This window comes from Rhipicephalus sanguineus, chromosome 4, assembly GCF_013339695.2.
Source record: "Rhipicephalus sanguineus isolate Rsan-2018 chromosome 4, BIME_Rsan_1.4, whole genome shotgun sequence".
Classification (NCBI taxonomy): domain Eukaryota; kingdom Metazoa; phylum Arthropoda; class Arachnida; order Ixodida; family Ixodidae; genus Rhipicephalus; species Rhipicephalus sanguineus.
Genome location: NC_051179.1, coordinates 82,900,445 through 82,965,233, shown reverse-complemented (window position 1 = coordinate 82,965,233; position 64,789 = coordinate 82,900,445). Strand labels below are relative to the sequence as shown.

Below are 64,789 nucleotides of genomic sequence, written 5' to 3'. Positions count from 1 at the left end.
TCACTGACGGCGTAGTAAACGAAACAGTGGGAACCCTACGAACGGAAATCGCCGGGTGCCCGTGCTGCGCACTTTCTCAAGTTTCACAGTAGTTGAGCTGCATGTAGCTAAGGATTTAGCGTTACACCAGTCGCACAAGAACGTGTTTTTGTTAATCACGAAGCTTTCGCCCCTTGTGTTAGTGCCATTAGCATGTAATTAATGTATGTCGTCCTTAAAATGTAATGTATATATATATATATATATATATATATATATATATATATATATATATATATATATATATATATATATATATATATATATATATATATATATATATATATATATATGGCGATTAGCGGCGGCGAGGCTGGGTGTCCCCGTCCCAACGCGGGTGCGGCCCGCGATCCTCCACCTGTAAAAAGGGGGCTGGATTCCTTTAGGAGCTCAATATAGATCTATCCATCTATAGCGATTAAGTGCGCTCCTGTGTCTGTAACGTTGATAGTAAACGGTTGAAAAAATTTGATATCTTCCGCAAATTTCTATCAAATGATAAGCTTCTATACCACGACTTAATGGCACGGATAAACGTGCCATTGCGCATGTCCTAAGGGACTGGCGCTGCCAGTCACAATATGTCGAGATCGCGCAATGAAGATTACCCCAGTGCTCGCTTATTAAACTTCGGACCTACTGTCGCGCTTTGCAGGCTAAAATCCTTAATTTTTTGTTGCAAGTCATCGCCAGCATTTCCTCAAAAGGACAATTATCTGTAAAGCTTCACTTGATTCAATAGTCTTCGTTCATGCGGAAACCAAATCATCCCCAGTAGGAAGATTTGAACACTTCTTTAAGTACAAAGTGAGCTGCGTTTAAGAGGTTGTGCGTTATCGGCTGACTTCTCTTCTTGGTTTATATTTTTTCCACCACATTGGTGGATAACCGAGTTAGATTTACAATCCTTATATATATTTGCTAATATTTTCAAGTATGCGTACTGTGCTCTTTCATCGTGTAATGTTTTCATCCCTACAGATATCCCTACTGGAAGGTCACTGGGCCCCTTATGCAATCGCTTAAGACGACTCGTATGCGAAAGCCACGTAGCTCTTTTTCTCCCGAGTCTGTTAATTTTTGCGCGGATTAAATATTTTTATTAATTTTTGTGCTGAAGAGTGAAACGCGATAGCGTAAACGAGCCCCGTTCCCATCGCCTTTTCATTCGCTTGCCATGCTTAGCTTCTCGGTGGTAAACGAGGAAACGGACGTCTGTGCACGTAACATTGGCTGTTTTAAACTCTCCAGGGGTGCGTATTGCAAATACAGTTGCGAAGTGCCCACAACAACAAAAAAAAAAAACCGCCAGGCCTGCGCGGAAAGCGCAGCACAGTCGCAGCGAAATCTGGAAGAGCGGCACTTATAAAGCCCGTTATAAACTCTCTTGTGGCTACTAATACAAGTCCATAGCAACGTACCCACTACGCCACAAATCATAATTTTTGTGAAGTTGGGAAGCCCCCACCACGACATTATTCGTCATTATGCGGAGAAGCGAGGTACCATCTGTAAGGCGTTATGGGCAGTTTCTTGATGCGACGGCTGATGACGATGAATTATGACTGAGCCCTTTGTAATGGGTTGTAAGCTTTAAACGACCCACTAGTTACTTAATTCGCATTGTGAGGCGCCCGGTCGTTATTTCACTCTCCCACCATGCTTTATAACATACGTTAACGTGAGAAAAAAAGAGAATTAATTTTATTGAGACCCCGAGGAAATGAATCATGGGAGCCTTATGGGCTTCCTTGGCAACCAATAGAAGCGCACTTGCGAGGAACCCACTACGCTTTATATATAAATTATCATAATTATTGGTAAGTAGGGAAGTAGCCACTATGCGATTTTTCGTCATTCAGCGGAGAACCGTGGTACCCGCAAAACACCTGTCAGGCATTAGTGCACTTTGTTGATGCGGTGGCTGATAACGATGGAGAATTAGGACAGAGCCCTTTGTAATGGGTTGGAAGCATTCAACAACCCACTCGTTGCGCAATTCGCATTGTGTGACGCCTGGTTACAGAATTCGCGTTGTGTGAGGCCTGGTTGTTATTTTACTCTTCTACCGCGCTACATTACATATGTTAATGTGGTTCCTTCCCGACATGAAGCCTGTATAGGACCTTTTCGCAAAGCAGTTTCAAGCACCGGCATGGCTCAGAGGTTAAATACTGGGCTCTCACGCAGGGGGCCTAGGTTCGAACCTCGTTCCATCCAGGATATTTTTCTTAGTTTTCTTTTCTTATTTCGCGCGATAGTGGTTACGGACACCGGCGGCGGCGGCGGCGGACAACTACGGCGCCAAAAACGGCCCTTCTTGTGATCTCATAACAGCTTTCGCTGTAAAAAAAAGTTCTCCGCCGGCACCAGACGTTACACATAGGCAGACATTTACTTACCGAAATGCCGACATAGCGTCGCAGGTGAAACGCACGCACGCACGCGCGCACACACACACACACACACACACACACACACACACACACACACACACACACACGGCAATACTGCATGTGCACGCCGCTGCTCTCTGCAATTGCGCAGGAAAAATATTAAGTGAGGTGGGCGTGATAGCGTGAGTCAAAACTAGCACAAAGGCAAAAACGAGGATGTGCCAATTCCGTGAAGCATCAGCAAAGTGCGTTCCGTAAAGTGGAGGTTGTGTATAGTAAGCGAGCGTCGACGAACGCAGCAGTGCATTGGGGAGGCTTGCAGATCTGTCGTATGTACCGGAATCGTGCTGGACAAGAGTGGCTTACTGTTCTGACAGGAGTTCGTCCATCTGTTGCTGCTCAAGTAGGAGCTGATGCACGATGGCCTCCTTTTCCTTCGTCACCACGTAAGGCGGAATGGAGGAGAGAGAGAAAGAGAGAGAGAGGCGTGAAAGGAATCGATGTTAGAACAAATATTCGTTTCAGATACATTAGAAGAGCGCGGGGGTGGGGGTGGGGGGAGAGAGAGAGGAGACTGGAAGATGGGAAGGAAAGAGACAAACTGAGCACAGAACGGGCAACATCTACAGATAACACGTGATTTGAGAGTGGCCACATTCACGTGCCGCCTTCGTAGAGATGGTAATATCGCCGAATGATTAATCGATGAAGAGTGTCTCGCAATACGATCAATCGTCATCGATGTCCGCCTTTCAATTAATCGACTTAATCGATTAAACCTTTTTCGATTAATCAATGTACAGACGGTGACTGTAGCGACGCGAGAATTCCGAAATCGTACTACAATGCTCAGCAAGAGCCGCGACTGTGATGGTTCGCCGTGTAGATGGTGGGCGAATGAGATCGACTCTAGTGTCGACCGCATTCTCGTGCCTAGTGTGATGGCGCAGCCGTCGAGGTCAAGCGCTTTCCCTTTCTTCTACCACACTGCGCATGCATTACGTCGCGCAGCCTGCCTTGGCGAGCTAACACTACGTGAAAACATCACTTATGTTCCTCGTTGTACCAGTCCAAACCACAGCAGTAATATATATATATATATATATATATATATATATATATATATATATATATATATATATATATATATATATATAGAGAGAGAGAGAGAGAGAGTTTTTATTTGATGTATAGGGGGTATGCACTGAGCCTTCATCCGCAAGGTGGCAACACCATCGCCGCGCCATTTTGAGGGTCCGTTCGTACGCGCAGTCCGTGGTGTCCGTGCGTCGGCGTGTAGAAGGTGTTCCGAGGGTCTCTAGTCATCCAAGTCGCCGTACGCATCTCGGGCACAGCACGCGCAGCGAGTCTTTCAAACGCGCGTGCGGCAAGAGCACGGACCTTCAAAATGGCGACCCCGACGCTAGCGTTCCTCGCGGACGACGTTATGGTGGCTAGAGGGGGAGGTGTCAGCATCGGCCAGGCTGCGCCGTGCAAGCCGGTGCGGCACATTTTCATGACGCCGACAGGTGACGTCTCCGAGATGCCTAGAGCAGAGGTCTGTCGAAGTGGTCTCGTGGATTCTCTCCGGCAAAGCGCGTGTTATGTGACCTGTTGCTTCGCCTGCTCGGCTTTTGTGCGTATTCGTGCCTGATGGCAAAAGGCGTTGCCGTAGCCACCGGCGCTTCGCGGGAAACGTGAATTTCCTAGTCAGCAAACGCGTGTATGTCACGCTGTCTACTAAAGCGAGAAACGCATGTTGCGTTTTTCGCGACCGAGAAACGTACGTATGTCGCGGTTTTTGCGAGTGAGAAAAGTATGTCACGTTTTCCGCGAATGATAAACGTATGCCGCATTGTTCGCGAGCGAGAAACGCATGTTGCGCTTTCTCGCGAGCGAAAAAGGCAATTGTGCGGCGAACGCCAATGTTGCGGCCGATCTCGTCAGCACACAAAACGCTTTCTGTCGTGAAGTTGTGTCGTCCCGTCGATAGATTATCCGTTGCCGTCACCGGACCAGCGGACGCGTGCCTTAGTTACTTTATGTGGTCGACCGAGGCTTGCAAGAAAGCCGAAAAGCGTCCGCTCCAACGCGCCGACGGCTCACCTGCGAGTTTGTTGTTTGCCTGTGCTGACGCTACGTGATGGCAAAGCAACAGACAGCAGAGACATTAGACAGATTTAGTTGGGCGTCCGCAACAACGTACGGACGCAGCCTGCCATAGGAAATGGACAGATTTAGTTGAGCGTCCGCAACAACGTACGGACGCAGCCCGCCATAGGAAATGGCTGGTAGGCTGCGTCCGTACGTTGTTGCGGACGCCCAACTAAATCTGTCTACTAGCTGGCAGGCTGCGTCCGTACGTTGTTGCGGACGCCCAACTAAATCGGTCTATTGTTTCGCCTATGGATCCACTACGGTATACGTCTCAGACAGGAAAGAACATAGAAATTAAGGTCTCTCTCATCGCAGTTATCCCGCCGATTATGAACGTCGCCAGGGATGGGAACGTTCCATTCCACGAGCTGATAAGCCGCTGGACAAGAACAGCGTTGTCTGTGAACTTCACTTCCACGAGAGGTATTTCGCAGCTACGCACACGTGATCAACGGTGAAACAGTGGAAATTCCCCGTGGTCGCCCTTCCCTAACACCAGATTCGGTTCCAGCTTTGTTCCCCAACGTCGCTGCGTACCTTTCCAAGAAGTTGCCAGCGAAACGGGGGGCAATACCCCCGCAAACGACCACCCACTGCATAAGGCGAGGCGCAGTGTTTTCCAATCGTTACACTCCACACAAAGCTTCAGCAGTACGAAGCAATTACCAAAGCTCTTGTTGGGCCAGCTTCATTGATATGTTTGTCTAATCTCGAAACTTATTTGGTTGTATGGTTAGTGTGCGCCGTAAGAAGTCGTGGACGGAAAACGCGCCTCGCGTCCGTGCCAAACACCTACGCGAACCTAAGCCAGCGCGCGGATGAAATCTGGGAGCCGACAGACGCGCCCGAGGACGCGCCCATGCGGCGGCGCTGCTGTCGGCACCGAGATGCCTCCGGCGCCGTCGATCGTCATGAAAAAATGCTTCGTCTCCGGCGCGCCGTTGCTGACGCCTCCCTCTCTAGCCACCATAACGACGTCAAGTGGATACCACCTGCCGTAACTTCGCTAACAATGAGACTTTTGGCGTTTTTCACTGGTCGATCCGGAGCGAGTTCGCGCGTTCCACTGGTCGTTTCAGAGCAACTCGCTCCGCGCCGGATTGCTCTCACTTGCTCCCCCGCCAAGTCCCGGATTCGGCCGGAAATAGAACGAGCGTCCCAGGCAACTTCCGTCATTTTGCGAGCAACTGTAGTCGCGCTTTCCAGCGACCAGGGCTGCCGTGAAAACAGTCATAACAGAAGCAGAAAATGGTTTCCGGAAAAGGTTTACGTAAGGTGTGCATAAGGAACTTCCGATGTGATCTCGCGCGGAGCGTTCCCCTGTTGTTGGCACATTCGGTTTGGCGCAAACCGAGTGGACGCTCTAAGATTTTGGCGGCCGCTCTCGATCTCCCAGTGAAAGGCGTCGTCCCACACATACGGTCCTCAAAAGATGCCTATAAAACGCAGCAGAGAGAGATGACTCCACTTGAATGCACAATGTTTATGGAGCCAAATATGAAAGGGTACGCTTAGCTGAACTCATCCCGAAAAAGCCTCCGTGCTAGATCCGGTTACGGTTCAGAGTTGGGCTGGTTATCTAAAATATGTTTATTTGTAATCTGCACAATAATGCACTGCACAAAACAAATTAAGATTCCATTTTATCTTTTAAGCAAGCGACTTCAAGACAAAGAAAATGTTTGGAATGGTGGCCTTTAAATATATGCTGCGAATTCCTCCCCAAACATGGGGCAGGACACACCAAAGGAAGCAATGAGAGCTATAGGCACCCGGCAATGCAGTTTCCGAGATACGATTGTAGCGCCAGAAAACACAGCCTAGCGAGTAGACGCAGCAAAATCGCGTGTCTATCCTCCGCATCCTCCAGGTTCAGAAACGCTCCTTGACTTGAACGTGACTTGCCATCGCCTCAATGCAGTGCGTTTGAAACGCGTTTGTAGCGTTTGTGCTGCCTTGGCACAGCCTGAAAAGAGCGCGTTCTAAACGCGTTTGTGCTGCATTGAAGGCGGTGGCAACATCCCTGAGGTGATTGCGAACGCACGTAGGAAGCGTTCGTTGAAAGAGGTGCCCGAAAGGGAGACACTTGAGCGCGTCGATGTGTCCAGCGAGCGTTTCATTTTCTTGGTATTCCTGGCGGCTGGTGCCCTCAACACTTAGGCGTTCGATAAGAGCTCCATCGTGCCCTCTGGTCAGTGACGGGTGGCAATAGCAATGAATGAATGAATAAATGAAATATCCACGAAGTATCTCCTTTGGAAATTATCCAATGAGGTTTAATTAATCGCCTTGTAGTTGTCTAAGCGATGCGTAAGCGTAGAGCTTGATTGTACGTTGCAGCTTTCCCAAGAACGCTCTTTTCGGGTGGCATCGGCATGACGTCATTCATCTTCCCAGCGTTCGCCAGCGTCTGGAACGGGCCCAGCAGCCGCATCCCGGCACCACTGCCACATTGCCATTGAGTTTTCGCAAAGGATAAATTTTTCAGATCGGTACAATCCTCCATGTCGGCCTTACATCTTGTCCTCGAGAGCATAGGCGTGCGCACAGAGGGGCCACGGGGGCGGGGATGGGGTCACCCCTAATCACCTAAGATTCACCGAGCAGCCCCAAGCACGACGTTCCGACGCTCTCGACAAGCGTGTTGACCTCTACATGCCCACGACCGCTGCTGTTAAGGGCGCAAGGTTGATGCTTGTCAGTATGCTAAGTCTTTCATGCTGGTTTGCTTTTCGTACCAGCTGCAATAATTCAATTGAATTCAATTTTATTTGAGATATTGCCTGAGGAAACAGAGGCTAAAGGCTTTAATCGTCTGACGGTGACCTCTGCCCCCTGTAGTTAACAGCTGCAATACAGAAAGCAAAACAGTAATGTTTAAGGCTATACATATGTAGAAACGCATTCAGAGCCCTCTTCTGTGATGGTTTATATGTTGAGGATCCTAAGATGACTACTTCTCAGAGTGGCACAATATTTCTTGCGCAGCTGGCAGCATATTTTAATCTGCTCTCACTCACTGGCGTCAGACATTTAACCTTTACGAACGAATGTTGCCCACAAGCGGTACGCGAAAACCAAAAAATATTTTTAGGGGTGATGTTTCAGCTTTTAGTTGAATGTTTCTCTTGAAATGGTATCCGGACAATATAGAATGACGTGCCGCGAGCCTATTTGTTGATTTAACGGGCCCTAAATCACCTCCGTTAATTTCTTTAGCATTTCAAGTAAACGCGCGCATCTAGTTCAGAATGCCGTCACGATCAACAATGCCAAACGCGGCAGCGCTACGGGCCGCGTACGCCCCACAAATTCCAAGAAACAATCCCTTCTCCTCTGCGGACCTTTCGGTAATCCCCAGCGTTGGCAGTGACGTCATCATTCGCTTCCGGTCATGCCATGCACAAAAAAAAAACATGTTAGTCTGCTCTCAGGTACGCGCGATCGCCGCTCTTCCTCCTCGTATGGTGAGGAGGAGCACTCGGCCAGGAGGAGAGAAGAGCCGACGAATGGAGCATAGCGAAGGAAAGAGCGAAACGAGCGAGGGCCTCTTTCGTATCATCAAACGCGTGTGACTGCGCCGTTACGGCACCATTTCGAAAAATTCTAGCGGCTACGTGTTTCTCGAAGACTCGTGCCCAACTGCAACACAACTAAATTTCGACCTCGGGGTGGCTTAGGGGCCCTTTAATGGGGGAGTAGAGGATCCGGAATAAAATGTTTGGCACGTAACTCGCATCATTTTGAAAGCACGGTCAGGGGCGACCGATGCAAGATGACCGGTTTCAGTGCGACCACACAGGTTAAATCAATGCCTTTCGTTTAACATTATCACTGTCTGTATAAATGCATTGTGCACCAAGCCATAGGTGGCTTGAGATGAAGCTCCCTTCCAGTGCTGCAACCGGTGTTATCCATAAAACTATTGCTCAAAAAACCTACATGGTGCATTTTGCAAGTCGCACTTTTTATGACCTCTTTAATTAGTGACACGAGCAGCGAATGACTCTTATTAGATGCGAAGCATCTTACGGTGCAGTTCAATCCGGTGGCGGTGGTGGTGTGCGGCGTGACCACCCTTACTGCGAATGTGCAACAACCTCTCCACACACCTCCTCTCCACTCCCCCTTTCCCGCTCTCCCTTCCAGTGCTGCAACCGGTGTTATCCATAAAACTATTGCTCAAAAAACCTACATGGTGCATTTTGCAAGTCGCACTTTTTATGACCTCTTTAATTAGTGACACGAGCAGCGAATGACTCTTATTAGATGCGAAGCATCTTACGGTGCAGTTCAATCCGGTGGCGGTGGTGGTGTGCGGCGTGACCACCCTTACTGCGAATGTGCAACAACCTCTCCACACACCTCCTCTCCACTCCCCCTTTCCCGCTCTCCACTCCCACTCCCCCTCTGAAACGCGGGCTCGACATGCCGAAATGCTGCTTCGCATCGCCTCATGGTCCCATTTAGCGGGAGATGGTGTAATTTTTTCTCTTCCAAGCGCTTCAGGTGGGGCACTTGCGGTTTTCCGAATATTGAGAAAAAGTCTCGTAAAAAATAAATAAAAGTGGTATGGAATCGATGGTTAGATTTCAAGTTAAGAGTTATATTGAAAAAAAAAACATATCAGATCATCAGTTTACCTAAGGAAAAATTAACTGTCAGGATAATTAATGAAAATTTATTGAACAAGTTCATTGAAAGAGCAGGCGCATTTCTTGTGGGCAGCTAGGATCGTTGTGGCACCTGGCGGCGCAGATCTCAGCCACGTGCTTCTCTCAACGTGGCCTCTGAGATCCGATTCGGCAGCGCTACGAAAAACAGAGTTAACCCAAGGAATACAACAGGGCACGCGGACGCCGACGTGCCATTATAACATACAGCCATAGGTCGACAAACTCACTCATGAGTCGACTCACTCAGACTCAGATCGAGCCATGAGTCTGAGTCTGAGTGAATCCGGGTGAGTAATATTTTGGTGAGCTTGAGTCCGAGTAAGTCCGGTTGAGAAAAATTTTAGTGAGTCTGAGTTCGAGTGAGTACGCTAGAGGGAAGTTTTGGTGAGTCTGAGTCCGAATGAGCCCTAAGCGCAAACTATATTTCATGAGTGAGCCTGAGTGAGCTCCACATTTTTTGCCGACCTATGCATACAGCTAAGTCAAGGATCAGGGTCGGCTTCACTCTTTTCTATATATCTCGCATTCGTTGCTAAAAAAAAACCACGCATTCGCGGCCGGTTTGACACGGTTAAACTTTCTATTTGATAAATTTCAGAAAACGACGCGCGTATACATGTCGCGCTAGAGGGATGTGTGATCGCTCGCTTAATGTCTTCCATTCGCAATGAATGCGGTGCAGGACGTTTTAGTGGGGTTATGCTACTCAGTATATTCACACGGGGCAAAACATAATTTGGCCAGACCTTTCGTGCGTAACTCTGAAACAAACTGCGGCTGTTGTGTCCTCGTTGCGGAAACGTGTGTTTCGTACGGAATACAATGTTATTACGACACCTTGAAAACCAAGTAAAAACAGCTCATTTATTTAAGCCGATCAACTCCTGCAGGCATCTGATGACGGTGAAAGCCACATTCTTTCTAATAACTGTCAATCGAACAAATAAAGATTGATACCTCGTTGTCCATCGCGTAAATTCACATCAATAAAAATATAGGCTATAAGATTAGTTCATTGCTATGGCTCGTGATAAGGTTCATCACAGCGGTTCCCACGGTTCTCGTCACTAACTAGAACTGCACCACGTTGTACAAGTAAGTGATTATATTTAGATATTCACATTCGAGAGAGAAACACACTGTTTACGCCGGCGTGAGAACCGATATACGCTTAACGGTCGTAAAGATAACGCCAGGCCTGGCACATTTGCGCGACAGGTAATAAATTACGCGAAAAGATAAATCCCCTCTGTAGGAACTGAAAGCGCCCTGTATGACAGCCGGACTTCTTATGGCATCGGATTCACATTACCGGCTACAATTCACAGGTGGAAGGAAACTGCTTTAGGAGGGCCACGGTTGGCGTAGCATAGCCTTTGTCGCATTTGCTGCGTTAAACCCAACTTAACTATTCCATGACGAGGACGGATGCCCAAGGCTCCCTCGGCAGATAAAAGTCATTTGGCATCATCACGCAGTCTCTTGTGTTAGCTCATTTGAAAGCGGCGTGACTGAACAGCTGAGGACCGGATTGGTGCTCCAAGGTTCGTGCTACTGTTGTGTCGACCCTGCGCAATCAGTTAACTTGCTTATACGCCCATGGGGACGCTTAAAACACTTACGTGCAGTATGTAATCTCGATAAACTGTTTATTACCTCGAGTGTTAATATACCGCAGAGCTAGCTCAAGAGGGGCCTCACCGAATGCTTCAGGTTCGCTAGCCATATCATATACCGTTGAGTCCTGTCCACAAGGAACATTTGAATAAAAAAGGCGTTTTCATTTCTGTTCACAGCCTCATTTTTCCATGTATAAATGTCACTCCTTTCCGAAAAGCCATCTTTTGCACGCATTCAGATCTGTGTTACCAGTTACCTCAAAACACCATCTCTTAACCTGCGAAACAATCGCTCTATCGCGTCTGTTGCCGGGACACATCACTTCGGGCCATAGCCGATTACATTAACGCTTTGTGACATCGGCATCTGCCACGAATAATGTTTAGCGCCCTCAAGTCAAACTCTCGTTTTTTTATCGCCCATTCATACTTTCGGTTGCCACTAACAAAAAAAAAAGAAACAAAGCTCATCATGCACCGCTGTACGATGGTAACTTTTCAGTATCTCTCGCTCAATTCGATGTGTCTAGCCGCGCTGTACATAAGTTTTCCGTTACGGAATCTTCAAATGACCGCAGCTCTAGAGTGCGGCCCCTAAAGTTGTAACGCGCGTTACGTTCCGCTAGCGCTTTCAGACGGTGGCGCGTCGGGGTGTCGAATGAGGACGTTGGGGGTGCCTACAGCCAAGTCTTGGACGTAATCGTCGATCGTCGAGCCCCTGGGTCGGTTGGTGGCGGCCTCCCTCCGCAGCTGGGCGATCCTGTTGGCGGTGGCCTCCAGCTGCGAGCTCACCAGCGCCGACAGTCGCCGGTGCTGGCTCAGCTGGTCCAGGTACACCGGTGACGAGTTGTCCAGCCTGCGTGCGCACCGAGAGAGAGAGAGAGAGAGAGAGAAATAAAGCGGCAGAATACGTGGTTTGTAATAGGAACAATAAAAAAAAATGTCAACATCATATGTCACTCGATCGAGTTCTCTCTCCGACTGTCCTGTTCGGACGAGCGCGGAAGCTGAACAGTTCTTCCAAGTCGGACTAGTTTTACTAGAAGCAAGGGCAAACGAACTGCAGGGACGTTTCGCATTATCCAAGACCATCTCTGCAAATCTAAGTGCAGAAAGTCTCCCATCTAGTGTGACGAAAACATCTGAAATCTCGTATTCGTAAAAGAAGCATTTGTCTCAGATCCCCCCAAAACGTGATTAAGTCGTATTAAAAGCAGGATTGAAGAAAAAGGCGGCACAAATAACACGCAGCTCAATGCAGATTACGCCTGGCCACACTGTACCTGATTCCTTTGTAAGGAGAGGAGCTGGACAGAGATTGCTGGCCGCCGTCAGGCGTCTGGACCTCCTTGTCAGCCCTCCCCAGGACGTCAACCACGAGGAGGCCGCTGTCGCAGCTCTCCTGGAGCACTGTGAGGCATTGAAAACGGATTTAACGTTTACAGATACCAGCATTCAAATGCTTCTTGGATGCTAGTACGCTCATACGTACTAGCATCCAAGAAGCTCGAACGTGTTCAGCCAGTTCAGTGCGTGCAAACAGAAAGTAATTAATTTGGGCTATAGTGCGAAAGTATATCACTTGATGACCATGCACACTGGCTGTTGCAACGCTGACGAGAAGAATATCGCCCGCAGAGCGCAGCATGCATTTCGTGCTGTCTCGTGCTTCAGACAATTTCTTGACCTGAGATTACGGGGCCTCCAGCACTTAAATATAGATTACCGGGAACACGGCAAGTATAAAGGTAGAGACCTTATCGTCTTGTCCTTGGCCTGTCCACCCGTCGCGTACCCTTAACCTCCAAAATACTGCGTGTGAAGGAGAGTGGTGAACTGGGGCTAGTTGATGCGTAATGAGCCTGGTTATGCGCCCGTTCGCGCTGTGGGAATACGCGTGAGCATAATGCGAGCGTGTCCGTGCGTTTTCTCACTATCGAAATGTGAAGAGCGCACGCACAGTATCAATGCAGCTACCTGCGCGATATTCCCTGTCCGTATTCTCTAGCAACCAGCATACTCTGCTGGTTGCTAACAAAGACGTCGGCAGGTTTCCGGTGTTCATCTCATTCACTGCGCGAGCACGAAAATATAAAATGGTGAACGTGAGTTGTGGGGTAGAACAGAATTCCCAAGAAATTATCAACAATCTTGCCTGTGCAATCCATAGAAAGAACTACAGTTGTCTGTACTGGAAGCATGACAAGCCTTTGTCTTCTTCTAAAACATACATTATAAAGGGGCGCCCTTTATTTCCTGACGATGTAGTCTGATGCATATTCGAGAGCTTTGTTCTTGTAAAATATTGGACCTATAAGCGTGCGCACGGGGGGGGGGGGGTGATGCCAGCACCCCCCGCCCGCCCCTTTATTGTTTAAGGAGGGACGCCAATTCTGCACCACGCGTTGACTCAGTCGGACTTTTCACGTCATTTGTTCATGCGCAAGGTTATGGTTACGCATGTTTTTTGGCAATAATGGCGACCAGGGATTCCTGATGTAGCATTGAAAGAACTGTTTACTTCCCGCCTTCGCCCGGGAAAACCGCGGACCAATGCCAGGCCTTTGTGATAAGCCCGCCATCGCTTCATTTTCATCTTCGCATCCAATCTGGCGCTCGTTTTCTTTCAGAGTTGACCAGCTCTGAAGTAGGGGGACCGCCGTCAGGTGTCTGGGCACCTGACGGCGGTTCATGAAACGACACATTCATCGCCGGCATCGACCTGTACGGGAACTGCGGTGAACACCCCCCCCCCCTCCTATTGGGGAACCTTGCGCACGCCTATGAGTGGAGGAGAGGCTTCTTGGAGAACAAGGTGCGCGCGCAAAGTTCCCCATGACGTCCACCCACCGAGCATCTGCTCCCGCAGCCTGTTGGCCTCCTGCCTCTGAGCGGCCAGCGTGTCCTCGGTGTCGTCCAGGTCCTCCTTGAGTTGCTGCAGCAGGAGCTGTTGCTGCTGCACCGTCTCCTGCCACGCGGTCAGCTCGTCCCGAAGGCGGGCCTCGCGTGCGCTCTGCTCCCGCCGCTCGGCGTCCATGGCACGAAGCTGCGACGCGAAAAAAAAAAGAAGACAGCAACATTCATACAGCGAAAAACTAAGGCACCGTGGGAACCGATCAAAGGACGCTGCGATTCTTTCAATTATCTTACTGCAGAGTCGCCCATGATAGCCCGTGGGACCACGATAAATGGTAAGGCAGAAGTAACGACCTTGCGTAATTAATAAAATTGTGGACCTAATTATAACAAAAAATTGCCTACAACAGAATCGTTAGGAATACAAAATTTCAGTCAATAGCAACGTTGGAAATACCATCAGTGAAGGTGACCAGCCAGTGGCAGAGACGAAAGAAGAGTTTTACGAATTCGGCCTCGGGGGTCTTGCGTGCCAAGCCAAGATATGGTTATGAGGCACGCCGTAGTGGAGGACTCTGGACTAATTGTAAGCTGCTGGGGTTCTCTAATGTGCATTGGTGTTTAACGTACACAGGGAGTTCTTGCATTCTAATCCGAATGAAATGCGGCAGCCACGAAACAGACCCACGTTCTCGTTCCGGCCAGAGAAACACCCCAGCCACTAAGCGACGACGAACGAGGATCTCACAATGATTCTGTCTGTGCGTTAAACCAGAACTTCCTCCTGTGTACCTGCGTTGCCCGTACTTTAACAGCACAGTTGAATTTTTTTGTTCTCTCTCTCTCCAAATCCAATCGTACGGAAACTTAAACAAGCACGCGAAAACTCCCACAGCACCTTCTGAGCTTACCTGGGTCCTCATGAGCGACTCGGAGAGCTGCATCGCTTCTAGTTTTTCGACCAGTTCGCAGGCAGCCTTCATGTCCTGACGACGGACCTCCTCTTGCTCGTTCATGGCCTGACAAACACAGCAGCAGATTTTTTTTTTTTTTTACGTATCCAGGCGAGAATACAAATCAGAACATTGTTTAAGTGTTGGCAGCAACAACATGCGCGGATGGCTAGCTCAGTATCGCGCCCAGTTAAATGTCAAGTAACTACGCAGGCAAGTGACCGCACAGTGTGAAATGCACAAATTGAATTGCCTAAGCTCGGCCATTTGAGTGCCGGCTATGAATGCGTGTCGTTTCCCCAAGATTTTTCTTGACTAGGGCCTGCTAAAAAGGGCAGTGTGACTCGAGGCATGCGATTCTGACATGAAACAACGTAGCAGTGCTAGTGTGGTAGAAAGTTCGATGCGCAACCGTCAAGTTCTAGAATGCATGACCCGAAAACAACCCTACAAGATGCTGACGGCGCCATTTATTGTGTACCTCCGAGTTAGGCTCATGCAGTTCCTGTGGGAATGAACAACACGTGCTGATGCCTTCATCATCCACGGAGGAATGATTTACAGTCGCTTGCTTTGAGCGAAGCAGTTTCTGCCAGAATATACTAGCTCGGGGTTGTCTCTATTTTCCTTTAATGAACACTTCCTATCTTTCTCTTCTCCCACACAACCTCTATTCGTTTTAAGGACAATACAGAATGTCACAATATACTTACAATTTGAAGCTCTACGAGCCTGGTGATGCAATCCGGCTCGTCAAACTCGACCTGTACCCCTTGGTCGACGACACTCGGAAACGCCTGGACAGCTACGCTGCATACGTTGCCAGGAGAAGACTCGGGCATCGGACAGAGGCCCTTCCGAGGAATCGACATCGCGGGAAAGGCTTGCTGGGGGGCCACAAAGGTCTCTTTAACGGGCTCCGTGACGTCGTCTTCGTCCCGCGTCTCCTGTCGAGCTCGCTGGCGCGTCTCGCCCCTGATCCACTTCGTGTACGGCAAGAAAGAACGCGTCCTCCGCACGGTTCGAGTGGATTCGGTGCGTTTCACGGTCTTCTGGAATATTCTGGTCGACCGAGCTTGATCTCCGGTGGCTCCGCCTTCGGTTCGTTCGGACTGTTCGACGGCTTCGGTGACCTTGTGAGTGGTATTCTCTTTTACGTTTCGCGATCCACTGTCAATGTTTTCTCCGCTCGCTGCTGAAAGGTCGAAGCTCTCGCTGGAATCTGCCTTGAGACTGTCCTCCTGGTCGTCGTTGCCGGCTTTGCGGTCTTCTTTGGCGTCGGCCCCGTTACGCTCTCGATTTTTGTCGCCCCCTTCGGCTTCGGCGACTTCTGGAACCACGTTATCCTCGGACTCTTCCGCGATGACATCTGCGTCAAGAATTCTACCGTTCTCGTCACCTTTTCTCTTGGATGCCTGGAAGTCACTGCCGTCTGACGAAATCAACTTAGAAAAATCTTCTACGGCACATTTCAAAGCACCGTTTGCCCCGATGTCTTGTTTTTCAGACACTGACTCGCTTTCGGTGCTTGACTTGTTAGATGGGCTTTGAATGTGTTCCGGTACTATGGTATCTTCGACGGCGTCACTGGACGACCTCCTGTGCGGTACTTCTGTGTCCTCATCACGCTGTTCAGCTTGGTTCGATGTATCCACTTGGTCAGGACCTTCGCGCTCTTCAGTGGAATACTCGCTGATCTCGGCGTACACTCGAAGCATCATCTGACGCTGCTGGTAGGTCTGTTGCTGGTTGTTCACCGTTGACTTCTCCAATCCCAGCGTCAGTGTCATCATCAGCGTGTTCGTAAATGTCGCTAGGAAAGTCGGCCTCTGTGGCCACACTTTGCAGAAGGTCTTCGCTGCACTCTAGAGCTTCTAGTTTTGTTTCGTCATGCACCATCACTGCCGTTTTTATCACTCCGATATTCTGTTGCAGTTTATCAGATAAGCCTTCCGCATCTGCACTGTCGACATGGTCCTTAGTGGTGATGGCACTGGGTCCTTCGGTACCGACTTCAGCCTGTTCAACTGGAACTCCTACGCCCAGGTGACTGAGATTTGTTTTTTCAACACCATTTGTGCCTTCGTTGCAGGCTACATCCGTAGTCGTCACTGCAGAACTAGTTCTACCCAAGACGGTTTTCTCGCGTGCATCTTCTTTAGCGGTTTCGGCATTTCCTATGTCGTCTGACTTATAAAGGAGCGGTATTTCATGAACGTCCACAGAGACGACGTGTTCGTGCGCTCTCATGTCTTCTAAAGAGCGATCGTCTTCATCAGAGAAGTCCATGGTTGCAACTTCGTCTTGTTCCAGTGCCAGCCGATTTTCTTGGAGCGACTCATGAGTGTTTTCAATCTTTCTTTCGTGCACTTCCGAAACGACGTCATCCACGCTTTGATCTCTGATCGAAGTATCGTATCGCCTTATGTTCTCCTCATCTAAGCTTCTAGCTTTGAGACCACGCTGTTCCTTTTCGTGTATTTTTGTGAACTCCTCATCCAAGCTTCTAGCTTTGAGGCCACGTGGTTTCTTTTCATCTGAAGTATGTTCAGCTACGTATTGAACACTGTTAGATTGCGGAACGTCATGTTTTTCGTCCAGTTTGTCTCGCGACTGGAGTGAAACGTCCATGCCTTTCATCGATGCGACGTTCTCTTTGCTGCCTTCCCGTGAGGTTGCCCAGTCGTTAAAAGCCTCTGAAACATTCATCTCTTTTTCTTCTTGCGCATTCATGTGTATATCACCGGCCAACGAATCGTTTGTGTCAACAGGTTTGCCTGTAGCCTCAGCTGCTTCTACAGGGACGAAGTCCGGCGGCACTGCTGGGTCATTCATCGCCTTTTCCACGTCCCGAGTGCTTTCGTTTTCAGCGTCAGCACTTGAGAGTGATTCCACTGATTCCTTGGAGTTATGTTCGGCCTTTTCTTTATCACTGTTTCTTCTGTTTCGAAAACGCCACCGACTGCTGTGCTATGTTTGAAGGAAAATATATTTGAATTCGTTGCTTCGCCAACAGTGTTATAATCGCCGCTGAAGGTCGCGGTGAATTCGCTCGCACTGATGTGTTCGTCAGTGCAAGACCTAACGTACTCCAGCGAGCTTTCGTACACAGTGCTGAGAGCACCTAAGCTCTCCATGTCGTTGTCGACTACTGTTGAACTTTCGTGCTTGAAAACATATTTTTCGTTTTGACTCGCGAAGCCGTCATAGTTTGCATGTGTACAAAATTCATTTGTCTTGTTATTTTCTTCGTTATTCACGGCTACTTCTGTACACACGTCTTGCAAAGACACGTCGCGGCTGTCAGGTACAATGGTTTTCTTAGCTTCTTCCCTGATATCCCAATCCTGATGGCCAACTTCTGCATTATGTGGAACGTCGGATTGCGCACTTGATTCTTGAAAGGCCTCGGGCTGACTTGGGGTTTCTTCGCTACCTTCTTCAGTGTTGTTATTCGAGTCGGCCACAGCATGTTGCACATTCAGTGAACGTGTTTCATTAATTTCTTTATTCGGTACGTTCTCAACATCAGCTTCGCGTGTGTTCTCAGTACCGGAGTTGTCCTTATTCACTTCGTTGGCTGGAACAGGGTCTGATGCCTGCTGGCTTGCTCTCGAGGAATACACCGACACGCTTTTTCCTGAATCTTCTGTCTTCATAGAAACCGTTGTCGCGGAAGACTCACTAAAACTGTTGGCTGCCGTTTCGTGCTCAGCCTCTTCCTTTACTCTGCTGTCGTCACCTCCCTGTGCTTGCACCTCGGATACTGAACGTTCAAACTCCTTTTCGCTGACGCAGGCTGCACTTTCCGTGAACGACTCTTCGTGCAGCTTACTTTCTTGGTTTGTTAAAGGTGCCGTCATTACAATGATGTGCTCAGGTTCTTCGCTGTCGTCCTTGCTGTCACTCTCTACGAAGTTTCGCCGCGTCTCTGACACTTCTGCGGTAGTGTCACTGCTGGCGAAGTCGGGTGCATGTGCTACCACAGGTTCTTCTTCTTCGCCCCGCTTCTCCTCTGATTGATCTGATTGCACTACAACCTGGTCCGGAATTTGATTCTTATTCGCTCCAGATGTGGAGCTGTGAGTCTCACTAGACCCGGCGTCCTCTGTTAACGCTTCGGAGATACTCGCTGTGTTGTCACTGGCGTCTTCTGCGCTTTTCAGCGGCACGTCACTTTCAGCATTGTCTGCCGTCTTGTTCTTTGTTGCCGTTTCGTCAATTTGCCTCTCATTTTCTGCTTCGCCTTGCTTCTCGCTGATTAGTGCAGAACTCGGCATCTCGCCTGAATCTTCCGCCTTCTCGGCAGAGGTTGAAATAATCGGCACTGCCTGGTTCAGATCACGATTGGTGTTGAGGTATTGTTGGTCAGCCAGCGGTACCGCTTCCTCAAAAGCAGATTGTCTTGAAACAATCGGCTCGAAGACGTCACCACCAGAAGGTCCTTCGTTTGCGTAATCCGACTGTAGAAGAGACGCTCCATGCTCTTCGTCGTCATCACCCGAAGCAGTCTTGGTAGCTTTCTCTGTTGTGCTTTCCACGTGAGCGTTCAACTCGTGATCCACCAGCTCTGTTGTCCTCCATTCTTGGTCATTTTCTTCCAGGTACGTTATGCACATTGTCAGAACGGTCGACACAACCTCCTCTGCATACGCCAGTAATGACGACCTGTCGTCTTTGGTTTCTCGCGCGAAATGGTAGCTCAGTGAACTACCTGCAGTAGTTAAATTATACGCTTCAACCGCGCTGGGCTTTGTGGCATCGACGATGTTTTGAGATGCCGAAATTTCAGGGTCGAGCGCGTCTCCTTTCTCTTCTTCAGACCGAGTATTTGTAAGTGTCATACGACCTTCACTGTTGTCGATAACGTTAGCGAGGTCTTCGGTTGAAAACTGTTCTGGCGTCACATTGCGCCCATCTGTTCCTTCGCATGATCGTTTCTCAGACTCCGGCGCGTGCGCGTTCCCTCCTTTACTGAGAGCTTCCGAGGTGCCGCCATCTGCCTCCACAAGGAGGCTATTTAAAACGCCTTCGCTGCCCTTTGCAAGCTCGGCAGTGTGGTCATCCTCGGTTGCTTCACAAAACTCTGCAGGGACCGTCTCGAGTGCATTGCCTTCTGAGGTGCTTGTATGTGTACCATGGTTCTTCGTATCATCAGCGAAATGATCGAGGGATTCCTGCTCTACAGACGTTTCATGTGTACGTTCCCCCACGCTTTGTTCTTGGTTGCTGTGTGGCTCTTCGTTCAGCGCATTGGTATCCCGTGAATCGCTGATTTGTACACATTCCTTTGTGATGTCTTCAAGGCTGACTGTATCGATGGTTTTAAAGACCTTGTCAACCTCTTCGACGCTGTCACCTTGCGTCGCATCATCAGAGCGTAGCAGTTCTATTGTATCGCTTTCCGCACTCTCTGCACCGGTGCTGGCTGTCTCGTTATCCTCATCGAGCTCATCGTAAGAATCGGCATTTGCAAACCTCTTCGCCATTTTAATTCTCAAACTTGTGCGCTCGAACGCCGCTTCCTCTTTTCCCTGCGCAGAGACATCATCCACAGCGGTATGCTGTTCTGTATTCTCTTTTGTTTGGCCATCAAGGCGAGCCTCAGAGATTTCCGAGGGACCCTTGTTGGGGTCGTCAAACCCAGGATCTTTTGTCGTTTCATCTCTTTCAAGAGACTTATCTGCCGAAGTCCATGAAGTCACTCCGGTGGCAGAACTGTCATCGGCGTTTCGCGTCACAGGTTCCTCACTAACAAATTCTTCGTTCTTCTGCATGTTCGGATTATTAGACTCTACAATCTTTGACAAGTCACTTGCTGAAGTCTCTGACTTCGCTTCGTTGTTCTCACTGTCAATGCTCTTTCGGTGCGCTTTTCTTTCGCTCGTAACATCTGTGAAACCAATTTCTGTGTTCACTTCATTTGGCATAGCGAACTCTGGCACCTTCTTTACTAATATATCTGCCTTCACATCGGTGATTTCCTCATTAACGATGCTTTCGTTGGCAGTAGCACCACTTTTCAGCTCAGGAGGCGATTTACTTTGTAGGGTCGGTTCACTCGACACGTTGATCTCTGGCACTTTGATGACTGGCATATCCTCATTGACTGTTGTGATTTCAACGTCACCCTTAGTTTCACGTGCATTTTCTTCGCTTGCAAATTCTTTTGACGTAACATTAAGCTCTAAATCCTCATTTGATGTCAAGATGTCTGACAACTCGCTAGCTATATTCTCTGTTTTCGCTTCTGTGGTTACAATACCATCGGTGTTTTCATCCTCAACCGTTTCACTTTGAAGTTTTTAGATGTTTTCAATTGTGCGTTATCAGGCGCTACAATCTCTGGTAGTACGTTTGATAATATCTGTCCGTACACTTCAGTGTTACAATCATCGACGCTTTGCAGCACATCTTCCCCGTTTGTCAGGTTTTCTGTTGTCTTACTCTGCATGATCACTTCATTATAATCTCCTATATTTGTTGATTCGATTTCGGGTGTCTCTGCGTCCACTTTGGCGATTTGTTCATCATTACCGACGTTCTGGTTAACAGGCTTTTCGCTCATACAATCTTCGGTTGTTTTACCTTTGACGCTCTCTTCACTGCACAGTCTCATATCCGGCGACTCGTTCGATGTTTCTCCGTTAACTTTAGTGACGTCGTTGTCACTGCTGCTTTCTTTGGCAGATTCTTCACATTCGGACTTCCCAGGTTTATTTTGCACGCTCGCGTCATCAATCATCGCGACCTCTGAAAATTTGCTTGCTGTTATTTCTTCCTTTACTTCAGCAGCGTGTTTAGTGATACTCTGGTGCGCAGCGTCTCTGCTTGCAGACTCTTCAGGACTCTTACTTCGGCTAATCGTTTCATTAGAGGTGATGATCTCTGACAACTCTCTCGCCGAAATGTCCCTCTCCAGATTGGTGCTCCAGTTATCGTCATTTTGGCCCCCAGTCTCCTGGCTCGATGATTTGTCAGACGTTTTACTTTGCAAGCTAGCTTCGATGAACGCTGCTGTCTCTGGTGACTCGCCTACTAATGCATTTGATTCGATCTGGTCGAGTTCTCTTTTTGCGGTGTTGTGGTTCACAGGCAATTCACTTGCAGACTCTTCCGACGTTTCATATGGCGTACTTGCTTCAGTAGAACCTACAGTTCCTGGGACCTCGCCAAATGACGTTACTTTCGTAACTGCGGGGCCGCTCGTCCCTGGGCAAGGAGTATCCCCGTTCGCAAGCTCCTCAGATGTATTCTTGACGTTCGGTTCATAAGACACTAGTATTTCCGGCAGCTGACTCACAGACGTCTTTGCATTTTCTTTGGTGACATCGTGGTTATCGGCACTCCCATTGACAGGTTTTTCGCTCGCAAGTGCATCTCGTGTTTTGACTTGCGCGCTTGATTCTCTGGAAAACGTTTTACCTGGCCACTCGAATGCAGATGTGTACTGCTGCGCTCTGGCCATCTCATCGTTCGCGTTCTCGTCTGCAGGTGATTTGCTTACAGGTTGTTCTGGCCTTTCATTTCGTTCAATAGGCTCAGCACATGCTGCGATATCCGTAACATCCCCGGCTGACATTTCTAGATTCACTTTCCCGGTTTCTTCGCTTGCAAGTGCATCCGTGCTCTGTGCGCTCATTTCACCGAATAATGCCTTATCTGGAAACTCGCACACAGATGTGTCCTGCTCCGCCCCAGTAATCTTTTCGTTCGTACTCTGATCCGCAGGCACTCTACCTGCAGACTGTTCCGCTGCTTCCTTTCTCCCAATAGATTCAGTAGACGCTGCGGTTGTCGCAACATCGCCAACTGATACCTCTTCATCCACTTTGGTGACCGCGATGGCAATCTTGTCACGGTTCCCAGATTCTTCGCTCGCAAGTACATCAGATGCTTTGCTTTGCGTGTTTAATTCGCTGGAAAATGCTATCTCTGGCATCTCGCATACAGCTGTATGTGGTTCCACCTTGGTAATCTGTTCGTTCGTGCTCTCCTTCGCAGTCGCTTCACTCGCAGATTCTTCCGACGTTTCATTTACTTCACTCGCTTCAGTAATCACTACGATTTCTGGAACCTCACCCCGTGATATCTCCGCCTTCGTGTCGGTGACATCGACGTTCGTGTTGCTGTGGTTCGCAAGTTCTTCGCTTGTAAGTACATTCAACGTTTCGCTTTGTGCTCTTAGTTCATTCGACACTGCCATTTCTAGAAATTCACTTACTGACAAATCTTCCTTCACGTTAGTAGCATGCTGGTCATCAGTGATGTGGGTCACAGACTTGTCACTTGCAATAGCATCAGGATTCTTACTTTCTGTTCTTAAATCATTTGACAGCAGTTCTGTCGATGCCTCTTCTCCTTCCCCTGTAACATCTTTGTTGCCGGTGCTCTGACTTGGAGACTCTTCATTTGAAGAAACTTCGACTAATTCACCCTGTATGCTTACATCGTTAGGCACTCTTGTCTCTGATATCTCGCTTACAGGTGTATTGGCCTTCATTACGGTGATCTCGTCATTAGTACTCTGGCTCAATGGCGTTCCGCCTTCAGATCCTTCTGACACTTCATTTGGCACACTCGCTCCAGTATCTACAAGATCTGAAAGTTCTCGAACTAATGCCTTCGGTTCGGTGACCTCGACGTCCCGGAAGCTAGGATGTGTAGTTCGTTCACTGCCAGACTCCTCCGACGTTTCTTTGCGCACGCTTTCTTCAACGGGCACTGAAATGTTTGGCAACTTTGTGTCTGATGGATCTGCCTCTAGTTTGACGATCTCGCTGTCACTAGTGCTCTGATTCGCAGATTCTTCGCTCAGAAGTTCTTCCGATGTTTCGTGTCGCCGACTCGATTCGTTTTGCGTTGTAATTACGGACGATTGTTTCATGAAACGTTCTTCTTTTACTTCAATGATTGCGTCGCTGCTGCTCCGGTTAACAAGTTTTTCGGTTACAAGCTCTTCTAATATCTCATTTCGTTCGCTAGATTCAGTAGGCACTGCAATGTCTTGTGAGCCATTTGCTGAGGTGTCGTCACTGGCCTTCCCGATCTTGTCATCGGTGGTAGTTCGGTTCCCGGAATGTTCACTTGCGAGCTCTTCGGACGTTTCGTCGTGCATGCCTGCTTCGTCCTCCTCCTGTAAGTTTTGCTGACTCGTCGATGTGTCGATACTGTGAGGGTCGGATGTTTTCGTTGTATTCTCCTCTATGCCCTTGACGTAAATGTTTTCGTTGCCTCCATTGTTCCCTGTAATCTCAGTGATATTGCGTTTGCCAGTAACCACAGAATCACCCTCACCTGAATTGCGTTCTGACGCCTGTAGCTTTGTCTCCTCGTGTTCTTCAATCTCAGAGCTCGTTGCCGACAGGGAGTGAACTTTTTCGTCTAATGCAATTCCATTAACAATACTTTCTGTGCTTCTGCCCTCATTGTCAACTTTGTCGGTGCTAATTCTGCTTCGAAGCTCAGGCTCGGGAAGGGCCTCATTCTTCAGGTCAGTGGCTTCAGTCGACGAACTTTGTGCGACTGTTTCATGTTGCAAACTAACGGGCGTGGATTTCTCCGGCCCAACAAGTTCAGCCGATAAGGCGGTCAATTTGTCCGCACCTCTGTTGCTATCATCGTGCTCGGACAGGATGTTTTTGGCATCGCCTGATTCCTCTTTCACTTGTTCGCCATTCAAGTCTTCCGGATCAAGTGTCTGGTCACAAGGAAGAGATTCGAATCCTTGGTCGTTGTCGTCCTGAAGTGACACATCGTCGACGCTGGTTGCGTCATCTGTCCTGTTCAGTGCGATGACGTCTTTTAGCATGCTGACTTTTATAGAAGACGATAATGAGCTTTCCTCGTGAACACTGCTGGTCACTGTATTCATAACACCCGTGCCATCTTGTCCTTCAACCGAAGAGGTCTCCTGTTCCTTGAAGAGATGATGCTCGTCAGCCAATATCGTTGGAACGTTTTCTTTATCGCCAGTCACGCTCCCTATTTCTACGAGCACGCCGGAGTCTTGAATTTTATTCGCATTTTCATTCGGCGTCTGAGCGTTATCAAGAACAGACACGCCCTCAGCTTGAAACCCACTACCATTCTTGAGTGCCAGATTGTCGAACCGTTCTATTACGTCTTCTTGAAATTCCTTTATTCCTGTCTCTCTTAAATGTTCGTCTCGCTTCTTAACGTCGCCAGTAACACGCCCTACGTCATCAACCAGGACGCTTTTTCTAGACGTTGAATCATTTAGAATGCTTGAAACAGTTTTCGATGTTTGCTTCCAAGGCTCTTCACAATCCGTGAAACACATGAGTACGTTCTGCGCCTCGACTTCCGTATTTGTTAGAAAGCGCATTTCGGCACTTCGGTAGGTGTCTTGTTTCAGCACTTCTTCGATCTCGAGAATCTTTTCGACGCTGTTCTTGACGCCTCGTGGAACGTCTGGATTTTCACGCTGGTCTCCATCTTTGTCAGCACTTGCCCTTTTGGTACTGGCAACGTCCCTACTCAAGAGTGAATCGTCCGTTATGAAGGTAACACTCTCCTGTGTTTTCTCCGAGACCTCGTCCACACTGGTGAGACGAGTCACTGATTCGAGCTTGCACGCCTCTTCAGTCAACGTCCCTGTCTTTAGCAGCTGAGAAAACTCGTGTTCTTTCGGTCCAGGAGCTTCGATCGATGATTGTTCTAGCTGTTCACTCGAGCTTTCATCGGAGCCGTATCGGCAGCATTCATCTATGGTGGAAGCGTGCTCCTTGCCAGCTTGAACACTGACGTCCTCTTCGTTGTTGAATGTGTATTTTGACGTCACTGAACTTACGACCGTCTTTGAGGTAGCGTCCAGTACTTCCTCGATACGTTCACTGACGTCAAAGATATGCGCAGCTGCATCTTTCGTTAACTCGTGACTGTCTTCAAAGTTTCGTGACTCTTCTCGGCGACTGAGGCTTGCTGAGCCAAACACGCGCTCATTTTTGTGTACAGTGCTATGCAGACTTTCAGTGAGGTCCTTGTGAGCATGCTTAGCTCCTTGGAGGTCCCTTGCGTGCTTTGAAAACTGTTCGCTCTTGTTTTCAGCCCTGCACGATTCATGATTAGAAGTGCCGGTGCTAGAGGTAGACTCACTATAAGAAATTGACGCGTCTTTAGACGTTTCGTTTGAGTCTTCTGTGACATTCATACAAAACGAAATGTCCTCCTTGCTCTCGCCACTCTTTTCTTGCGATGTCGCAACGTCACTTGACTCCGTTACGGTGACAATTTCGCTCAAAAAGAGCCATTGATTTAGCCTATCGCTGTTGCCTAATATTTCTGCACCGTCTAAACTGCTTTCTTTTTTGTTGGCAGATCTATCGACAGTGTCTACAAGCACTCCTTCTTTGCTTTGGCCATTCATGTTTGGCAAAAGCACGGCCTCGGCTTTCACCGAAATAACGGATTCCACCGATTTGGTGTCACTTTCATTTGTTTCCGCGTCAGACAAATCGTCAAGACGTGGTGCTGCTTCAGCCGTATCGTTCTGTTCCTTCTGCTCGTGGCTAAGTCGCCTTGCATTTTGGTCGTCGAGCGCACAGTCTTTGGAGTCTTCACTATGGCACTTTTGAGACTTTCCATCTACCAGTGCGTCCAGGTCAACAATCAAGCGAGCAGCCGCGTCTGAAGTACTTCCGTTGAATTGTAAACCGTTTCCTCTTGCACCAGCCTCACTAGATTCTTTAACATCCGCCTTCGAAGAGAGCGACTCCTGGTGCCGGCATTCTGTAGCTGAATACACTACGCTGCTACTTTCATTCTCAAGAGTTTCACGCGTCGTACCGGAAGATGATCTTTGAATCTCAGAAACTCCCCTGGGTTCGTCCTCGTCCTCTTCCGGTTCCTCCTCTATGTATCCCAATTCGTCGGGCGACGGTGCTCCAATCACAGTTTCCCTACCCTCCAAGTCGGTTTCGTCCTCCACCTCAGAGTCCACACTGTCGACCTTCACGTAAGTGCACTTGGAGTCGTCAAACTCGTCGTCCACGGACACGAGGCTCGCGTCCTGTACAACGGCGCTTACAGAGAGATGGATGTCACCCTTGTTCATGTTTTCCGGCAGAGACCTCGACGCTGGCGTCGAAGCCAGCCCTCCCTCGTTGAAACTCGGAACGTCCGAACTTCTACTCTTCTTGGCAATGTCGTCGCCTCCGAAGGCAACCTTCTCGGAGTTCGTTTGGCACACTGACGACTCTAGTGCTTCCTTTTCCCAGCGGCCCGTGTCATCCGTCCCTGGGTCTTCGGAGAGCTTTGGCTTCTTGTCCCTCTCCAGCGGCTGCGGCGACCTTTGCCACGTAGAAGTGTCGCCGTCTATTAGCCGCGAGAGCAGCTGACCGCGGTGCTCCCTGAACAGTTCGCTCTTGGTCGACGACAGCATCCGGCAGCGTCCTTCTCCCTCCTCGCCCAATGAGCTTCCTTTGTCCTCATCCTTGGAGCAAGATACGCAGTGGAACGCCAACGTGGGCTGATAGGAGCGCGGCGGCCACAGTACCTTTAGAGTCCTTTCCCTTGTAGACTTCGTCCACAGAGAGGGTCTTCTCGAGTCGACCGGCCCGGGAGCACTCGGTGTACCGGTACTCCCGGAAGGTCCGCCAGTCGCTCGAAGCACGGTCGGTGGAGTCTTCGTGGGACACTTCGGCCCGTGGAAACCAGATGCGATACTCCTTCTCGGAGACGTTGTCGGGTAGAGGCCGCTCCGCGGATGCGTCTTCGGAGCACCAACGCCGAAGGCTGCGGTCCGCGGTGGCGCTCGCGTTGTTCGGGTTGGTGCCATCAGCATCTGCGGGCGCAATGCAAAGAAACATGTACCTTAGCGATACAATGCTATTTAACTGCAGTGAATATCCGCAGTACACAACTAACTGAAACGCTTTGAATTGTAAGTTTCACACCAGCTGGTTCACCTCACTTAAGTTTGCTTGTACCCAATGAACATAGGTGTAGATATGCTCTACATTAAAGCAAGCTTCTCGGCCATACAGAACTTCCAAAATTAAGCGTGTAAATTGTAGTCCTAGAGGCTACGCTGCCGATGTTTTACATCTTCACGAATTTAGACAGGAATAAAAAAAATGGACCGACTTCCTCTAAGTCGCGCAAGGCTGGGGCACAGCAGAGCTGCGCACAGTAGATCGCATTAGAGGAAAACTGAAAAAAAAAACTTTCATTAAAATAAACAGTATGTGTGTAGCACTAAAACACAGACTCGATACAAGTGCGATATTCAAGTTATAAAAGAAATTCAAGCCTTCTAGCATATGTTTTACAGCACCGCCGTGGTCAGGAAGCTATATCTGGATGCTTATAAGCACAGGACAAAAATGGCCGTTTTCAAGAGCAGGAAAAAAAAAAAGGCGGACTGGCATCTGGCTTTATGCATTCTTCCGCTACGTTCAAATATTGTATGGTATAATCTTACGCGTAAGAAAGGCATTGCGCGTGCTAGTAAGACAGTTGCAGCACAGATGTTATCCAGGCTAAGTTTGTTAGCAATAATTTTTCTTGAGCGCGAACAAGGCTACGCGAGAAAGGTGCCAAGACAATACGCTCTTTGTGATGTGTTGACGCCATAAAAATGGTTGTGAACGCACACCAACTAGCGAGCAATTGCATTCATCTGAGCTAATTCGTTAACACTATTTTATTGCATGAAACGGCGAATAAATAGTGCCGCGGCATTCTGGCTTTCTGGTAACGACATAAATTCTGCCTGGAGTTTGAATGATAATAAACGCATGCAAACGCGGATGGCTAACCACCGTGAACATTTTACTGTCACTATTATGTCATATTATGGACAGTACATAACAGCAATAAATAATCTCGCGCTGAAAATTACTGCCTGCGTGTTCAAGAGACAAACAGATGCCGTACAGTGAGAATGAACACAAAATGAAGTGCCTTGCGTCTATTTCAACACACCGCATTAGCATTTAACATCTTCTGTCATTACCTATACATATAGGGGTGCAAATAGTGAATTTCAAGACCGAACCGAGTGCGAATTGAACAGCGCCTGTGTAGCGTAGTCGCTAGGACGTTGTTCTTCGACATTTTGTTTCGGTGCATTTCTTTTCGTGTCTTTTTCCAAACCATCGCGACACCTCAAACACATGCGCGAGCATATGCGACCGCGAAAGCTGACCACGAAACTCGCAGCTTTAGACATTTTTTTTTTCATATAACTTCTTACGTAGCTTCCACAGCGTTGCACGATATGTATCTGCTGCAGAGTGATAACCAAGAACGAAGTTTGCTGTGACGTCAGGCTGACGTCATCACACGTGCTGGGGATCTGTGATAACGGCTTTAAATGGGCCGCCGCTGAATAAACGATGCAGAGTGTTCCAGGGGCTTAGCCAGAAATTTTTTTCGCGGGGGGAGGAGGTGTAACCACCCCGTATGTATGTTCGTACGTGCGTTTCTGTGCGTGCGTGCATATCTATGTGTTATCTAATATCACTATCATCATTAACAGCAAGGAGCGCGGCTCGCCTAGCTCGTGACGCACCTGCTATAAGTCACCTCGGTTTCGCCTGTGTCCGTGCCGACGTGGAATAAAGAAAGCATCAGCGTCAACTACAAGGGCGGGAAAGGGGAGGCGTAGTGGGGCTTGGAAATCCCCCCCACCGCCCCACTACGCGGATTTACAAGCCCCACTACGCAGCCCCCCCCCCCCCCCCCCCCCGGGAATTGTTTTTTAGGGGCTTGGCATGGGTCGAAGCCGATCGAAATTGACTGTTCGCCGTGCTGTCTGGCAGCTATTTCACGGGGGCCTGTTTAATCCCGATTCTTTTTACATTTAGGCTTATAAAATTTGTACCTTGGGCCAGTGACAGGTCAAACACCGATTGTAAAACGCCCCTCAAACGGATTTATATGTGCGGAATATGTTGTCTTGATGAACAACTGAAGTCCCCGTTTCAGCTATGACAGGCTAAAAAAAAACCAAAAAGGGCTTCAATCGCGTATCGACATCTCTCTGTTCTAAGAAAGCAAAAAAAAAAAAACGCTTCTGAGAATAGAAAGCATCGCCGACACAGTGAGTCAGTGAATACTTTCGCATAGGCTCTCTCGCCAAGGAAAGTGTAATTTCTTGGATGTTTACAAATGGGTGCCCTTTCGACCTGTTCACAGAAGTGCCGAGAAAAGAAGATGGTACGCATTTTCGATTGGTCAGTAAAGGGTCTTACTACCAGTTCTGTCACCGAACAGCCACACGGATAATCACCAAGGAAACAACTTTTGCGGAAAAACATACTCATAACAATTGGGGTTTTAAGTCCCAAAACAACGATATGATTATGAGGTACGCCGTAGTGGAGGGCTCCGGAAATTTCGACCCCCTGGGGTTCTTTCACGTGCACCTAAATGTAAGTACACGGGCCTCAAGCATTTTCGCCTCCATCGAAAATACACCCGCCGCGGCCGGGATTCGATCCCGCGACCTTCGAGTCAGCAGGCGAGTACCATAACCACTAGACCACCGTGGCGGGTGAGAATGATGGATTGAATGATGAAACAGAGACCACGCAGATTTACGAACGCGGTAAAAAAAAACATCAGAGGCTAAAATCTGCATGATAACACAAGGACGCGCGCTGTGGTAATTTAATGCCGGGCTATCGCCTTTCAGCATTTTCAGCGCTTGCGAAGAAACGGGAATGAATTATGGAGAGAAAACTCACGACAGGCCAGGCAGGACGCTGGACAGGGCAGGAAGGACAGGGATCGTCCTCCCTGACCTGTCGTCCTTTGTTTCTTAATTTCTTCCAGCATGTATCCTCGTAAAGGTTGGAAATGCATGAAGCGTCATACACCCGAATAGCGCAGCTTTCTGCCATAAGTCATACTGGAGTAAATATTTGCATCAACGGACTGCAAGGAAAATGGGGAAGCTGCTCAGCACATTGTAGTGGAAGGCCAACACATTCACCTAAATATACAAGTGGCAGGATGGAACCCTTCAGAGGCTCTGGATTTCAGAGTGGATGGAAGTATTAACTAATCAGCAGCTGATAAGCTATGCTTAAGAAGCTTAATAGCTATGATCTTACTGATTTCGATCCGTTCTCCTGTTCTCGCGAAGAACTTCATACTAGGTATTTAAATAACATGGCTTTAGCTTAATTATTATGGCCATATTGTTGATTCTTGTATTCTTTGGTGATCCTTGGGTAATTTTGTGTTTTCAATTGTATAAGTTCTACAGCGGCCTCGTTGTTGAACTCTAGGTATGTAGGCTCGTCAAGATTCCCTTGAGCAGCTTTTATCTACGATCCCTCCATCTGTGTTGTAAGATGGAAAAATAAAATTGAATTAAATAAGGGCAGCAGACATTTAGAATATATTCGTGCAAGCGAAAGCGTGAAAGAGACCGACAGATAAGGAGTTGGTTACATATGTAGATAACAGTATATCGCGAAAAAAAAAGAAAAAGAAAGCTCACACCGTCCCTCATATGTACCTGTCTAACACCACTCGACGTCGAAAGCCATCATCATTATGTTTCTCTTCTAAGTCGATAGTATTCTGCATTCATCAGCATGTTACGCGTTCATCAGCATGTATACCCTGTATAGCGTACAAGTGAAATAACTCGCAACGTGTGTAGATTTGAGCGGAGTGTTGAGGAACGGGCCGAGAAAAAGATATACATTGCTAAAAAATTTAGAAGAGTAAACCGTCATAATTGAAGTCGTAAGAAAATGTGAGTGTCAAGCACAGAAATTGAGACAAACATAAGCGCTATCGATCACTCCTATGATTTTTTCTTTTTGACGATAATAGCGCCATATGTGCCTCGTACAAATTCTTGTACGAAATTCTTTGCGCCTTCACCAAAATCTACAAAGAAATCTGCCATTTAAGTCTTTTTTTCTTCGAACAATGAACCAGGAGAAGAGAGCCGCATAAGGGATTGAAACTATTGTTCTTCAGCTGCTGCCGTTTACGTCTATATCGAGACGTCGAAGAAAAGCTCGCGTTTTAACGCAGTATTATGCAGGCATACTCAACAAATAAAGGCAAAAAGAAACGCGTTTTGCAGAAACGTCTGCCGCGATACCCGGTGACTAATCGCGCCGAACAAACGGAGCGAGCTAAGAAGCGTAGGTGCGCGCGGCTGCTATCTGCGGACATCTCTGGCAGCTGATCGCAATAGCGTCGAGCTGCTTGCACAATGCAATAGGATTTGAAATGTCCGGGCCAAGGTTTAAAGACTGCTAAGACGCGACAGCTGTTCTTAGAGGCTCGACGTCTGACTCACTCCATCGAAACAAACTTGTCAGTAATTTCTTTATACCTTTTTTTTTAACCGCGCAGTGGGAAGTATAGCTTACTGTTTTGTTCTACGTCAGAGACGCTCTTTAATTAAAAGCGCGCCGCATGAAGCTGTAGGTTAACGCCGCATCCGTAAAGGTTCAAGTGCTAAACCCAGACTTCAACATTCGAGACCACTAGCCATTGGTCTAGTTGACATGATAATAATAATAAATACTCGGGTTCCACGTGCCAAAACCAATACATGATCGAGGTACGCGGTAGCGGAGGACTCCAGATTCATTTCGAGCACCTGGGGCTCTTTAAACGTGCGCCTAAATCTAAGAAGGGCGTTCTTTGCATTTAGCCACCGTGGCGGGCAATCGAGCCCTCGACCTTCAACCAGCCTGTTACTGCAGGTCTGACAAGTGCTTGTCATCTGTATATAGAATACGAAATAAACATTTTATTTGATTTGATTTTGAGCCTAGTTGACATGAGGCTTTGTTGCTACTCCATATTGCGAATGAAAGAAGGAAAGTTTTACAGTGGTTTGGTTACGGTGACGTAAATAATAAGCTTAATAAAAAGATTAGCCACTCACTTTTGACACACTGCTCCAGTGTATTCAGCGGAAGGGTCGCAGCCGCAGCAGCAGCACCCGGGTGTGCAGCAGCCGTCGTTCCATTGGCTGCAGACTCCTCGGGAACCGGCTGAAGACCGCGACAAGCCTTCAGCCGGTTTAGCGCCATGCGTGCGAAACAAGTTGTACGATGAGCGCTGAGTCAACGCGCGCAACAAACACACACAGACACAGACACACACTTCGCGTGCACAGTACACAGTTGGCAGCTGGGATTGCGTGGTCAGTGAAATCCGAACGCAATTTGCGATAGCAGTAACGGGTATACTACTCCACCGATACACTCCCGGATGTCAACGCATGTCGTTTGAGGGTCGCTCCTTCTGCTGGTAAGGTCCTTCGATAGCCGCAGAATGGGTTGCCGACACTGGTGACGGCTTCGAGCGAACGACCATCCGACACGCACGCAACACGGCAACGGTGTCCGCGAGAAAGGGCAAGAAGGCAAACAAACGCGACCTTTCACGGCACCTGCCTCTTCGCCGCAATCACTGGCGTGGAAACTGGCGAAACTCATGCAGCGCACGCGATGCAAACAGGCGGCGGCGTTGGCGGTGACGGAGGCGAGCCGGCTCGAGCACAGCTGCACGGAGGACCTATAAGGACTGCACACAAGCGGGCGCGCAGCAGTGCTGCAGCCTATCGCGGCAGGTAGCAGACGACACACACCGCCGTCGCAGATATCGTCTGCTATTCAGGCACTGCTGCTCAGACGGAACTTACCGCAGCTGGCAGAGAACACTTTCTGAGGCAATGTGGGGGTGTTGGCACCGTTTAAGTTAGTAGAAAGTGGCAAGTCCTGCTGTAAGAGTCGATGCTGCCGTTACCGTGAAAGCGGAACAACACTGTAGGGGCAGGTCTTTTGCAATTCTTCTCAAATGTTGCTTGAATCTCACTCCGCTGTGTAGCAGACTACAACAAAACACTGTCACGACGTATCCGTCTGTCGGGTGTCGTCTGCTACCGTTTCTTTCGTTACACTGCCAGCGCCATCGCGACGTGAGAGAGAATAAGAAAGGAAACAACGCAGTCACCACTCGGAAATTGCCCCCGTCGCGACTTGCGCGGCTTCGGTCGCACCTCATTCGCACGAAGACCGCTTCGCAGGCGGGTTACACACTAACATCGACCCCTTCCACCCCCAATCTCCTCCCTCTCTCCTCCTTCTTCCGGGGGAACAATGCGACCTCTCCTCCTCGTCGTCTTGCGTTCACTCGCCAGGAATGAGGGCAAACGCCGGTGTCTGGGTTGAGAGCAGAGCTAGCCGTACGTGCTAGCGAAAAATTGAGCCCACGGCAATTGAACGCCACCAAAGCGTGCGCATTTTTTTTTTCGCGTGTCTTGCCTAAATACCCTCTCCACCACCGCATCAGCCACCCTCCCCACCTTTATCCTCCTCACACCCACACTTTCATACGTCTAGCGCGTTTGTAGCCACACAGACTGCTACCTGACTTCTTCCTCCTCTCCCACCTTCTTCCCCTCTTCCCACGCAGCCAGTTATGCGTCTAGCGCAATCGCGAATACTACAGGTGAAACGGGTGAGTGGGTTCACACTGTAAGTGCTACCGAAAAAGACTCAACTTTCTCACAGGTCTGTTTTCATTCAAGTGCGGAATGCGGGAGAAAGCAATCTTTCTAGCAGAGCCACCCTTTTTTTTTTGGGGGGGGGGGGGGGGGGGGGGGGCTCTCGGTGGTCCAGTTGAAGCGACAGTGACTTCGGTTTTCTAGTTCTGAACGTTTTCTTTTTTTTTTTTTTTTGATGTGTGTGTCTCGCGCGTGGCGTTTCTATATCTATACTCGGCGTAGTCGCGGAGAACCCGTATGTAACGGTGCCGAACGTGACTGGTCGCGATCGCTTCAAGATCAAGAAGTAAAGAAACGAGAATCGAATAGGAGGTAAAACTAGTTTTCTTCGATTTTTCATTTTTTATCCGCGAGACTACCGTCTTATTTGCATGCTGGCTAGGGAAACGAGGCGCGGAAGAAACCTACAATGTTGGCCTTCTCATAACGCAGCAGGCGTAGTATAATAAAATACAAGTCATGCATTGCCAATGCTGTGTGGGAAACAGGAAATACTAAAACAATAAAGGAAAATAAGACAGATCAAGGAGAACGTTGGTCTATAACGGGAGCCACACTGCAAATAAGACCACAAATGGAGGGTAGCCGATATCTTCGTAGATATCAAAAAGGGGGAAAAATGGACCTGAGCAGGTCCCATCATGAGAAGCACAGAAACGATGGCAAACGATTAGGTCGAGCGACGAAATTAATAAATTTGAAGGCATCAAATTGGCTCAGCTCGCGCAGGATTGTGTGCATTAGAAACCACAGGGAAAGCCTTCGTCCTGCAGGGAACATAAGACCGGCCGATGATGATGATAGTGATGGAGGGTAGAAAACCGGACGCCAGTGTTGACGAATCTTTCCTGCCTTGCGCCTCTATCTCTTCTAACTGCGCTAAACCTGCGCGTGCTCGCAAACACGTACTGTGTGCGGGGCGCAAATGAAACGTCCATAAGCAAATAATTACTGTGACAATTGTCTTTACCTGTATTCGCTCAGACTTCGCAAATACGATGTTTATTTGCGCCTATTCCATCCCCTTTCATGGAACGAGGTGCGATGACGCCAGATGGTGATTATTTCTGACCGAATTCAGCAAACCGTATTTACTTGTCCTCTACTAACACTTGTCAGTATTGGCTAACTACAGTACCTGCACCTCAGGTAGGGAGAGAAAGAGGTTAGGGGGGGGGATACATGAATGGCAGGGAGTTTAACTAGACTATGTTCAGTTTACTCTTACAGTTCTTGCAGGCAACGGAATTGAGCGACCGCCAGTGATACGCTGCAAAATGCGTTTGTTTTTTAAAATGTGTTGGCCAATGGTCTTTCTCTCTCCCTCTTTCACACCCTTATTCACCTCGCGTAGACTGCATATACGGTGCCTGTACCCTTATATATGACAACAAAATAGGAATAAAGAAAGTTGACTTCTAACACGCGCACGCACGCACGCACGCGTTCCTCGCTATAGTTAGTCCTCGTTTGTTGCGCTGTTCTTGCATTTATTATGTCCTACCAACATGCCCAAGTTTCCGCCCTTGACTTCTTCCAGTATGTAGCCGAACAAATCACACGCTCTCACCACAAAAACTACGAGACTCCTACTGTCGAACCAACGTCTTCAAAAACTTAATTTGCAGAAAGGAATTGGACTTCCAGCCGACATCGTGGAACGCTCGCCTATAGTATATTTCATCAAGGCACTTAAGGCTCGCTTGTCTAAATATACATGTGAGGCTTTATTTCGTTCAAGAGCATCGATGCTCTTGTACACGATACCGCTGCATGTATTCTTCTATGGTATGGTATGAATAACTTTATTGGTGTCCTGAGGATTCAGTCCAGGACTGATGCGGGCCGCTCCCACGTCGACACAGAGAGGCCCAGCCCTTCTGCCGCCACAGCCCTGAGTAGGTCCGCCAGCGCGTCACTGTGCGGCATTCGCTGCCACCACTGTTCACCTTGAGAACCATCACCAGCCGACGCCGAGCAGCGCCAGAGCATGTGGTCTAAATCGAGCAAACTCCCACACTTACTACAATAGACTGAAACCCCGCAGTCCGCATTAATTTTATTCGTGACGACCGGGTTAAGGTACGTCCGCGTCTGCGGAAGCCTTAACGTAACAACCGCCTGTGGCCTGTTTAATCTAGAATGTGGCAAGGGAAATGCCCTGCGCCCTAGGTAATAGTTCTTGGTGATCTCGTTATAAGTTAACAGCTGGTCCCTAAACTCAGAAGCGGGAGATCCGGCCTCCTCAGGGAGTGCGCTAATCCTCGTGCCTCCCTGTGCGCCACCTCGTTGAGGTAACGCGGGGCTCCCTCCACTGACTCCATGTGCGCCGGAAACCAAGTAACTGTATGCGAAGTGATGTCCCTACCCTGCAGCAGTCTGTAAGCCGGCTCTGCAACAACTCCCCCTCGACAAGGCTTTAATCGCAGATCGAGAGTCACTACTGACTAAGACACTGCCTGAATCAATGAGTGCTAGAGCAATAGCCACCTGCTCAACGACCCCCGGATTTTTTGTATAAACGGAAGCGGCATTGCGAACGCTCCCTTCTATGCCATACGCAGCATAATCGAGTAGTATGTATTATGTATTCCTCACTTTGTCATTTTGTGTTGTATGTATGTCTTGGTGCATACTGCAGCCCCGCTCCTGCTTACAGCCTTTCTTGGGTTAGATAGGGGCAGTATCGAATAAATAAATAAATAAATAAATAAATAAATAAATAAATAAATAAATAAATAAATAAATAAATAAATAAATACCGGGCTTCTAATCGCCTCATATAATAGCAAAACTTTGTTCATTGAATGCTATTCGAATCACTAGGTAGCGCACCGGTATTTTCGTCGTAGCTGCAATCTCGCTGTAGTGTCTCAATGCCCTTGGCGTTCTACTGTTAGCAAGGAGGTCACGGTTTTGATTTCCGGTCGTGCTGGCCGCTTTCGACAGGTTCCATGGGAATGTAAGAACGCTCGTGCGCATCAACTTTCGCGCGAAAGTTGTACAACCTCATGTTGTAAAAATTAATCGGGAGCAGGCAATCCTCTACGACCTGTTTCTCGCGGCACATGCGTCAATTGCTTCGATACAATGTGTCCAATGGATCCACTTCTTCAGGCGGTTCCGACTTCTGTAGGAAGTCGCTGTTTTAAACACGTTGAGTGGATTGAGCGCGATGCAACGAGGACAGAGGTAAAAAAGGGACACAAACACAAGCGCTGTTCTCACAACTAACTTTATTAGCGCAGAAACACATATTTTAAAGCACGACCTATAACCACGTGAACGCACGCCGATGACGTCATACTGAGGATAAACGTAAAAGACTAAAGGCGGACTAACCGTGAACAAACTGTATCAGGTCACATTTACTTTTATCCTCAGTTTGACGTCATCGGCGTGTGGTCACGTGGTTATAGGTTGTGCTTTAAACAACGTGTTTCTGCGCTAATAAAGTCAGCTGTGAGAAAAGCGGTGGTGTTCGTGTCCCTTTTTTACCTCTGTCTTCGTTGTATCGCGCTGAATCCACTCGACATGTTTAACAGACTAACAAAATACGTTGCTAGGCTAGTTGGTTCATAATCTTCGAAATTGGATAGCGCGAAATCGACCAGGACTACGAAGGAACACAGATGCACAGGACAGGCGCCTGTCCTGTGCATCCGTGTTCCTTCGTAGTCCTGGTCGATTTCGCGCTATCCAATTTTGAAGATGTTTAACAGAATCCAACTCCTCCAAATGCCAGTTCTTCGCTGTTTTAAATCGGTCGTTGGCGCTATATTTCTGACCACATTTATCCGCTGACAACAACGTCACATTTGCGAAATCTCTTTCATTTCCTTTCTTTAGTTTCTTTAACTTTTTTATCATAACTGCGCCTCACGCTCCTTTTCATAAGCGTCACTAAAGCATCACATTAATAATAAAGAGCGCGAAAAAACACGCGGACTAATAGCGGACACACTGGACAAGCGCTGACTTCCAGCTGATTATTTTATTCGCATAAACGTATTATATATGCGTGCATTATATATGTTTTTTTGCGCTGTTTATTATCAGTGGGAACAGCCAATTAGCACAGTCAGCTACCTTATCAAAGCAACGCGCAGTGTAGCAGCATTGATAACAGTGGAAGTCGGCGTGGAAAATGATGGTCTCGTATGTCGCAGGTTCCAGAAAACGGGGCCACATTTATACTCACTGAACGATACACAATAAACACCGGTCTCTAATGTCCCTCGTGCAGTATTACGTAAACCTACCCAGACATTGTCACCACACCTTGAATGTCCGTCGTACGGCGCCCTGAAGGACCAAGAGAGAACCTTATCGGCACGCCTGTGCATTTTTTTTTCTTTTTTTATTACGTAAGCCCTAATTTCACGCACTGAATGACTTTCCCAATGGGTTGACAACCACCAACTGCCGTTATACTACACACAATTATAGCTCTTATCACACCTGACCAGACTCGAGTCTAGTCGAAAGTGGTAGCCCGTACAGGCTTAACAACGAAGGCACGAGCCTGCGCACGTAACGCTCGGTTTCAGACTGACGGCCTCCTGTGGCTGTAAGGCTACCGACGCTACGTCGTGGTGTACGAAGCGTAATGGGCGTAGCGACCGACCACGGCGTTGCTACGCGAGCGCTGTCGAGATTTTTCTCCGTTGTCTGCGCGGTATTCCGTCCCCGTTAGCGGGGCCCCCTTCAAATCGTGTTATGCGGCAAGCGTCGCTTTCACAACCGTGGTAAAGCGCTGTAGAAAACAGCAGTGGCTTGCGAACTTGTGAGAAAAAATGATAACAAATAAAACGTAAACGAGGGGCTGCCTATGCAGCAGAGACCACGCTTCTATTGTTGCTGCTGTTGTTGTTCTCTTCGTGCAGTTTACAAGAGGGAAAAAAAAAATGAAAACACAACTTCCGATTTTGTAGACATGAACCTCGTAAGCATTTGTCAGACGAGAAAAAAAAGGAGGGGGGGGGGGACGTGATGAACAGCTCAACCGCGCTAGTTAAGCGCACGCTATACGGGAAAACGTTTTTCTAGTTCTCGGATCTCCGCCGCACAGGGCCCGCGGCGTCGTAAGAAAAAGCGAACTATTCCCAAAGCAACCGATCTTGGGCTGCCGACGTCATAATAAGGCGTAGCAGAAAATGGGAATGTTGTAAATGCCCCATACTACTTATGTACTAAAAAAAAAGCTGCACACAAGTGGCTTTAGCATTAATTTTAGTGTAAAATCGTGCGTTTTTTATTTTAGTTTATCGCTCATGTGCACGCGGAATGGGTCTACATTTGCCCATACAGAATCTGCGGTTTTATGTATGTATCTACACATGCATGCATGCATGTATGTATGTATGTATGTATGTATGTATGTATGTATGTATGTATGTATGTATGTATGTATGTATGTATGTATGTATGTATGTATGTATGTATGTATGTATGTATGTATGTATGTATGTATGTATGTATGTATGTATGTATGTATGTATGTATGTATGTATGTATGTATACATACATACATACATACATACATACATACATACATACATACATACATACATACATACATACATACATACATACATACATACATACATACATACATACATACATACATACATACATACATACATACATACATATGCATGCATGTACACAGAACGCACGTGTATAAGCAAGCCACGACCCATTTGGAGCCGCTGCTGCATATAACTACTGCGCTGAACTCGAACACAAAGGACACATTTCCACATCACAGTGTTAAACCTGTTATGCATTTATCAGCTGTTGCCCTTCTCCTATACATTGTACTGTGTATGAAGCTGTGCGCCGGCTCCTCTATATTTATAGCAGCGGCGTGTTCCCGGCCCGTTTCTTATTCTATTGTCCAGCAGGCCGAACGGCAACTCCAGCTGCAGGGATACACGCTGTGTCTTTCGTCGAAAATATCACGCTTATTCTGGGTAAAGGCGTGCACGCCGCAATCAGTTCACATTATCCAGTCAGCCCTTGGGTGAACTACAAGCGTTAAACGCGGCTGAATACTATACGGGCCAAACCCAAAGTCCGGTTTCGAAGACTTTGCAGGGTAAATAGCCAGTTGTCGGTATTTCGAACGCGAGATGACTCAATCGTTATAATCTCGGTGGATCGACCTCTTCGAAAGTCGTGATTCTCGAAACTGTGTCCGATTCCCCTATACGCCTGGTGCCAGGTGTGGCGCGGGTTACGTTTTCCCGAGCGGTGCATGGGCGACAATCGAGGCGTGCTGCGCACGGCGGATACGCATGCCTGGTTCCCGTCTATGCGGCGCCTGGAAGCCGTGCCCGAGCGAAGAGATTAAGGAGCTTAGCGCTTTCTGCTTCAAGAAAAATCAGGGCCCGCGGTAGAGTGTGAAAAAGCCCGCCGGAGCGAGACTATCATTTATATAGGCGATGCAAAATGCAGATTGCGATGGCAAGAGAAAAGCAACACGAGAAAGAAATTGTACAGTTTATTCACAAAATATGATGCACGCTTATCATTATGAATACCCTTAACTATAAAAGAAATAACATTGCCCTACACTTTCTCAATAACATATAAGCTAGCCTGATATAACGTAATGTAACTTAGCATAGTATAATTCTAAGCTCCCCTAACCCTCTAAGCGTGTCGCTCGCATAAACACCGTGACTCATTCAACCATCGCAGAACTCGGCCTCATACATCGTAAATGATAACATCAACCTGGTGTATTAGTAATGTAGTAGTAGACGATGCATTTGACGATGATTATTATGATGTTGATGATGCCGTTATTGCTGTACACTACTAAAACGAACCGTATGTCATTCCAATAATTCCATACGGAATTTTAATAATAACCTTTCACTTTAATAATAATAACCTTTCACCTTAATAATACTAACCTTTCAACTTAATGATAATAATATCTGGGGTTGCCAATAACACGTTATGGTTACGAGGCAGGCCGTAGTGGAAATTTCCGGAAATTTCCACCATCTGGTGTTGTTTAACGTGCCCTGGCATTGCACAGTACACAGGGATCGAACCCGCGACCTTCGGGTCATCACCCGAGTACCGTAACTACTGTTTCACCGAGGCAGACCATATGTTTCCGTAAGCTTCTTACGGAAATATGTGACAAGTACATGGAAAAAATATGATGACAAATAGATGAAAAGTTTACGGATTCCTAAGGAAACGTATGGAATTATTGAAATGACATACTAAACGTTTCAGTAGGGTAAATTTTATTGCAGCATTAATGGGCGAGGAACCGAGTCTACAGAAGTTAAGCGGCTTGTGAGAAACGACGACGTATTCAAATGGAAGGCTTCCAAAAGCCAGCCAAACAATCACGCCATAATGGAACCGCCGAGTGGCTCTACTGAGGAGTTGAGCGCCGTTGTCCGATTTGAAGCTCCGCTCAAAAGTGTCCCGTCACGCATCAGAAATGAAGCAAAAGCGGGGCGGCAGCGGGGCTCAGTAACAATTACTTTGTCTCGGCAAGCTCAGGTACGCGAAGAAGGTTAATGTCGGAAGCCACCCCAGTTCTTACGTCGCCGCCGCCTATTGCGTTACAGCGATTATCGAATGGTTAAATTCCGCAATCACTAGAATTCGGCAGAGAATGTAGGGTATTATAGAATTCAGCAACACGAAAGCCGCTTTTGTTGTTGCGAGTTTGTTACGGTGCTGATGTGAATATGAGACATTAATAACATGATGTAGTTGCTGCTATTAACGACATTGAAACGTATCGCATGTTCGTGGTGCATGTGAGCACCAGCGCTGGCAACGGATTTTGTGTGTGTGCGTGCGTGTGTGTTGTATAGAAAATTGTCTAGCAGGGCGATGTGCCTAGCACGTCACGCTCATTTTTAAATTTTTGTGCGGCCTTTCCATTGACGTGCAGTTTCTTCCTTCGTACCGAGAACCTTACCCCGCTCACCAACTGGAAACAACAAAAAGCGCTTAATGCTTCGTGCACTGCCGAAATTCACTGATGCGTAAATTCGCGTCTATTAACGCATTGATACGCAGTGACGTCTGCAGTGACTAGCTGGGAAAAACGTAAGGTGGCGAGCCACACGAAAGCCAAGGAATCCTGCACGACATTTCAGTCGCATTTACCCTTCGCTTCGGTAATAGTCTATAGCGTCGTAAACTTCGCAGAAGAGCTCGCGAAGGCGCATGAGTCGACAACAACAACCACCACAATACAAAAAAAAAGAAGAAGAGTGGCATCGCTAGGCAGGAGAGCGGCGAAAGGCAGTAGCAGCCGCCGGAGGCGGGGAACCGGTCCGGCATTGACCGATATTGCGGGCACATGCCGATCATGCTTTTGTCGCGTCAACACCGCTCGCCAGCGGCGGGCACGCGAATACTCGAGCGCACGTACAGACGCACACATACACGATTCCCGGCGAAAGCGATAGTAGTGAAAGCTGCCCGGAAGTCGAGTCTGCGGCGCCGGGTTCATTCGAGGTCGTTTCAACTTCCGCGCTGCGCCGCCGGCGTCGCCCCTTTTCACCGTCGTGGAGACACACACACACAGGCCGAGCTAGCAGGGACGCATCGAATGCCTATGCAGCCGCAGCAGAGGCCGGTTTTCGTAGAATGTTTCTTTATTTTTATTTTTTTAAGGCGCTACGCGTCGTCGTCAGCAGCAGGCCGCGGCTCCTGTGTGTTTTCTCTGGACGGCGTGACACGCGAAATAATGGACATAATGACAACAAATTGACAAGAAACAAATTTTAAAAGAAGCGGGGGAGGCAGGAGAAAGCATCTGGCCGGGCCATCTGGCGAGCCGTGTGGTCCCGTAGAAAGAGAATGATGAAAAGACAAATAAATATATATAGAGCGATGACAGACATCGCGAGATCGCTTGCGCTGCTTTAAAGTCGGGCGAGTCGTCGACCTTAAAGTCTAATAGTTTTTTTTTTCTTTTTCTTTCAAATTCCTTTTGTCCAGTGTCTCGGACCTAACTGTCCTCGGCAGTCGCGACTAACCACCGCTGACAGTTCTGACGATATAAGCCTTCCTCGGTCGACTGCGTTTCTATACAGGCGCCATTTTTTGTAGGCGTTTTCGCTTTCAATGCGCCTTTGTTTATTTCGCTGCTCCCGGAATACTCTCTCTCTTTCTCTCGCTTTCTGCAGAGGCAGCTGTTGTGGTGCTGCCGTTTGCTATTATGCGACTGTTTTACCTGTTCCGTGTTAGCCGCTTATATACAAAAGAGAAGACGATATTTCACTTCACAGGTGCAAAAATGAAATTTTTTTTCGACACTTTTTTTCACAGCAGTACCCGTCATAGTAACCCTACATATCCTGCTTTTCGGATGACTATTTCGGGTGTATTATCGTCTCTCATCCTGTTCCTTATCAACGTGTTTTGCAGAGTGCCATTTTTTGGACTGTCACTGAGGCTGATATTCCAGACTCGCCTATACTGAGGGATAAAAATCACGCGTTTAGCCGATACTAGACATTGTACAAATTTGAAAAATTATTTTGTCCAATGCATAACAGCGCTCGCGAAGCCGCTGTTTATACTATGCTAAAGATTTTTCTGAGGGTCTCGGGTTTAAGCTGAACTTATCAGCGCTATTCAATTCTAAGCTGAAAGGGGCTCCTATGTCGCCTTTTATGTATAGCGAAAAATAAAGACATGTGAGAATTACATGCGAATAATAGATGGTACGCGAGGTCCGTGGGTTCCTTTATAGCTGCGGCTACAGTCGATAACAAAAAGAAACAACAAAAGTTCAGTATTTAAATCAGAAATGTCTTTTTTTTTTTGAAAGAATAAAAAGCTGTCGAAACTTGGGGAAATCATCGCGGTGCGAAATGCTGTTCGAGTCATCGTATAATACGGAGAGAGAGAGAGCGAATGATGGTTTAATGAAAAGCTGGAGATGTTAGCCTGGCTATTCACCTGACATGCTATTCCAGGTGCTGTGCCGTGATTGTGGTACATACACTGATGAACTCGCCATAGCGCATATACACATAGATTACGAAAGCGCTGTTGACGTTCTTGCGGGCCACGAACCCTAACGAAACTTTGTAAACAGTGTAGTGTGTGTGTGCGTGTGTGTGTGCCAGCATATGCGAGAGAGAGAGAGAGTAAATATTTTCATCACGATAAAAGGTATTAAGAGTGCATTAAAAGGTATCCGGCGTTCCTAGGACGACCTCAGCGACAACACGGGCCCGTTTAACTAGGGCCCGGCTGACCACGGAAGGCCCGTCACGGAAGACACTTTACCACAGCTCTTTGGTGCGAAATGAGTGAGGGATGCTCGGCAGGGGAGGAAATTATTTGGCGGTGCACTACATCGCGACATGGGACATGCACCGTCGGTGAGCTACCGCAGCCCGGGCAGCAGGCTACTGGCAGTCCGGGTAGAATTAGCATAGGGAGAAGTGGTTGGGAAAAGCGTGCGTTATGAGTTGACGGAGCGGCACCCCTTCCTCTCGCGAGAACGACGGCGGACCCACTGAGTGTGTAGCTCGTGCGTAAATCCAAATAAGGCAAAAGTTCAGGGGAAGATGGTGGTTTGAAGAGATGAAAAATCCTTGAACACGGAGTGTCGATGGAGCCAAACGTTTCGACCAGTGGTCTTGGAAGAGAGAGAGAGAGAGAGAGAGTTTGAACAAAGTGGCACCTAACGTTGCCATTTGAAAGAAAGCATTTCCCATCACAGATATATGGGTCATTTCTGAAGGGGATTTGACGTGTCAGGTATCGAAGAACATATCGATACTGATTTCCACAATGACCAAAACCTGGACGCCAATTCTGAAATAGAGATTTTGTTCCACGGTTATGTTTCAACTCATACTGACAGCATGGGGTGCCTCACGAAAAAAACTAACAAAGCGCTATTAATTGCAATAGGCGAGCAAATAATGCGAGTACTCTTTAGCAAAGTCACAAAGCTTTATTCCGTGTGAAGCCGAGGACCGCCTGTTTGAGACCCCTGGGGTAGAGGGTATGTTGTTTTATTGCAAAGTTGTGCAGAGAACAGTCAACAATCAACTTATGAAGGTATTTTAGGATGGGGCTACAAATACACCGATGGCTGTTACGTTTATTAGGGTGTTTTCTCCTTTTTTTTCTTTTTTTAACGGCGAACTGAAAATCTCGCTGGACCTGATGAGACAATGCGAGAGCTGGCGAGATATATGGGAGGCCTTGCGTAGAGGTTCCCAAGGAGTGTCTCTCATTCATAAAATGAGTGGTATTTCAATATCCCCATGCAGGTATCTGAAGCGGTTGAAATCAGCTTCGCAAGAATAGCGAAAAAAAAAAATGTATCCCGAGAATCACGATAAAAGTTATGTAAACAGATTTTTATATTGTAGAAGGCACAACAAATAAAGACACTGAGATAAACACCACCTCTCGTACACCAGCATCTCCACAGAAGTTACAGAAATACATCAGTCTTTGAGCACAACACAGCGCTTCGGGAGCTATATCCATACAGATATTATCAGTATAGTTAAAAGTATCATATCCGTATCAGTAACAATATAAGTATAATATTGTTATATATACTGACACAAATGAGCAGAAGGACTAAGAGCGTGGTGACCTTGGAGTGCATTTGCCTATTCACAAAATTCAAGAGGGGTATGCCATGTTTGCCTTATCGCATTGGCAAACTCGGAATCGCAGTGCGAAAACGAGTCAGCTGGAACTGCAGTTTTCCTTATATTTACTAACACATACTGTCGACTCTTCGTTGGATTATAACAAGAAAGGAACGTACTGTTGTAGGAGCTGCGAGCAACAAACTGAGCACAGATACAGTGTATTTGAGTGTTAGCGTAGTTTTTCTTGCTAGACTATATATAAAGAAAAAATTAGACGGACCATTTCAGATTGAAAATACGCTTACAACTTACCGTGACCTGTTCAGAATCTGACGTAGAAGTATAAAAAAAAACAAATCAGTTTTAGATGAACGTGGTAAGCCAATGCGAGAAACAGAAAGCGGCATAGTACGAGAACAAGAATTCGCGTGTGCTTGTTATTCCACAAAATAAAGGTGTCAGTAGACAAGCACATGCAGGGAGAGCGTTGGTGTATGTTTTGAAATAATATAACAAATGACAAGCAAATAAGACCGAGAAAAAAAGAAATTGAGCAGATCCCACGCGCACGTGTAAATCAACGTAAAGCGAAGCTTTTAGCAATGTTTACGCATAAAGTAACAAAGTATGCAAACTAAACAACGATTACAGATGCATTTACACAAATGTGTTGCAATGATGGAGATCGGACGTAATGACGCATATATTTCGATGCACTACCGCGTCCGTGTCACATTAAAGACACATCGATGTATTAGAAACAAAAGCACATGCCTCTGTACTTTGTGTTAACGTTACACATCACCATTAACGTCGGTGCTCTTAACTGCAGAATCGACTTCAGGTAGCACCATTTGAAGCAACTGCACGGGAGTCGTGGCTTAAGTGGTTGGGAACGAACGTGTGCGTCCGATTTGTGTCGGAACGTGTGTGTCGGCTTGTCGTAGTTAGCTGATCTTGCAGAACGGTGAGCAATGGCGAGTGCGTAAGAAGTACAGAGATAAGACATTCAAAGCCCTAAATACCCCAGGCGAACACATGGTCAGTCGCACCACCAGTTCTTGACGCGGGCTGTGATCAGTGCGAAGGGTAACAGCATACAAGATTGCATTCCTTCGGTTGCATTCCTTCGGCTGAAGCAAGGAAATGGCATATTATGCAAGGTGCCTGCTTCCCCTCCTCCTTCACCCCCCCCCGCCCCCCGCAATCCCACGATTCTCGCACATTTTCCACCACCCAGCGACAGAAACCCTGGGTGCACTACTGATAAATACGGTATAATATTTGGGCTAACCGTGTCTTTAGCGGGGCCCTTGTGCTTGTGTTGCTGCTGGGATTGATGGTCCTCTTGTTCGCGTGCCATCTGAAGTCGGCCATTTTGTTGCCGCAGGGACACCAACTCCTCCAGCAGGATCCGTAGCGACACCTGTCGGTTATCGACGTCAGATAACGCACATACTATATACGACAATAGATATAAGACAACTAAATGTACAACATATGTGCGTGATGAAGTGTTAACTGTAATGCTAACGTGAACAATCTGGAGTAAAAAAAGACCAGACTTCATTACGAGAAAGCTTCATTAAGAAGCTTCAGCTCGGCGTAAACTCAGTTACCCCAGTTTAAATAGATGTTAGAGGTAGGAATGTCACTAGACATCATCACTAGACAAATTAGTGAGGCGACCTGAATGAATCACTGTGCAAAACAATATGTAACGGCGAAAGAATTGGCACAGCACTGGCAGCGCCTTGCAAGGGAGGGTTTAAAGATTATAAGTATACGAGTTAGCAAAAGAACAAAAAAGAATTTTTCGAGCGCGAGGGGAACTTTATTATAAAGTAGCCGAGAAAAAACCTGCCCGCGTTCCTTTTGCTCTGTGAACCACAGGTATGGTCCAGCTCGTCCACTTTTCTGTCCATTGAGAATTTAAATCAAATTTCCTGCATTTGCGAAGGAAAGCCTTCTCCAACGGAGGAGGGAGAGAGAGAGAGAGCGTGGGCGAGACAAACGTAGCAAATGCTGGGAGAGTAACTACAGGTTTTTTACCCTACAATATTGTAGGAAGGAAAAGGGGAGATGGGAGATGGAAAAAATATTGATGAATTGAAGCAGCGCGAAAAGTAAATGAAAATACGAGGTGAGGAACGGAAGAATTAGGCTGCATAACACGCCATTGCCATGTAAAAGCAGAAGTAGTGCCCTGGCTGACTTCTGGTGCGACGACTGCTTGGGTCTGCATTTCACGATTGTCACACGCGAACACACACGCATACGCACACATGCAATCCCCCATTCACACGCACACATGCAAGCCCCCATCCACACGTACACACAAGCTCGTACAAACACGCGTACACACACACTCGTACACGCACGCGCACACGCGTGTGTGCTTCCAGTGAAACACGGATTTCAACATGCATAAATTACAGCACTTGCAGTGCTATACTCAGGAAGTATAATAATTGTTGAGGTTTTACGTCCCCAAACCACAATATGACTATGAGGGACGCCGTAGTGGAAAGCTCCGGATATTTTGACCATCTGGTGTTCTTTAACGTTCACCTAAATCTAGGTACACGGGCCTCGAGCATTTCGCCTTCATCTAAATGCGGCCGGGGTTCAATCCCGCGACCTTCGGGCCGGCAGTCGAGCACCATCATCACTAGACAACCACGGCGGGTGCTCGGGAACTATATACAATCGCTTTCCTAAGTTGGTATTTAACGTAGTCGGACGTAGGGTCGAACTTTTCAGGGCTATTCGTCGGCGTTTCAACTGAGATACACAGAACGAGCTTCCATGTGCTCAAGTACAAGCCACAAAAGTATGGCTGGTTTTGCTCAAGGAAATAAAGAGGGAAGGGGTCCAGGGTAGCGCGATCTTTCGAACACGAGCTTTCACTCAACGAGGAACACGAGCTTTCACTAAAAGGTATAAGAATGGGGCACATCTGCCGATCCACTGCAATTCACATAAGTGTGAACCGTGCCTGAATAAGATTCACATTCTGGGTAGAAGCGAGGACACCACGGCTCGAGAATTGCTGGAGGTATTTCATATAAAAGCACAAGGTTCCATACGTATCCGCGATACTTCACTGCCTCTCCCGCAGGCAGAGAGCAAGTTCATAGACTACAGGTGGTGATTAGGGTGGTACGCGCTCGATGTGTACCTAGCTTTCTGCGCATGTCTGTGCCTATATATCTCGTCGCACTATTTCTTGAATAAACAGTGGAAAGTTTGCGCTCCCATGGACCCTTCCCTCGTTATTTCTTGCGCAAAAACAGCCATAATTATGTGGCTTGTACTTGAAAATGAACCGACTAGCCCAGCAAATGTGTACTTCTAGACTACATTCGATGTGCTGCTTGCAAAATAATAAAGGTTACGAGACTAAGTTTGCCATCCCTTCACGCGGTTTACTGCATTATTCTTACCTCGGCTGGAAACGTGCAACTCGATTCTCGGCCCAGGATTTTCTTTGTAGCCCGAGCTAAGTCCGTCTTGAAGCTCGACAGCTTGATGTGAAGAGAAACGGAAGCGATAACACGGGTATAGTAAACGTCACAGTTAGGAAGCTTCAAAAAGACATACTATCGCAAACTGGTTATGAACAACTCAGCAGGGAGGACAGCTGGATGACCGATTGCCTGAGAGGCAGGCAGACTGGCAACCATTTCGTAACATTCTGTATTTCTGAAACCCCGTGTTGTGATTTGAACGTGTATACGAGCCCCATGGCACTATCGGCGTACGCTGCTAAACCAATAAATGATTACCTTCCCTGGCTTTGTAAAATGGCAGTTCTTTGTGACATTGTCAATATGCCCTCCGATTATTGGCACCACTCTTCCGCACAAAACACAGCCAGAGCTACAGGGGTATACATGTGCCATACACTAAAAAGTATGATAATCTAACGTATACCTTTAAGCAAAAATGACAGCACTATAAAACCGACGTGCCTAACTACATATAATTCTATTTAAAATTAGTATATTTTAGAACTTGTCTTCGCTGTATGTGTTAAGCATATTTGAAAAAGTGGGAGAGAAAATCAGAGTGTCATCGTTCCTTCTACTGCGGTGTTAACCTCCTTCCTTTTTTTTTTTCTAGGATGACCAGAAAAGATGGACGCCTACGTCTGCTCACCCTACGCTGCTACACGAAGGCCACCCTTTCGGCACTACGAAGAACAGAACGGTACTTCGACTTCGCCTTTCAACTTGCACTGGCACACCACGACGTAGCTCACCTTGTTCTGCACCCTCTGCAGTTCCTTCTTGACGGCCGCTTCCCTCGTCAGGGCCTCCCTGTTGAGGACCTCCAGCCTGGAGTTGTCCAGTTGCAGCCGGCTGAGACGCGCCAGCAGGTGGCTCTCCTCCGCCACTCGCCTCTCGACGTTCACCAAGGCCGTGCAGCAGCCGCCCGCGGGCGCCGAACAAGCATCACCACCACCGCCATTTAGCACAATATCACAGTTTTCACCGAAACGAACACCCGCGTTCCCCCCACTGCACCGTTATGCGCGGCCTTCTTCAGCACGTCAGCGTCGAGGAACTCGCTGGTCTTGATCCGGTTGGCAGCATCGACCTGAGCTTCGAGGTATCGCATCCTGAGCTCCTGATTGGCCACGACCTGCTTGCAGCTTTCCAGTTCACCGCTCAGGCTGCGGTACTCCTGCCAGAAGTTTGCGAACACTTGCTCCAGGACGTGGGCGTCCGGAAGCGAACGACCCGCGTGTCGATGATTCTTGCCGAACGCGTCACACTTATCACCGTCACCAGCAGCATAACTGCTCTTGCGAGGCCCCGTCCTGGTTATCTTGTCGTAGATCCCGGCCAGGGTTCGCAAGAGCTCCCTGTCCCTCGCGGAGCAACAACGAGTCGCCCTCGGGTCGGCGGAAACGTCGACCGCTGCGTCCGCAGCCGCGGCGTCTTCCTCGCCGGACGACGAGGAAGACGTGGCGGCGGCTGCGGAGGAGGTCGCCCTGTACACGGCCACGTCGGACTCGAGCCGCGCCACCCGTCCCCGCAGCCGCTCGTTGTGGCGTCCCAGCTGGGCGAGCGAGGCCTCGCGGCGAGCCAGCTCCCGGTTCGCCTGGCGCAGCAGCTCGGACGTCGACTCGAGTTCGTGCTCAAGCCTGTCCACTTTGTTGGCGAGCAGGATCGGGGAGGCGCCGTTCTGCGTTTGCGATAACTGCATCAATTCACCCTTCGTTTAAAGTCGCAAAGCGGGCTTGTCGATATGGCATACTTTTGATAAGTGTAGTAGCGCAAAGAAACAAGACACAAGAAAGGCAACGAAGAGACACACACGGCGCTAAGTAGCGCCGTGTGTGTCTCTTCGTTGCCTTTCTTGTGTCCTGTTTCTTTGCGCTACTATAGTTATCACTCTACGTAGTTCGCTTTCTGCGCATGTTCCTTCTGTTTTCTCTTTTTTTTTCATTTTAGCGAAGTGCAGGTAGGCCGATAAACAACCCACCGTGCTTACGCAAGGCCAGGTATTTCGTGAAATAATCTTGAAAAAAGCTGCTGATTCCGATTTGTCGAGTGTGAAGCATGCGTGGTGCATGAAATGCCTCTACCCGGTTGACGCTCCCACATCGGTCAGACATGGGCGTTGCCTAAATGACCCTTTCAGAGGGCACGCGTGCAGCCTTAGTTTTGGAAATGGCTTCAACTTCGAGTTACATTGTAAGGACTGTGACTTTACACAGTGCGCGGTCCGCAAGAGTAGGGTTCACTATAAAAGGGGAGTGCTCGGAACGGCCGCAGCACCAATGTACAGAACGTGAAGCCTAAACAGGTTCAAGCCGCTTGTGGCGCTGCGATCGGTAGTCTACAGTGTGTCGTCGTTTAAAGGGGCCATGGCACGGTCGCCCACCAATTTGCGGTTTTCAGCGAAACATAGAAGTAGAGGGTCTATTGTGCCTGTACATGCATGAAAAATGAACTGTAAAAGAATATTTAATTGCAAAATGGGCCCTAGAAGTCGCCGGTTATAAACCCCACCCACCACCGGTGATCGCCAGTTTGCCATGACGTGTGTGACGTCATGTGCTTCATGGAGTGGAGTCGTCGTCTTCTAGCTAAGCTTCAGCCGCTGCAAACCGTTCAATTTTCAATGCCGAACTGAAGAAAGCTCTAATAGTTCCATTGCACGCGCAGCTAACCACGAAACAATATCGTTGGCCGGAATACAGACGCTTTCAAAACAACCGGCTTGTTACGTCACGACTCGCGAGTGCGCCCCTGTTGTCAGACTCTCGGGCCGCTCGCGTGTTTATAAAAATGCTCGTTATAAAGTAAGTTCTCGACCAAATGCGCTGAAATTTCGCCAGATTGTTTGAGGACACTTAAGGATTAACCCACATAACACAGATTATGAGTGAAAATTGGGTGTGGCCCTTTTAAGAGTCGCGCGCGGCTCCGCCAAGGTGGTGCAGAGGTAGAATGCCCGCTTCCCACTCGAAAGGCCCGGATTCGAAGCGAAGCGCAGCTATAGATGGTGGATTTTTATTTTTAGTATAACTTAATATAGCGGTATTGGTTTTCCTTTGTTTCTTAAAACTAGCTTCAGTTGGTACGTATTGCTACAAAAAGTAACTTGAAATGTGAAGTAAAATAGAAGAAATTTGACAGTGATCGTAATTTTTTGCAGCGCCGCCGCACGGCATGAAAAAAAAAGAAGGCGTAAAGTATGGCCTGCGAGATTTCTCGTATTTGCAAAAATCTCGGAGCCATACTTTACGTTTTTCTTGAATGCCGTGCGGTGGCGCTGCGTGCAATTACGCTCACTGTCGAATTTCATCTATTTCACTTCACATTTCACGTTACTTTTTGTAGCAATACGCAGCAATTGAAGCTAGTTTTAAGAAACAAAGAAAAACAGTACAGCTATAACAAATTACACAAAGAAGTAAGAACGCTTCATCTACAGCTGTGATTCGAACCCGGGCCTTTCGAGAGGGAAGTGGGCATTCTACCTCTGCACCACTTTGGTGGAGCCACGCGCAACCTTTAAACGACGACAGATTGCAGAATACCGGTCGCTGCGCCCCAAGCGGCTTGACCCTGTTTGGGCTTCCCTTTTCGATCATTATCATCATCATCAGGCTATTTCATGCCCAGGAGGAAGGCCTATTTAAAAAATGCTTTCCAATTTGCCGTGTCCTGCGCCAGCTGATTTCATTTTCTATCCCCATATCCTGTATTGCTGGTATAACTGTTTTGGTCAATATTGAAACACTGCTACAACGCTACAGGGAAATTATGGCGAAATCTCGAGAAAAGCGCACCTCGACGTTGATAACTGAGCAGTTGGGAAATCAACCCATATAATGGAATGGGCAACGTTCAAATATTCGTCGTTATGTGCCACGCCAGTTCCGCATAGTTGAATGTAGAAGCCAAAGAATGAAAAATAAAGATGGAGCGCAAGTAAGTACTTTGCAAGCTAGAAAAAGTCGAAAACAAGAGAGAAATTGGCGTTAACAGCGAACAGGTCATGATCAAACATGCAGAATATTAAACAGTTACACGTTCATACTAAAGCGTGACATGTGCAGGCCTTATTCTACAATAAGCGCAAGCGAATAATTCATTACTCTTTGTGTTTCAGCATGCGGCAACAAAGTCCGGACAGAAAATAGCTGGTAAGGAAACACTTATCGCGCATATTCATCCTCTGCCTGTTTATTTCCCTCTTTTCTTTATAATATCGTCTTTAAAAACTGTGAGACGTCCGCACGAGATAACCTCTTATCATAATAAATTATTAAAGAGTCTTCACCGAGCGCTGGTGACGCACCTAGAGGCGATCGACAAGTCATTTCTATGCTTCGTTCTCTCATGGACGCCATCCGACGATTTCATCCCCGTCTGGTGACGCTGGTGACGCACCTAGAGGCGATCGACAAGTCATTTCTATGCTTCGTTCTCTCATGGACGCCATCCGACGATTTCATCCCCGTCCGGAGTAAGAGGGCGAAGAGGAAGGTCGTCAACGCAACCTCGCCCACTCCCGCGAGTACGGCGACTATGAAGTCAAGGCTTGAGCGTTGGCCGCACGTCATCATCTTCGTGCCGGAAGAGTCCTCGGGAAACTTGCGACTGCTGAACAGGCAAGCACTATCCGCTTTTCTGGAACGTGTGGTGCCTAATGAGATCAAGGACGTCAGAATAAATACACGGAAAAATATACTCGCTATAGACGTATTTCACGTGAGTGCTCTCGGACCACTTCAACAAGTCACTGAGCTAGGCGGCATCAAAGTGCGTTCCTTTATACCGATGGACAGTGCCTCCATAGCCGGTGTGATATACGACATAGACATCGCGATTCCCGAAGCAGACTTGCCTACCCTTATTAAACCGGCAAATGAGGGTATTGTCATCACACAAGTGCGCCGTCTTGGGAAGACGCGCTGTGTAAAACTGGTCTTCAAAGGAGATTGTACGCCATCCCATGTATAAGTCGGACATTTCCGACACCCCGTTCGGCCGTTCGTACAGAAGCCACTTCAGTGTCACCAGTGCTTTAAGCTAGGACACGTCAAGGGTGTGTGCCCGAACTCGCTAATGTGCCCTCGGTGCGCAGAACCTCACTCGGAAGAGACCTGCCGTTCCACGATTCTTAAATGCCGCAACTGTAATGGATCACATGCTGTAATGGATCAAATGGCCAGAGACAATTCGACCCACAGGGAGGCTGCCGAAACAGTACGGCGTCGGCACCGGCGACGGCGGCATCGTTCGACCTCAAAGAAGGCGCAAGCTCCCTCTAGCACAGAACCACTCAGTCAAGCCGTAAAAGGACCGATCAGCTCAAGGAAGACTGCGGAGAGGAATCTATCTGCAGAGGAATGGCCGGTACTTCCTTGCCGTCCCCTTGCCGTGGAGCCTCAGAAGATCGCGCCCACTCAAGAGTCTTCACCGAGCGCTGGTGACGCACCTAGAGGCGATCGACAAGTCATTTCTATGCTTCGTTCTCTCATGGACGCCATCCGAGGGATATTATTGGACATGGGGACACCGTCTGCTCGAAGCGCTCTCAAAGTACTGGACGCCTTAAGCCCAGTGCTTGAATCTCTCGAGTAGAAACATGGCTAACGTTCACCCTCCTTTCCGAGAAAAAGTCAAGGCAGCGTCCATCATCCAGTGGAACGCCAGAGGACTAGCATCGCGCCTTTCAGACTTTCGTCAGTTTGTGCACACTAACATGTTCCCGGTCATCATAATTTGTGAGCCCAACTTATCGAAGCCAGCAAGACTATCGGGGTATGAAGCTGTCATGTCCCCAACAAATGGAGCATGCAGCAAAGTCCTCGTTATGTTCGTCGGGAACTCACTTATTTGTTGCATCCAATTGCGCCTCATGATGGCAATCAATATGTATGCCTGACAATTAAGAAGAACAAACTCATGTTCACTCTGATAGGCGTTATATATCGCCTTCAAGTAATTTTGACTCAAAAAGGTTAGATAGTATCTTGGCCGTGTGTCCAGCTCCATGGGTCATCATAGGAGACTTTAATGCACATCATCTGGCATGGGGAAGTACGAGGACAAATGCAAGAGGGCGCCGATTAGCAAGTTTCGCTCACAATCATGACCTCACCCTCATGAACGACGGCAGCCCCACTTTTCTTCGAGGTGTGACATATGGCAGCTGCCTTGACCTTGCTTTCGTTTCCAACTCCTTCGCCAGGTGTGCTAACTGGTTTTCGGATATGAGACACACGGGAGTGACCATATTCCCACTTATCTTCACATCAAAGGGATGTCCAGATCTGGTCCAGGGAAGGCCGTTCGAAGAATTGACTGGACCACTTATAAGTCTGACATGGAGGATGCTTGCCAAGCGGGTCTAAGCACTGGGCTAGAGCAAGTCATCAAGTGCACAATGCAAGATGCCACGCGCACGATATCGATTACATCCAGGCGGAACGATTTTGATGCCGAATTGGAAAGACTACGAGCGCTTCGCCGCCGTGCGGAACGCAGATATCGGCGCACAAAATCCGTCAACGACCTTAGAACAGCCAGAAGAATGCAAAAGAAGATTCAGCGTCGTATGGACAAGTTAGCCTCCGAACGTTGGAGAACGTTTTGTCAGACACTAGACCCCCGCAAGCCCCTATCTCACATCTGGAGAACGGTGCGTGGCCTGCGCTGCATTCCTGAACAGCGTTTTCCGTTCAAGGCGCTTGCTCTCTTCCAAAAGCGGCGAGACATTGATGTCGCAGAAGACTTTTGCGCGAGGATAGCAGACCAAGTAGTTCGTCCAGGTGCTCTGGCCGAAAGTGACGCTCCTCATTCCCGTGTCGGCCGCATGGACCTTCCGTTTACAATGGAGGAGCTTGAGGCGGCACTAGCCCTATGCAGGCGTTCTTCATCACCGGGGCCAGATGGTATATCATATCGAGCCCTGTGCAATCTGGGTGAGGCTGCGCGGGGAGAGCTGCTACGTCTGTACAACGCATCCTGGCAAGAGGGCAGTGTTCCTGACGAATGGAAGACAAGTCGTTTGGTACCACTTCTGAAGCAAGGCAAGTCCCCACTTGAACTTGCCTCATACCGCCCTATCGCACTGGCCAGCTGCGTGGGAAAGATAATGGAACGGATGATCCTCAGCCGCCTCGAGTGGTATCTCGAACATTACAAGGTTTATCCAAACTCCATGGCTGGCTTTCGACGTGATCGCTCATCTATTGATAATGTCATGATTTCGTAACGTATGTCCAACAGCAGAAATCACGCAAGCGTTTGTCTGCAGCCTTGTTCCTAGATGTAAAAGGCGCATACGATAACGTGCTACACGAGGCCATTCTCGACGCCCTTGAGATGGTTGGCCTGGGTGGTCGAGTTTTTCGATGGATTGCTAGCTACCTGACAGCTAGATCTTTCTCTGTGTCAACCGACGACGGCCCAACCACACGACACTATACCTGCAGGGGCGTTCCTCAGGGCGGAGTACTAAGTCCTACTCTGTTCAATCTCGCTCTCATTGATCTTGCCGAATCCCTACCATGCACGATCGAGACATCTATATACGCAGACGACATATGTGTCTGGACATCAGCCGTCACACGCCTCCAGATACGAGCGAGGCTTCAAAAAGCTGCAAGTGTGACAGCGAGCTATCTCGGGAAGCAAGGCCTTCAAATATCCCCGGAAAAATGTGCATTAGTGGCCTTCACACGTAAACCAATGACGCACTATGCCATTTCTATCGAAGGACGGACCATTGCTTATGCCCGAAACCACAAATTTCTGGGTATAATCATAGATAGAGACCTTCGTTGGAGCCCGCATGTGTCTTACATGAAACAGCGCCTGACAGCAATCTCCCAGCTGTTCAAGTTCCTGAGTGGAAAAACCTGGGGGATGTCGGTCGACGCAATGCTGGAACTGTACAGATCACTATTTCTCGGTTTTTTGAGATATAGTCTGCCTGTATTGACTAATACATGCAAGACAAATATTCGCACTCTGCAGGCTGTACAAGCTCAGGCTCCCAGAGTTTGCCTTGGCTTGCCAAAATGCGCGTCGACTGAAGCGACTATTTCCATCGCACGGGACCACCCTATACAAACGCACATTGCGGTTGAAGCCTTGAGAGCTCATATTAGGCATTTTTCCCGGGCCGATTGCCACCAGCTTGCAACATTGCCTTAAGAAAGACCATGGGCATCGTATTGTGCAACGATTGCGAACCATTCTGCCCACCTTCCGTCAGGCTTCAGCCCCGCATCTAAGCCAGCGATACCTCCTTGGTGCTTCATTAAACCTGAAGTGCACCTCAACGTCCCGGGAATCAGAAAAAAATCTGAGCTCTCATCTCCAGTGCTGAAACAGCTGTCTCTGATTCTTTTACACGAGAAGTGCGCAGATCATGTGCATGTTTATACTGATGGGTCAACTACCCCCCAGTGTTCGTCCGGAGCAGTGGTCGTCCCAGCGAAAGCTATCAGCGTCTCTTTCAAGACAGACCACCCAACGACATCAACAGCAGCAGAACTTGCCGCTCTTCGCGCTGCACTTTGTGTAGTCAACCGTGAACAGCCCCAACGATGGTCAGTCTTCTGCGATTCGAAGGCAGCCCTACAATCTTTGCTATCAGCCCTGCGACACGGACCATACGAGCAGTTGGTATTCGAGGTTAGATATCTCCTCCATACTTCGTTAGAGAAAGGACACCACGTGACATTTCAGTGGCTGCCAAGTCACTGCGGCCTGATAGGCAATGAACACGCCGACAATGCTGCTCGATCAGCTCTTCAAGGTGACAGGATCGAGACGATACCATTATCAAGGACCGATGCTGCTAGCCAACTCCGAGTGGCTGCACAAGAAATGACTTCCTCCACTTATAACACAGTAAGCAGACTGCACAACCACCACCGCCACTGCCCGACCAATCTGCGTCTTCAGACACCTACGGGACTACGCCGAAATGATGCCACTCTGCTTTGCCGTTTATGGCTAAGAGTGGCTTTCACAAAGTCATTCTCCTTTCGAATCCAAATGGCTGACAACCCGTTTTGTGACAACTGTGGTAGCGAGGAGACACTACAGCACATCTTCTGCGACTGTCCTCGCTACAATGCGCAGAGGAAATCCCTCGCCGTCGCTCTTGCTCGCATAGATCCTAGACCGATGACGGCAGGAACCATTCTGGAATGTCGTCCTGATAGGTCATCGCGGGTGAAGGCGACGAAGGCAGTGCTAAACTTCTTGAAGGCATCAGACCTGCACCGTCGCTTATAGACTAACGTCGTTATGATGACCGTGAGATGTGTGTGACTTTTTGTGCGTGCGTGCTCTCCTTCTCTCTCTCTATCTTTATATCTCCCCCATCCCTTCCCCCCGTGTAGGGTAGCATACCGGTCCTTCTTGACTGGTTAACATCCCTGCCTTTCCTTTCTCTCCTTCTCCTCCTCCCTTCCCTTAGAAATCCCTGCTTGGAGTATTGCAGAAGGGGTTGGGGACATAGTCAGAATTCACTAATATTGGTCAGCATGAGTGGAAAAACACCACGTGAGCAATCATTCAAGGAAAAGAAAAAGGGTTAGAAAAAGAAAGCTGAACAGGATACACAAGGTCAATCAGGGATCCCCGACACAATTACATATTTGAAGTACATTGCAAGAACGTCGGTGTAAAACGTCGGTTAGTGAGAATGTCGGAGCAAAACATAATTACAGAGCACTTGACACAGACAAGAAAAGTTGTAAAAAAATGAAGCACGGTTGAGACAAGCCAAATTAAAGGTGAGCGATGGTTAACGCTAAGATTACATAGAATTGTGTAAGTGGTAAATCACAAAATCGTCTTTCCTAGAACCTGGCGCATGCGACATTACACCGCTACACGGATTTAAAATTTTTCCATAAGCCAGCTTTGCCGCACATCGTAAAACCTATTGCTCTCATCGTGCCTTGCAATGAGACAGAAGGCCAACAGAGCTAGAGACGTCAAGGTAGAATGCAACAAAAAGTTCACTGTAAGTTCGTGCACAGGGCTGAGTTGTCTGTTTCTTTAATCACCGACAGGACCGCACTTACCCGCCGACCTCTATCGCTTTCCGGCTAGCTCGCAAAGTTATGTGGCAAAACCAACCTGCTCTGTTTAGAAAGCTCTGAAATTTTGCAGTGATGCTGCTGTTCTGAGTAGATAGGACGGAGAATCTATTCTCCAAATAAAACTCGCCAGAATTTCACCGAGAGAGCATTTCGAGATGGAGCGATGTTACCCTGATCGGTTGTTTCGCCATTTTAAAGGTTTCGTGTGCGCAAAATGTGCAGGGAGACAGAGGCGTTGTTGGAGATTACTAAATCTACCTTTAGTAGAGCGTTGGGTGCCGTTCGTACTATACAGCTTATTCGGATACAGCTTAGTAACGATAAGGCATATTGTCAATAACTGTGCTGCGGAACCCACAAGGTTAAAGGTGCTGCGATAATGCCGTAATATATTACCATAGTACTGCTATTCGGGCTTCCAGCGAACACCTGTTGAGGTACCAAAACGCTTGTCCCATGGGAACTACTAGGTGTATACATAACTGTATTCTACGTTGTCAAACAGTAAAATAAACCGGGCTTATAGGTATGCGCACAACACGCAGCGTAATTGACAGAATAACGCATGATAAACAAGGTTTTTCTGAGTACGTGTAACTTATTATACTTGCGATACAATTTAAATTTCGGCGCCAGCACATTATGTGTCGCAAAAAGGCATTCCTTGCAATAAGCTTCTCCGCTTTACACTGGTGCTATGCGGGGATGGAAACGTGATAGGTGTACTGTGCGTGCGCAGGGTTGCTTCTTATTGTTTGTCCACTGAGTCTGTTCGCACTAACCCTCCCCCTCCCCCCCCCCCCCCAACTTTTACCGCACCAACCAGCTTTGGGAGATAATTTCGAGGCTTAGCTAAGGCTGTTCGCGTGGACACAAGACGCTGCCCGAGCTCAAGGCACCGTGGACTAAGTACGCCTCTCCGAATCTCTACATATAAAGATGTTTATTCTCTTTGCCAATATTTGGCCAAACTTCCGAAAAATGTGTGTGCCACTGCTACGCAAGGAGTAAAAAATCACAGCATATCCACGGGGTGAATGATGATGAGTGGGGCGAAGCTACGGAGGGAATCATCTGTAAACCGTGAAACTCTTCCGTGAAATGCGCCCAGTACATAATATAAAGAGTGTGAAACATCGTGTATATATTAAACATCAAACTTTTATTGTACTGCTGGTTTACGTGGTCCCTTCATTATCACTTGTGATCGGTGAAATGCAAGGAAGAAGTCCGCTCCCGAGCGAAAGAGCGCCAAGAGCGACCGCATTCCCCGCTCGCCCTGTGCGAATTAAAGGCAAGGCTAGAGGGAAGACAGGACGCGCGTTCCACGACGCGAGGTCGGTAGCATGCCCAACGAAAGCCAACGGAACGCGATCGTGCAAGTGCTCCGGCTTCGCATCGCCTCATGGTTCCATTTAGCGTCCCAAAACCAAATATATTGCTCAAGGTGTGCCTTGCGTTTTTCGTAGAAATAATTTCTTTATCATGTACATTAAGACGAAAAGTTGAAAGCTCACTAGAGTGTATCGCCCGCAAAGTATGTCTTTTAGTGTGATTTAACTCTCGTACGGCAGGGTCCTCGCGCCGTTGCCGGTCCAGCTCGCCCGTTGACGATCGGGCGAGGTGGCTAAATACAACTACTACTACTACACTTAAGAAAAACATCTGGCGTTCTTTCGTTCTGCTTTACAAAACATCTGGCGTCTTTCGTTGGTTTATTTCATCAATCAACGGCGTTTTGAACAAAATTTTTATTGTTTAATCACGCACAGGAGAAATCTCACCAGGCACTACCTTGGAGGTAAACAATGGCTGCTAATGGCTATGAGAGACAGAAGAAGTCGGCTTTTAGCTAACACTTACACTTCTACTTCTACTAACGTTTCCTACTGGAACATGCCAATTGCTGCTAATGGGCAATGAGAGACAGAAGAATTCGGCTTTTAGTTAACGCGCACGCTGCGAATTTTTTATTGTTCAACAACGCACAGGAGAAATCTCCCACCGGCACCACCTTGGAGGTCAAAGCGTAAGACTTGTTACTCACTACTACGACCACGACGACTACGAGGGACGAACGGGTGCCGCCTTAAGGAGCTTCGCCCCTAAAAAAACGCTTAATTGCTTGTTTAACGTACAAAAACATGTTCTTCTATCTAGTGAAACTCTCAAGCACTTCGGACGATTCTGAATAACCGGTTACCTGAAATATAACTTGAACTATTCAATTCATTATTGGTGTTAATCGGACACTTTCAGTATAATATTACCCGCCCAAACTGCGATTTATGCCATTTTACAATTCAGCGAAGTGCTGCTGTTTGTCTGTGCTTTCTACTGACCGGGTCGTAAGGAAATCGTGCAGCTCACCTCAGTGTTTGGAACTGATGACAGCTCGCTGTGGCTTCCCATCCCACGGCTGGGTCCTGCGACACAAAGCACGAATGCCACCAAGCGTTTTCTCTTAAGTGTTCACATGCGTCACACGCAGAAAAGTACACAGTTCTTTAATAAACAATACTCTATTGCAGACCGTACTCAACATTTTGTTTCGGGCCATCCGCAACGCTGGCATCTTGACGCCCAACATCCCCACATCGCCATCTCGTCATTATCTAATCATATAATATTCCTCTTTAGACCCTGCCACTCCAGTTTCTTTTTTTTTTCCTTTCTAGCGCAGCAGAGGCACCGACATCGTGAAGCGGGAGGGGGGGGGGGGGGAGGGCTGGTAGGCTCGCCCCCCCCCCCGAAACATTACTGGGGGGAAGAAATTGGGCCAAAATTGCCGCATTAGAAGCCCGGAACGAATTTATCAAGCTTCTCCGAGAACGAGCTTGACCAGCGTTATAAGCCTGGCACGAATTTATCGTCAAATGGAAAGCACTTTTTTGTGAGATATCCGTATGTGTTTATTCCTGCTGAAAACGGGTGGATTACAACTTTTTTTTGCATAAACTTTCCCCCACCTTGCGGCATTCCGCTGAACTGATTTGCCGTGATTATGATCTCAGAGATCTGCGCGCGCCGGGTGTCAAGTCTCGGAGGCCGTGCCGCAACGCATATTTCTCTTGTTTTCCATATCCTGATTACTTCGACCCAGTAAGTAAATTAATTGTGGCATTGCCAAAATGCTCAAACTTCCGTAATGTTGGGAAACTGTTTAAAACAGATATGTTTTCTGTTTAGATGTGGTTATACCCTTATACCTCAATATGGCAGTCATTACGCATGCAGCTGAAATATGCTTTAAGACAGGAGTTCACCGATCTGAAACAACTGTCGCTTCTTAAAACCGTTTATCGAAACAAGCTTATACAATTATTGGGTCGTTGAAGTAAATAATAAGCGTGGAAAGAAAGGCATGCAAGAAATTTCACAAGAAACAACACGCACAATGCGCGCTCATTTCTTGATGATAAAACTTTTGTAACCTCCGGAAAACCTTCACGTACCTTTAGTTTCTTGACCCGAGGGGGAATTTTTTTGCGCTTCATCTCGCGGAAGGGGAACGAGAGTCAGCTCTTGACACTCGATGCTCCTGTAAAATAGCGCAAGAAAAAAAAAACTGTGCACAATGTAGTGACGTAGTGCATTGACGTAGTCGCGAAAATAGTGAAGTAGTCGTGAAAATAGGACGAATCGCAGAAATTGACCAACACAAGATGTGTAATTTGTTTCGATGTATCAAGTGCGCCGGCTTGACATGCTTTTAGGGCGAAAGCCCTGCATGCCTCACCAAACGCGAAAATTGACCGCCGGCCTCGGCGTCCCGCGGCGTCGGGGTCAACACGAGTGATGCAAAAGGTCATCATAACATGATGACGTCACCATATGACGTCATCATGACGTCACAGATCGCCAAAATTTGTGACGTCATCATGACGTCCCACGATAACGTCGTCATCACATGACATCGCAGCTTTGTCAAAGGTGGGCCGATCACGGAGGCAGTGCAAAACCAGGTGACGTGCCTCTGATTCTGGAGGCAGTGCGAAACTACGTTACGTGCAGACAGCTTTAGGTGGGTGGCGGAGCATGATCAATACATCGACTCAGAAGAAAAAGAAGATGGCTTTTGCCTTCGAGTCATCTTAAGTTATTGCATAAGGGACCCTGTGAGTTTTTTTTTGTTGTTGTTGTTATGTTGGGTTTGCTGGCGCAAAAGTCATGCTGGACGTCCAGTCACGTGACAGAAGTCCAGTAACTGCGTTGACTGCGACCGTTCGTAATAGAATTTTATTATGCACCTTACGCTTCCTCGCAGCACCTCGAGTAATGTGACACCTACCCAAAGTGCGCGCTTGTACTGAGATGTCGTGCTATGCTGTCCAGGAGCTTCTGTAACGTTGCATGTGAACTTCGCACACGCTTAGGCACAGTATGTTTCCTTTAAGAGGAGTAGAACGTTCGCCACAAAAGTGCGCGAAGTAACATCAAAGCAATGACAGATAAATCATCATTGAAATAGACACCATGAGAATCATTATCCAGTAGGAAGTTATGAAGTCCCATTACAACTTGTGTGCACTTTATGTCACTTCATCACTTTGTGTATAAGAGTGCACAGAGTGACGTCTTCCAAACATTCATAATGAACTGTCACTCAGAGAGTAACATTACTGCGCAGTAGGAATTCGTGATTGCAGAAGAGGCAAGGATCTCAGCCGGAATTGTACTAGGAGGAAAGTCGTGCGAATACGAACACAAGAGAAGGGAAACAAACGGGCACAGTCACTCGTATAACGACAAAATCTTGGGCTTAGTCACAAATACGCAGACACACATAACACAGTCTATGTGCTTGTAAGTACGAGCTACATTATGACGTTAAGCAAACACCACCCCCCCCTCCCCCCACCAACAACAACTCATACTGAAGTACAACCACTTGTGTCTCAACACCCCTTACTTTCTTCAACGATGAAAATTGCCATTGCTTTGTGTCCTTGAAGGACATCGGCCTAGATTCTTCAGATGATGGAACAACAAAAGTCACACGTTTATGCACTTGCTTAAATAAGACGACTCGAAAGCAAAAGCCATCTTTTTCTTCTCGGTCATTCGATTGTACTGATTTCCCGAAAGCTTTCGGCACCCAAAATTGCTTTGCCCTGCCTCCGGGATCGTAGACTGAAGATTCCTACACCTAACGTGGTTTTGCAGTAGTGCCACCGGGATTGGTGCACAATTGACCAAGCGAAGATGTCGTGGGCTGACGTCACCATGTGACGTCATGATGACGCCACATATTTCGGAGGTCTGTGAAGTCACCTAACAGATGATTTGATCGGGCTACTTGGTACTGATCCATCACTGTAAATAGCGCAAATTTTTTTGAAGGACAGATACAGAA

General features: G+C 47.9%; 4 protein-coding genes across 4 annotated transcripts; all 4 read right to left on the bottom strand.

Moving 5' to 3' along the window:
• Positions 1-10,112: 10,112 nt before the first annotated feature.
• On the bottom strand, positions 10,113-17,429 carry LOC119390344 (uncharacterized). Its single transcript, XM_037657947.2, has 5 exons — positions 15,410-17,429; positions 14,655-14,762; positions 13,738-13,933; positions 12,171-12,297; positions 10,113-11,743 (listed from the first exon to the last, which is right to left on the bottom strand). Exons 1-5 carry the CDS (start codon positions 16,487-16,489, stop codon positions 11,500-11,502), a joined length of 1,755 nt encoding a protein of 584 aa, XP_037513875.1. The 5' UTR covers positions 16,490-17,429; the 3' UTR covers positions 10,113-11,499.
• On the bottom strand, positions 16,610-20,794 carry LOC125758248 (microtubule-associated protein futsch-like). The gene is made up of 2 exons (XM_049415256.1): positions 18,215-20,794; positions 16,610-16,732 (listed from the first exon to the last, which is right to left on the bottom strand). The coding sequence occupies exons 1-2, from the start codon at positions 20,792-20,794 to the stop codon at positions 16,610-16,612; spliced, it is 2,703 nt and encodes a 900-aa protein (XP_049271213.1).
• A 158-nt stretch (positions 20,795-20,952) lies between these two features.
• Positions 20,953-33,179, bottom strand: LOC125756183 (uncharacterized). Its single transcript, XM_037657946.2, has 2 exons — positions 32,587-33,179; positions 20,953-27,501 (listed from the first exon to the last, which is right to left on the bottom strand). The coding sequence occupies exon 2, from the start codon at positions 27,499-27,501 to the stop codon at positions 20,953-20,955; it is 6,549 nt and encodes a 2,182-aa protein (XP_037513874.2). The 5' UTR covers positions 32,587-33,179.
• A 13,973-nt stretch (positions 33,180-47,152) lies between these two features.
• On the bottom strand, positions 47,153-51,050 carry LOC119390343 (uncharacterized). Its single transcript, XM_037657944.2, has 3 exons — positions 50,101-51,050; positions 49,283-49,363; positions 47,153-47,262 (listed from the first exon to the last, which is right to left on the bottom strand). The coding sequence occupies exon 1, from the start codon at positions 51,048-51,050 to the stop codon at positions 50,310-50,312; it is 741 nt and encodes a 246-aa protein (XP_037513872.2). The 3' UTR covers positions 47,153-47,262; positions 49,283-49,363; positions 50,101-50,309.
• Positions 51,051-64,789: the final 13,739 nt, after the last annotated feature.

Coding starts and splice junctions, on each gene's coding strand:
- LOC119390344 (XM_037657947.2), bottom strand. CDS start 16,489: ATGATGACACTGACGCTGGGATTGGAGAAGTCAACGGTGAACAACCAG. Junction 14,763..15,409: donor GGCTCGTAGAGCTTCAAATT/GTAAGTATATTG, acceptor TGTGTTTGTCAG/GCCATGAACGAGCAAGAGGA. Junction 13,934..14,654: donor AGTCGCTCATGAGGACCCAG/GTAAGCTCAGAA, acceptor TTCGCGTCGCAG/CTTCGTGCCATGGACGCCGA.
- LOC125758248 (XM_049415256.1), bottom strand. CDS start 20,794: ATGCCAGTCATCAAAGTGCCAGAGATCAACGTGTCGAGTGAACCGACC. Junction 16,733..18,214: donor GCGAAGCTGATGTTGAGAAC/GTACCGAATAAA, acceptor ACCTGGGCGTAG/GAGTTCCAGTTGAACAGGCT.
- LOC125756183 (XM_037657946.2), bottom strand. CDS start 27,501: ATGCTGATGGCACCAACCCGAACAACGCGAGCGCCACCGCGGACCGCA.
- LOC119390343 (XM_037657944.2), bottom strand. CDS start 51,050: ATGCAGTTATCGCAAACGCAGAACGGCGCCTCCCCGATCCTGCTCGCC.